This window comes from Heteronotia binoei, chromosome 2 (assembly GCF_032191835.1).
Source record: "Heteronotia binoei isolate CCM8104 ecotype False Entrance Well chromosome 2, APGP_CSIRO_Hbin_v1, whole genome shotgun sequence".
Classification (NCBI taxonomy): Eukaryota; Metazoa; Chordata; class Lepidosauria; order Squamata; family Gekkonidae; genus Heteronotia; species Heteronotia binoei.
In genome coordinates, this window is record NC_083224.1 from 5,590,703 (window position 1) to 5,662,409 (window position 71,707).

At 47.9% G+C, this 71,707-nt stretch overlaps 1 protein-coding gene across 1 annotated transcript; it reads right to left on the minus strand.

Annotated features, from left to right (window-relative positions):
* Positions 1-8,291: 8,291 nt before the first annotated feature.
* On the minus strand, positions 8,292-53,209 carry BPIFB1 (BPI fold containing family B member 1). Its single transcript, XM_060263539.1, has 15 exons — positions 53,098-53,209; positions 51,890-52,058; positions 48,782-48,889; positions 42,702-42,860; positions 39,552-39,642; positions 34,483-34,534; positions 27,084-27,163; positions 25,758-25,928; positions 25,585-25,626; positions 23,797-23,946; positions 21,639-21,706; positions 14,167-14,212; positions 13,004-13,067; positions 8,607-8,683; positions 8,292-8,345 (listed from the first exon to the last, which is right to left on the minus strand). Exons 1-15 carry the CDS (start codon positions 53,207-53,209, stop codon positions 8,292-8,294), a joined length of 1,443 nt encoding a protein of 480 aa, XP_060119522.1.
* Between the last annotated feature and the right edge of the window lie 18,498 nt (positions 53,210-71,707).

Below are 71,707 nucleotides of genomic sequence, written 5' to 3' on the forward strand. Positions count from 1 at the left end.
GAGGCTCTAAATCTTTCCTCCCTGCCTAATGAACATTGTTCCCTCAGTGCTTTTGACCCTGCTGGGGAAGAGGCAGAATTTGCCACAGTTCTATATCTGATTCTGAACCTGGGTCCCAGGCAGGTAGCTCAATCCAGAGGATAGGGCCAGGTTCAGACAGAGGGAATTTATCTTAAGAACATAAGAACATTAGAGAAGCCATGTTGGATCAGGCCAGTGGCCCCTCCAGTCCAAAACACTGTGTCACATAAGAACATCAGAGAAGCCCTGTTGGATCAGGCCAGTGGCCCATCCAGTCCAACACTCTGTGTCACATAAGAACATAAGAGAAGCCCTGTTGGATCAGGCCAATGGCCCATCCAGTCTAACACTCTGTGTCACATAAGGACATAACAGAAGCCGTGTTGGATCAAGCCAATGGCCCATCCAGTCTAACACTCTGTGTCACATAAGAACATAAGAGAAGCCATGTTGGATCAGGCCAGTGGCCCCTCCAGTCCAACACTCTGTGTCACATAAGGACATCAGAGAAGCTCTGTTGGATCAGGCTAGTGGCCCCTCTAGTCCAACACTCTGTGTCACATAAGAACATCAGAGAAGCCCTGTTGGATCAGGCCAATGGCCCATCCAGTCTAACACTCTGTGTCACATAAGAACATAAGAGAAGCCATGTTGGATCAGGCCAGTGGCCCCTCCAGTCCAACACTCTGTGTCACATAAGAACATAACAGAAGCCGTGTTGGATCAAGCCAATGGCCCATCCAGTCCAACACTCTGTGTCACACAAGAACATAACAGAAGCCCTGTTGGATCAGGCCAATGGCCCATCCAGTCTAACACTCTGTGTCGCATAAGAACATAAGAGAAGCCATGTTGGATCAGGCCAGTGGCCCCTCCAGTCCAACACTCTGTGTCACATAAGAACATCAGAGAAGCCCTGTTGGATCTGGCCAATGGCCCATCCAGTCTAACACTCTGTGTCACATAAGAACATCAGAGAAGCCATGTTGGATCAGGCCAGTGGCCCCTCCAGTCCAGGGGGAGGTGTTCGTGCGTTCCCTGCATTGTGCAGGGGGTTGTACTAGATGACCCTGGAGGTCCCTTCCAACTCTAGGATTCTATATATCCTATATATCTCACATGACAACAGAAATTCATGAAGTGGACATCATTTAGCCTGGAGAGGAGGTTGCTGAGAGGTGATAGGATCACCATCTTCAATTACTTGAAGAGCTGTCTTATAGAGGATGGTGTGGAATTGTTTTCTGTGACCCCAGAAGGTAGGATCAGAACCAAGGGTTGAAATTAAATCAAAAGAGTTTCTGGCTCAACATTAGGAAGAACTTCCTGACCGTTAGAGCGATTCCTCAGTGGAACAGGCTTCCTCCTCGGGAGGTGGTGGGCTCTCCTTCCTTGGAGGTTTTGACACAGAGGCTGGATGGCCATCTGACTGCAATGAAGATCCTGTGAATTTAGGGGGATGTGTTTGTGAGTTTCCTGCATTGTGCAGGGGGTTGGACTAGATGACCCTGGATGTCCCTTCTAACTCTAGGATTTATTTATTTTATTCTATAACTTCTATGCTTTAACTGGGCTCTCCTTTCTTGGAGGTTTTTCAACAGAGGCTGGATGGCCGATCTTGTGGATTTAGGGGGAGGTGTTCGTGAGTTCCCTGCATTGTGCAGGGGGTTGTACTAGATGACCCTGGAGGTCCCTTCCAACTCTAGGATTCTATGCTTTAACTGGGCTCTCCTTCCTGAGAGGTGTTTCAAGAGACGCTGCATGGCCCCCTGACAGTAATGAGGGTCCTGTGGATTGAGGGGGAGGTGTTTGTGAGTTCCCTGCATTGTGCAGGGGGTTGGACTAGATGACCCTGGAGGTCCCTTCCAACTCTAGGATTCCATGATCATAGTCCAGAAAATGTCAAAGAGGTCTCTTCACCTGGAGCACATACACCATCTTTTGTGAAGAGTGCCTCTTGCCATTTTGCCAGAACGCTAGTTTGATTTCTCTCTTAGCCAGCTCTCCTATCTCTGTATAACAGCTGAAGCTTTTTTGCAGCCTGATCTAAGAGACAGCCGAGGTTGGGTGCTGTTTCTGCTGATTACGCCTGCACCTGCGAGGGGCCTGGGAACAGAACTTTCGAGGGAAGGACGGCTCGCTTTGCGCTTTTGGTTTGAATGTATAACAATTTGAATGTATAACATTAGCCCTCCAAAGCCAGTTTGCGCAAGAACCATCTTGCTCTGACCTGTCATGTATCAATAAACAGCTATTCTCGCAATGGACTGTCTTGACTGAGAGCCAGTTTGGTGTAGTAGTTAAGTGTGTGGACTCTAATCTGGGAGAACCAGGTTTGAGTCCCCACTCCTCCACTTGCACCTGCTGGAATGGCCTTGGGTCAGCCACAGCTCTCACTGTAGTTGTCCTCGAAAGGGCAGTTTCTGTCAGAGCTCCCTCAGCCCCACCCACCTCCCGGTTTGGTGTAGTGGTTAAGTGTGCGGACTCTTATCTGGGAGAACCGGGTTTGATTCCCCACTCCTCCACTTGCACCTGCTAGCATAGCCTTGGGTCAGCCATAGCTCTGGCAGAGGTTGTCCTTGAAAGGGCAACTGCTGTGAGAGCCCTCTCCAGCCCCACCCACCTCACAGGGTGATTGTTGTGGGGGAGGAAGGGAAAGGAGATTGTGAGCTGCTCTGAGACTCTTCGGAGTGGAGGGCAGGATATAAATCCAATATCTTCATCTACCTCACAGGGTGTCTGTTGTGAGGGAGGGAGGTAAAGGAGATTGTGAGCCGCTCGGTGCTCTTTGGAGTGGAGGGCGGGATATAAATCCAATATCTTCATCTACCTCACAGGGTGCCTGTTGTGGGGAGGAAGGTAAAGGAGATGGTGAGCCGCTCTGAGACTCTTCGGAGTGGAGGGCAGGATATAAATCCAATATCTTCTTCTGCTTCCCAGGGTGTCTGTTGTGGGGGAGGAAGGGAAAGGAGATTGTGAGCCACTCTGAGACTTGGAGTGGAGGATGGGATATAAATCCAGTATCTTCATCTTTGTCTTCTTCTTGATCACTGAGCTGTTGGGGACTTGACCTCTTCATGGGACTGGAAAGAGCAGGGACCAATTCTGACGCAAAGCAGGGGATTCTAAGTAGAGGGCAACGTTGGCAAAGAGAGCTCAGAAGGCTGCCAGTTAGAAAGAACCACTTGGCTTCCCAGCCTGGCTCCACTGCCAGGAAATGCCGGAGAGAAAGCACTCAAGGGGGGGGGGGGGGGATGGAGCTTAAATCAAGTGCCAGGAAGAAAAGAGTGACACACAATGCACGTTAAACATAGTTAGCACCTGTCTATCACCGCCCTATAAAAGTAGTTTTTTGGCTGAGTCAAAAGATCAGCAGAAAGGTCTTCTGTCTTCCTGGGGTCATTGTTATCAGATTCCTGTGGTGACAGCATGTCAAAGGCCCTTCCTTTCTGGATTTAGTCCTTAGGTCACATTTTAGGGTGGAGACGACCAGATCCAGGGCCGAGACCTCCGTGACCTCTTCTCGAATAAGGCCAAAAATTAGGGTTGCCAAGTCCAACTCGAGAAATATCTGGGGACTTGGGGGGGTGGAGCCAGGAGACATTGGAGGCGGAGCCAGGAGCAAGGGTGGGACAAGCCTCATTGAACTCCAAAGGGGGAGTTCTGGCCGTCACATTTAAGGGGACCGCCTACCTTTTTTATGCCTTCCCTACATTAGAAATAATGAAGGATAGGGGCACCTTCCTTTGGAGCTCATAGAATTGGACCCCCGGTCCAATCTTTGTGAAACTTGGAGAGCATTTTGGGGAGACTCATCAGATGCTACACTGAAAATTTGGTACCTCTACCTCAACAAGCCACTCCTCCAGAGCCCCAGATACCTCAGGATTAATTCTCCATTATACCCTATGGTCCAGCAGACATTCCCCCCCCCCCCCGCCGTTTGTGATGACCATGAAGCTCCGGAGGGCCTCCAAACCGGGGCTCCCCTGCCCCCACCTGGGGATTGGCACCTCTACTCACGAGTTGCTGAACTTTCAAGTTTTTCCCAGTAACACAGGGCAACCAAAGGTTCAAGTTTACCTTCCTGCTATGCAAACGACCTCTGCAAGGATTGTGCAGCAAACGGAAGGGGGGGTGGTCTGGGCTCCTTTCACAGCCACATTGTTCTGCCTCCTCCCCCCTCCCCTTCAGCCTTAAAGAGGCAGACACACCATCCCAAGAGGAAGGCTTTCCAGGTAGAGACTGAAGCCTCCGGAGGTGGAAAGGCACATGGGGGGCTGTGGGGGCGGGGCTCCCCCTGCTGGCCAGCTGACTGGGGGCGGGAAGGAGCCTGGGAAAGCGGGAGAACCCCCGCTGGGACCTGGGGATTGGCAAGCCTTACTAAAATCAGCTTTCTCTTTGGTACGCCGAGGAAGACGCTTCTGACTGTGAAAAGGTCAAGCACCAGTCGTTTCTGACTCTGGGGTGGCGTCGCATCACGACGTTTTCACGGCAAGCTTTTTATCGGGTGATTTGCCCTTTCCTTCCCCAGTCATCGACACTTCCCCCCCCCCCCCAGCAAGCTGGTGACTCATTTTACCAACCTTGGAAGGATGGAAGGCTGAGAGCCAGTTTGGTGTAGTGGTTAAGTGCGTGGACTCTTATCTGGGAGAACCGGGTTTGATTCCCCACTCCTCCACTTGCAGCTGCTGGAATGGCCTTGGGTCAGCCATAGCTCTCTTATCTGGGAGAACCGGGTTTGATTCCCCACTCCTCCACTTGCAGCTGCTGGAATGGCCTTGGGTCAGTCATAGCTCTCTTATCTGGGAGAACCGGGTTTGATTCCCCACTCCTCCACTTGCAGCTGCTGGAATGGCCTTGAGTCAGCCAGAGCTCTCTTATCTGGGAGAACCGGGTTTGATTCCCCACTCCTCCGCTTGCAGCTGCTGGAATGGCCTTGGGTCAGCCAGAGCTCTCTTATCTGGGAGAACCGGGTTTGATTCCCCACTCCTCCACTTGCAGCTGCTGGAATGGCCTTGGGTCAGCCATAGCTCTTTTATCTGGGAGAACCGGGTTGGATTCCCCACTCCTCCACTTGCAGCTGCTGGAATGGCCTTGGGTCAGCCATAGCTCTCTTATCTGGGAGAACCGGGTTTGATACCCCACTCCTCCGCTTGCACCTGCTGGAATGGCCTTGGGTCAGCCAGAGCTCTCTTATCTGGGAGAACCGGGTTTGATTCCCCACTCCTCCACTTGCACCTGCTGAGATGGCCTTGGGTCAGCCATAGCTTTCATAGAAGCTGTCCTTGAAAGGGCAGCTGCTGTAAAAGCACTCTTAGCTCCACCTACCTCACAGGGTGTTTGTTGTGGGGGTGGAAGGTAGAGGAGATTGTGACCGCTCTGAGACTCTGAGATTCAGAGTATAGGGCGGGATATAAATCCAAAATCTTCTTCTTGTTCTTCTTGAGTCAATCTCGAGCCGGCTACCTGAACCCAGCTTCCGTCGGGATCGAACTCAGGTCGTGAGCAGAGCTTGGACTGCAGTACTGCAGCTTTACCACTGTGCGCCACTGGGCTCCTAACTTCTGACTGCAGCCACAGCCAAAAAAAAGCAGACACTGGAAACAGGAGAGTTTTGCAAAGTGGAATATTTATTGGCAATCTAAGAGAAGAAGGCAGAATCACGGCCAGTGAATGTTACAAGGTTGAAAAAAACAAGATTTAAAGTGGGGGTCATGAAAAAGTGAAGTGGGTCAAAAGATAGTCTTTTCTAGCTTCACTCCTCTGAACAGGGCCCATCGTTTCAATTCATTCAGGCAGCTACTTGGGGCCCGCTGGATGAAAAGACGAGAAGGAGGGCATCCTGTGGAAAGAAAGACACCATGTTCATTTGGTCTATGGGATGAAGGAAAGGGAAAGGTCCCCTGTGCAAGCACCGGTCGTTTCCGACTCTGGGGTGACGTCGCATCATGACGTTTCCACGGCAGACTTTTGACGGGGTGGTTTGCCATTGCCTTCCCCAGTCCTCTACACTTTCCCCGCAGCAAGCTGGGGACTCATTCTACCGACCTCGGAAGGATGGAAGGCTGAGTCAACCTCGAGCTGGCTACCTGAGTCCAGCTTCCGCTGCAATCGAACTCCGGTCGTGAGCAGAGAGTTCAGTTATTTCAAGGTTTTTCTCTTAGAACTACCGTACGATAGAATTTGGGAAACTTTCATTACGTTTCATAATGTTTCAAATTACTCAAGATGTATTCTTTTTAGGAGACTCTGTATTATCGACAAGTAACTCTATGCAATGCTATTGGGATCCAGTTATTGGTTATCTTAAATCCAAAAATGTTCTACCAAATCGATCAGATTATAATATATGGTTGTTTGCATAAATGTGCTTATTCTATTCCTTATCCGTATTACATAAATGTGTTGATTCTATCCCTCATCAGTATTTTAAACACTGATATTAGACTAAGGATCATTAGCTTTTCATCAGCTATTAAGGAAACCTAAAATGTATATTGGATAATAATAATAATAATAATAATAATAATAATAATAATAATAATAATAATAATAATAATAATAATAATAATAATAATAATAATAATAATAATAATTTTTATTTGTATCCCGCCCTCCCCGCCGAAGCAGGCTCAAGGCGGCTTACAGTCATGGAAGTACCATGATTACATTTAATACATTATACGGTAAAATACATTAAAATACATTGAATAAATAATTAATAAATAATTTGTTAAAACCATTAATAATAATAATAATTTTATTTGGATAAAGATGAAGTCATCAATATATTAATATGTAACTCCCTTTGTAACTTTGTTTGAATGTTGGTTTATGGATACATATGTTGATCTCACACACTAATTGTTTGTAACGCTTGGGATGAAACTCCTTCTGTTTATGATGTTTGTAATGCCAGATAAGTTTTTAAAAATTCAATACAATTTAAATTGGGGAAAAAAAAAAGAACTACAGCGGATTTCACTGCACTTTCTAGAGGCTGGTTGGTCATGGAAACCTAGGTTTGGTTTTCTTTCCTCTCCCCACCTATCCGTGATCCTCATTTGCGTTGCTCACTGGGGGGTTTATCTATTTATTTTATTTACTTTCCGTTCATATCCCGCCCGTTCCAAATGGACTCAGGGCGGCTAACAATCATATAAAAACCAACATCTCAATTTCAAATATAAAACGATAGGGCAGTCAGTCGTAATTTAAAACAGTTTCAAACAAGGTATTGGTGCTATACAGAGTATACGCTTATCTGTCGGTGGTCCTTCTGGTGGAATTGCCCAGTAACATAAAAGCGGCAGCCTTCTCCCCTAGTTGTTATAGGCCTGCTTAAAAAATTCAGTTTTACAAGCTCTGCTGAATTGGGAGAGATCCCGCAGAGCTCTTATGGCCTCGGGGAGCGCATTCCACAGCATTGGGGCTGCCACTGAGAAGGCCCTGGCCTGTGTAAAGCCCGGTTTGGCCTCCCTTGGTCTGGGGATGGGCAATAGATTTTTAGTTCCTGAACGCAGTGCTCTCTGGGGAACGTATGGGGAAAGGCGGTCCCTTAGATGGATAGGTCCTCGCCCATACAGGGCTTTAAAGATCAATGCCAGCACTTTGAAACGGACTCGGAACACAATAGGCAGCCAGCGCGGCTCTTTTAACAGTGGTCGAATGGGCTCCCATATTGGGAGTCCCATTAACAACCGTGCTGCAGCATTCTGCGCTAGCTGTAGTCTCCGAGTCAGAGTCAACGGCAGCCCCATGTAGAGGGCATTACAGTAGTCTATTCTCGAGGTGACCGTAGAATCCTAGAATCATAGAGTTGGAAGGGATCTCTAGGGTCATCTAGTCCAACCCCCTGCACAAGGCAGGAAACTCACAAACCCCTCCCCCTAAATTCACAGGATCTTCATTGCTGTCAGAGGGCCATCTAGCCTCTGTTGAAAAACCTCCAAGGAAGGAGAGCCCACCACCTCCCGAGGAAGCCTGTTCCACTGAGGAATCGCTCTTACGGTCAGGAAGTTCTTCCTAATGTTGAGCCGGGAACTCTTTTGATTTAATTTCAACCCATTGATTTAATTTCAACCCCTTCTGAGGCCACAGAAAACAATTCCACACCATCCTCTAGACGGCAGCCCTTCAAGGACTTGAAGATGGTGATCCTATCACCTCTCAGCCTCCTCCTCTGCAGGCTAGACACGCCCAGCTCCTTCAACCTTCCCTCATAGGACTTGGTCTCCAGACCCCTCACCATCTAGACCCGCTCCTGCTCAGATCAGTATTGCTAAGTCGCGGTGTTCCAGAAAAGGGGCCAACTGTCGTACCTGCCACAGATGGAAAAAGGTGGACTTGACAGTGACAGTGACTTGACAGTGGTTGCTACCTCGGCCTTCATAGACAAGGAGGACTCCAGGAGCACTCCCAAGCTCTTGACCTTCGGGGCCGAAATTAGTGGCACCCCATCAAAAACCGACAAGGGGATCTCCCTTCCTGGGCCGCCGCGATTGGCAACCTGGTCTTAGTGCAATCTACGTATTCTTCTGTACGTGCTTGTTTGACACCCCCAGTCACAAGTGAAGGATTACCTTGCCAGCAGCGATATTCTGAGAGGTCAAGCCCAGCTCCTGCACCAAGGGCACTGGGATTCCTTCAGCCAGCATCTCTGAAAGGAAGAGTGCAAAAGATACATTTGTATGCTGTGGATAGCAAAAAGGGGCAGAGGAAGGTTTCTGACTCTTAAATGTGAATTTTAGGTCCGGTAGAAGCCGATAAAGGTGAACACGAGAAAGTAAAAAGGAAAAGAGAAATACCAACTAGCAGGCGTCATTTTATAGGAAAAAAAGGTACAGGAGCTCAGTTGGAGATGGCGAGTTTGAACCTGGGACCTTCTGCTTACCAAGCAGATGTTTTACCACTGAGCCACCGTCCCTCCCCATTGAAGATTATGAGACCTCTTTATGCCCTGTTGTTGGCCTTCCAGAGGAACTGGTTGGCCATTGTGTGAGACAGGAGGCTGGACTAGATGGTCCTTCCCTGGTCTGATCCAGCAGGGCTCTTCTGATGTTCTTATGAAGGCCTCAGCCTCTCTGCCCTGCTGTTGGCCCTCCAGAAGAACTGGTTGGCCACTGTGTGAGACAGGAGGCTGGACTAGATGGACCCTCACTGGTTTGATCCAGCAGGGCTCTTCTGAGGTTCTTATGAAGGCCTCGGCCTCTCTGCCCTGTAGTTGGCCCTCCAGAGGAACTGGTTGGCCACTGTGTGAGACAGAAGGCTGGACTAGATGGACCCTCCCTGGTCTGATCCAGTAGGGCTCTTCTGATATTCTTATGAAGGCCTCAGGCAATGTGTCCTGTCATTGGCCTTCCAGAGGAACTGGCTGGCCCCTGTGTGAGACAGGAGGCTGGACTAGATGGACCCTCATTGGTCTGATCCAGCAGGGCTCTTCTGATGTTCTTGTGAAGGCCTCAGCCTCTATGCCCTGTTGTTGACCCTCCAGAAGAACTGGTTGGCCCCTGTGTGAGACTGGAGGCTGGACTAGATGGACCCTCACTGGTCTGATCCAGCAGGGCTCTTCTGATGTTCTTATGAAGGCCTCAGCCTCTCTGCCCTGTTGTTGACCCTCCAGAGGAACTGGTTGGCCCCTGTGTGAGACTGGAGGCTGGACTAGATGGACCCTCACTGGTCTGATCCAGCAGGGCTCTTCTGATGTTCTTATGAAGGCCTCAGCCTCTCTGCCCTGTTGTTGACCCTCCAGAGGAACTGATTGGCCACTGTGTGAGGCAGGAGGCTGGACTAGATGGGCCCTCACTCGTCTGATCCAGCAGGGCTCTTCTGATGTTTTTATGAAGGCCTCAGCCTCTCTGCCCTGTTGTTGGCCCTCCAGAGGAACTGATTGGCCACTGTGTGAGGCAGGAGGCTGGACTAGATGGGCCCTCACTGGTCTGATCCAGCAGGGCTCTTCTGATGTTCTTATGAAGGCCTCAGCCTCTCTGCCCTGTTATTGGCCTTCCAGAGGAACTGGCTGGTCACTGTGTGAGACAGGAGGCTGGACTAGATAGACCCTCACTGGTCTGATCCAGCAGGGCTCTTCTGATGTTCTTATGAAGGCCTCAGCCTCTCTGCCCTGTTGTTGACCCTCCAGAGGAACTGGTTGGCCGCTGTGTGGGACAGGAGGCTGGACTGGATAGACCCTCACTGGTCTGATCCAACAAGGTTCATCTGAAGTCCTTAACAAGCAACATTCCTTAGCAAATTTTGGCTCTTAGCTTTAGAGCCAGCAGGCTTAGTTCTTTCCATGCACACAAGTAAAAGCATTTGAATGCATTCCATTCCCACGAGAAGGGACTTGGTGGGATAAATTCTGGAAACAGCTGAGCTGGACTTTTTGTCCCAGCTGATGGCTGGGAAATCTAAGGAAGAAGCAAGAAAATATTGGATGAAGTTTTATGCCTGGCGAGGTACTTAAGATTCTCTGGTGTGAACTCATATCCCCTTTTTTCCTATACGCTGTATTACAAGGTTGCCTTTATTGGATTTGTCAAATTCAATAGATATTTTAACAAAAAGATTTATAATATAAAATACTATAATGTTGATGATGCATAGTTTAGAGACAATAATAACTGCCAATTTATGTATTAGGGTTTGTAGAGTCTTTTGGGATCAAGTGCCGTGTTCTACTGGAGAAAGTTTTCCTTCCAGACGTTTCGTTCTCAGCTGCGGAGAACATCCTCAGTGCTGTTGCAGCCGGAGCAGGCGCTCAGACCTTCTTGGCTGCTGTGCAGCAAGAAGGTCTGAGCACAGCAGCCAAGAAGGTCTGAGCGCCTGCTCCGGCTGCAAAGCCACTGAGGATGTTCTCCGCAGCTGAGAACGAAACGTCTGGAAGGAAAACTTTCTCCAGTAGAACACGGCACTTGATCCCGAAAGACTCTACAAACCCTAATGATGTTACCAGCCATGAAAACCTGAAATCTTTGATAATTTATGTATTTTAAGAAAATATTGCAGATGCAAACTTGTATTTTTGGAAAGTATTTTTTATGCAGAACAAGATTAATATGTAATCGGGGAGAGACGGTGGCTCAGTGGCAGAGCATCAGCTTGGTAAGCAGAAGGTCCCAGGTTCAATCCTCGGCATCTCCAACTCAAAAGGGTCCAGGCAAGTAGGTGTGAAAAACCTCAGCTTGAGACCCTGGAGAGCAGGACAGGGACGGTGGCTCAGTGGCAGAGCATCTGCTTGCGAAGCGGAAGGTCCCAGGTTCAGTCCCTGGCATCTCCACTAAAAAGGGTGTAGGCAAGTAGGCATGAAAAACCTCTGCTTGAGACCCTGGAGAGCAGGGGAGGGAGGGGTGCTCAGTGGTAGAGCATCTGCTTGGGAAGCCGAAGGTCCCAGGTTCAATCCCCGGCATCTCCAACTAAAATGGTCCAGGCAAACAGGCGTGAAAAACCTCAGCTTGAGACCCTGGAGAGCCACTGCCAGTCTGAGGAGACAATACTGACTTTGATGGACCGAGGGTCTGATTCAGTAGAAGGCAACTTCATATGTACTCTTATTTTCTACCCCCTTCTATTTTCTATCCCCTATTTTCTGAAATTAATAAAACTTCTATAAGTTGAAGGCATTCCATTTTCCGTTTAAGAACATAAGAGAAGCCATGTTGGATCAGGCCAGTGGCCCATCAAGTCCAACACTCTGTGTCACGCAGTGGCAAAAATGTTATATACACACATACACTGTGGCTAATACCCACTGATGGACCTGTGCTCCATATTTTTATCTAACCCCCTCTTGAAGGTGGCTATACTTGTGGCCGCCACCACCTCCTGTGGCAGTGAATTCCACATGTTAATCACCCTTTGGGTGAAGAAGGACTTCCTTTTATCCGTTTTAACCTGTCTGCTCAGCAATTTCATCGAATGCCCACGAGTTCTTGTATTGTGAGAAAGGGAGAAAAGTACTTCTTTCTCTACTTTCTCCATCCCATGCATTATCTTGTAAACCTCTATCATGTCACCCCTCAGTCGACGTTTCTCCAAGCTAAAGAGTCCCAAGCGTTTCAACCTTTCTTCAAAGGGAAAGTGCTCCAGCCCTTTAATCATTCTAGTTGCCCTTCTCTGGACTTTCTCCAATGCTATAATATCCTTTTTGAGGTGCGGCGACCAGAACTGCACACAGTACTCCAAATGAGACCGCACCATCGATTTATACAGGGGCATTATGATACTGGCTGATTTGTTTTCAATTCCCTTCCTAATAATTCCCAGCATGGCGTTGGCCTTTTTTATTGCAGACGCACACTGTCTTGACATTTTCAGTGAGTTATCTACCACGACCCCAATATCTCTCTCTTGGTCAGTCTCTGCCAGTTCACACCCCATCAACTTGTATTTGTAGCTGGGATTCTTGGCCCCAATGTGCATTACTTTGCACTTGGCCACATTGAACCGCATCTGCCACGTTGACGCCCACTCACCCAGCCTCAACAGATCTCTTTGGAGTTCCTCACAATCCTCTCTGGTTCTCACCACCCTGAACAATTTAGTGTCATCCGCAAACTTGGCCACTTCACTGCTCACTCCCAACTCTAAATCATTTATGAACAAGTTAAAGAGCATGGGACCCAGTACCGAGCCCTGCGGCACCCCACTGCTTACCGTCCTCCACTGCGAAGACTGCCCATTTATACTGACTCTCTGCTTCCTATTACTAAGCCAGTTTTTGATCCACAAGAGGACCTGTCCTTTTACTCCATGACTCTCAAGCTTTCTAAGGAGCCTTTGATGAGGAACTTTATCAAAAGCTTTCTGGAAGTCAAGGTAAACAACATCTATCGGGTCGCCTTTGTCCACATGTTTGTTCACCCCCTCAAAGAAATGTAACAGGTTAGTGAGGCAAGATCTTCCCTTGCAGAACCCATGCTGAGTCTTCCTCAATGTCGCTGAGGGATCTCTCCTCAGCGCCCCTCAGGAGCCCAGTGCTTACGGTTTTGATGTGGCAAGAGGCAGGCAGACACCGCTCGTAGGATCAGGCCAGTCAGATGCTGAACCTGGAACGAAGAGAAACAAATAAGTGAGGGGAACCACAGAGGCGAGAAAGCAAGCAAGGGTTCAGTGGCACTCAGAAAGCCAGAATGGTGCTGTGCCTACAGGACAAGCTTCGAATCCCGACTCTGCCACATGACCTGAAGCCAGTCACACACTCTGTCTCTCTTCCTAAGTGACCTCACGGGGCGACCATAAGGATAAAATGGAGAAGTGGAGAAGGTTGGGGAGGAAGGTTGGGTATAAATGAAATAAATCAGCTGCCCTCTGAAGCAAATTTTCCAGAGAGGAGAAGGATGATGATGATATTGGGCTTATATCCCGCCCTCCACTCCAAATCTCAGAGTCTCAGAGCGACTCACACAATCCCCTTTATCTTCCTCCCCCACAACAGACACCCTGTGAGGTGGGTGGGGCTGAGAGAGAGCTCTGACAGAAGATGCCATTTCAAAGACAACTCGTGCAATAGCGCTGGCTAGCCCAAGGCCATTCCAGCAGGTGCAAGTGGAGGAGTGGGTAGTCAAACCCGGTTCTCCCAGATAAGAGAGCTCTGGCTGACCCAAGGCCATTCCAGCAGCTGCAAGCGGAGGAGTGGGGAATCAAACCCGGTTCTCCCAGATAAGAGCCCGCACACTTCACCACTACACCAAACTGGCTCTCAGAGACTCAGAGCAGCTCACAATCTCCTTTATCTTCCTCCCCCACAGCAGACGTGTCTCTTATGTTAAACAAGTTTGGCCACACCTGCCCTACAGGAAAGTGACAACTCCCGTAGGGCATGGATGTTCTCACAACGTTCCACCAGGTGTGGACCAAGGCCAAAACATCCGTAGCCCTATTGCAGGACAGCTGGACTGCCATCAGTTCAGGGACCACCAAAAGTTTCTTATTACTCCAGCGTAATGCTCTTCCAGGGGCATACTGAGAGAGGCAGTCGCGAAGGTACGTGGGTCTCTGACCGCTAAGACCGCTTAAGGGCCTTAAAGGTTTAAACCCCTTTTGCAATATAATTCTTGGGAGGTTTATTGACTGCGCTCGGTATTCTATGACTCAACAAACCTCTACAATATTAACAAACGATCCCAATAGAAACGTGGTACTTACATCATAGTTTCCAGCTGCTGAGCCTACTAGGCTAAGATTCTCCAATCTGAAAAGAAAGAATAAAGCAGAAACACTTATCTTAAGAACATAAGATAAGAGAAGCCATGTTGGATCAGGCCAATGGCCCATCCAGTCCAACACTCTGTGTCACACAGTGGCCAAAGATATATACACTGTGGCTAATAGCCACTGATGGACCTCTGCTCCATATTTTTATCTAAACCCCTCTTAAAGCTGGCTATGCTTGTGGCCGCCACCACCTCCTGTGGCAGTGAATTCCACATGTTAATCACCCTTTGGGTAAAGAAGTACCTCCTTTTATCCGTTTTAACCTGTTCGCTCAGCAATTTCATCGAATGCCCACGAGTTCTTGTATTGTGAGAAAGGGAGAAAAGTACTTCTTTCTCTACTTTCTCCATCCCATGCATAATCTTGCAAACCTCTATCATGTCTCCCCGCAGTCGACCTTTCTCCAAGCTAAAAAGTCCCAAGCGTTTCAACCTTTCTTCATAGGGAAAGTGTTCCCTTTGTAAAACATGTTTGTATGCTGCAGGCCTTCATGGAATAGGGTTGCCGATCCGCAGTTGGGTAGCAAGGAAGCCCCTAAGGGTTCTGTGACTAAGCCAACCTCCAATATGCTCAACAAATTCTCCTTAAAGTTTACAACACAAACAGAAACAAACACTTAAAGCAGTGAATTGTACATAAGATGAAGTCATGCAATATGCATGGTCCTTGAAAAGGACCAAATAGGTGAAGTTCTACAATATGCACAGTCTTTCTTGGGACCAATACTCCTTCAAATGGTTTCAGCCAAGAACTGGCAAGATAGAGTCTTCTTCACGAATCAAACTGCGGTAGGAAAAAAGCCAACAGTAGCAGGCAGCTCTCTGCCTCGGTTTCTCTGAAGCTTCCCCAGGCCGAGTGAAGAAGGATACAAACTAAATATACAAATAATGCTTACAGAAATAATTTCAAATGCTCAAACGAACCATTTTACCTTAATGCAAAAAAATTACAAAATTGGCAATGGAAATCAATCCATCTCTATTGATATTGGGTTACTTAATCCCCAGGTGGGGGCAGGGGATCCCCGAGTTTGGAGGCCCTCCCCCCGCGAGGGGGGGAGAAATGTCTATGAGCCGCCAAAGAAGGTGCCTCTCTCCTTCATTATGTCCAAGGGAGGGAAGGCGTATAAAAGGTGTGCGGTCCCTTTAAATGTGATGGCCCGAACTCCCTTTGGAGTTCAATTATACTTGTCACAACCAGGATTCTTTTTCTAGCAGGAGCTCCTCTGCATATTAGGCCACGCCCCCCCCCTGATGTAGCCAATCCTCCTGGAGCTTACAGTAGGCCCTGTACGAAGAGCCCTCTAAACTCTTGGAGGATTGTCTCCTGACTCCACCCCAAATGTCTCCTGGCTTAGGGTTGCCAATCCCCAGGTGGGGGCAGGGGATCCTCCGGTTTGGAGACCCTCCCCCCACTTCAGGGTTGTCAGAAAGCAGGGGGAGGGGAGGGAAATGTCTGCTGGGAACTCTGTTATTCCCTATGGAGATTTATTCCCATAGAAAATCATGGAGAATTGATCTGCGGGTATCTGGGGCTCTGAGGGGGACTGTTTTTTGGGATAGAGGCACCAAATTTTCAGTACAGCATCTAGTGCCTCTCCCCAAAATACCCCCCCAAGTTTCAAAACAATTGGACCAGGGGGTCCAATTCTATGAGCCCCAAAAGAAGGTGCCCCTATCCTTCATTATTTCCTATGGAAGGGAGGCATTGAAAAGGTGTGCCGTCCCTTTCAATGTGATGGCCAGAACGCCCTTTGGAGTTCAATTATGCTTGTCACAGCCTTGATCTTGACTCCACCCTTAATGTCTCCTGACTCCACCCCCAATGTCTCCTGACTCCACCCCCAATGTCTCCTGACTCCACCCCCAATGTCTCCTGGCTTTGTCCCAAAGTCTCTTGGCTCCACTCCCCCAAAGTCCCCAGATCAGGGCCGTAGCCAGGATTTTAAAAGCCAAGGGGTTTTTCAAAAACTCAGGGGGGCCCCTTTAAGAACATAAGAACATAAGAGAAGCCATGTTGGATCAGACCAACGGCCCATCAAGTCCAACCCTCTGTGTCACACAGTGGCAAAAAATTTTATATACACACATACACTGTGGCTAATAGCCACTGATGGACCTGTGCTCCATATTTTTATCTAAACCCTTCTTGAAGGTGGCTATACTTGTGGCCGCCACCACCTCCTGTGGCAGTGAATTCCACATGTTAATCACCCTTTGGGTGAAGAAGTACTTCCTTTTATCCGTTTTAACCTGTCTGCTCAGCAATTTCATCGAATGCCCACGAGTTCTTGTATTGTGAGAAAGGGAGAAAAGTACTTCTTTCTCTACTTTCTCCATCCCATGCATTATCTTGTAAACCTCTATCATGTCACCCCGCAGTCGACGTTTCTCCAAGCTAAAGAGTCCCAAGCGTTTCAACCTTTCTTCATAGGGAAAGTGCTCCAGCCCTTTAATCATTCTAGTTGCCCTTATCTGGACTTTCTCCAATGCTATAATATCCTTTTTGAGGTGCGGCGACCAGAACTGCACACAGTACTCCAAATGAGACCGCACCATCGATTTATACAGGGGCATTATGATACTGGCTGATTTGTTTTCAATTCCCTTCCTAATAATTCCCAGCATGGCGTTGGCCTTTTTTATTGCAAACGCACACTGACTTGACATTTTCAGTGAGTTATCTACCACGACCCCAATATCTCTCTCTTGGTCAGTCTCTGCCAGTTCACACCCCATCAACTTGTATTTGTAGCTGGGATTCTTGGCCCCAATGTGCATTACTTTGCACTTGGCCACATTGAACCTCATCTGCCACGTTGATGCCCACTCACCCAGCCTCAACAGATCCCTTTGGAGTTCCTCACAATCCTCTCTGGTTCTCACCACCCTGAACAATTTAGTGTCATCCGCAAACTTAGCCACTTCACTGCTCACTTCCAGCTCTAAATCATTTATGAACAAGTTAAAGAGCATGGGACCCAGTACCGAGCCCTGCGGCACCCCACTGCTTACCGTCCTCCACTGCGAAGACTGCCCATTTATACTCACTCTCTGCTTCCTATTACTCAGCCAGTTTTTTGATCCACAAGAGGACCTGTCCTTTTACTCCATGACTCTCAAGCTTTCTAAGGAGCCTTTGATGAGGAACTTTATCAAAAGCTTTCTGGAAGTCAAGGTAAACAACATCTATTGGGTCTCCTTTGACCACATGTTTGTTCACCCCCTCAAAGAAATGTAACAGGTTAGTGAGGCAAGATCTTCCCTTGCAGAACCCATGCTGAGTCTTCCTCAATAACCCGTGTTCATCTATGTGCCTACTCATTCTGTCCTTGATAATGGTTTCTACCAACTTTCCCGGTATTGAAGTCAGACTGACTGGCCTGTAATTTCCCGGGTCTCCTCTGAAACCTTTTTTAAAGATGGGGGTACCTTCCAGTCCTCAGGAACGGAGGCAGATTTCAATGAAAGATTAAAGATTTTTGTTAGAAGATCCACAAGTTCAACTTTGAGTTCTTTCAGAACTCTCGGATGTATGCCATCCGGACCCGGTGACTTATTAGTTTTTAATTTGTCTATCAGTTGTAGGACCTCCTCTTTTGTCACCTCAATCTGACTCAGGTCTTTCAACACCCCTTCCAAAATTAGTGGTTCTGGGGCGGGCAAAAAGTTCTCATCTTCCACAGTGAAGACGGAGGCAAAAAATTCATTTAGCTTCTCAGCCATTTCTCTATCCTCCTTCAGTAATCCTTTTACCCAATGGTCATCCAAGGGCTCCACTGCCTCCCTGGCTGGTTTCCTACTTCTAATATATTTGAAGAAAGTTTTATTGTTGGTCTTTATGTTTTTTGCAATATGCTCCTCATAGTCCCTTTTTGCCTGCCTGATCACAGTCTTGCATTTGATTTGCCACAGCCTGTGTTCCCTTTTACTAATCTCACTTGGACTGGTTTTGCACCGCTTAAAGGAGTCCTTCTTACCTTTTACAGCTTCCATTACTTTGTTTGTTAACCACGCAGGCCTTTTCTTATGCCTGTTTGTGCCTTTCCTAACTTGTGGTATGTATTTTATCTGCAGGACTTGCAGGACTGCAGGACTTGCGGCTTCTCAGAAGCTTTCTGGGGTGGGGGCAAAAGCTGGAGGCTCTGAAAGCAGCCATGTTAGGGTTGCCAATCCCCAGGTGGGGGCAGGGGATCCCCCCTGTTTTGGAGGCCCTCCCCCCACTTCAGGGTCATCAGAAAGCGGGGGGAGGGGAGGGAAATGTCTGCCGGGAACTCTTATTATTCCCTACGGAGACTTATTCCCATAGGAAATAATGAAGAATTGATCTGCGGGTATCTGGGGCTCTGGGAGAGTTGCTTTTTGAGGTAGAGGCACCACATTTTCAGTATAGCATCCAGTGCCGCTCCGCAAAATACCCCCCAGGTTTCAAAAAGATTGGACCGGGGGGTCCAATTCTATGAGCCCCGCAAAGAAGGTGCCCCTCTCCTTCATTATTTCCTATGGAAGGAAGGCATTTTAAAAGGTGTGCAATGGTCTCTTTAAATGTGACGGCAAGAACTCCCTTTAGAGTTCAATTATGATTGCCACACCCTTGCTCCAGGTTCCACCCTCAATGTCTCCTGGCTCCACCCCCAAAGTCTCCAGATATTTCTTGAATTGGACTTGGCAACCCTGGGCCAAGTGGAGGCAGCCATCCCTGAAGCTTTGGAGTCAAACAGGGACTGCCTATTGCTTGCAAGCTGGGGGGTTTCCGCCCACCTCTCTTTCCCTCCCCACGGCGCTTTGCAGCCACAGCTCCGTCCCTTCTTGGCCCAGTCCAAGTGGAGGGGAGGGACGGTGGCTCAGTGGTAGAGCATCTGCTTGGGAAGCAGAAGGTCCCAGGTTCAATCCCCGGCATCTCCAAAAAAGGGTCCAGGCAAATAGATGTGAAAAACCTCAGCTTGAGACCGCGGAGAGCTGCTGCCAGTCTGAGAAGACAATACTGACTTTGATGGACCAAGGGTCTGGTTCAGTATAAGGCAGCTTCATATGTTCATATATGTTCCATGGAGCTTCCTCCAGTTCCTGCTTCTCCATCTCTCTCCTCTCCGCCTGCTGCTTTTGCTGCTTCAACTCCAGCTACTGCTGATGACACTTCGGCAGCTCAGCCATGGCAAAAAGAGGAAAAGATGGGGCTGTCAAGCCCCTGGCCCAGGTGGGGGTTCCCCCGTCTGGGAGGTTTCCAACCCGCCGGCCCACGTCACCAACAGAAGCGATGTCATCGCGCTGGAGACGTCGCGTAGCGACCGTTCTAGGCGATTCCGGGAAAGCTCTATGGGTTTCCCGGACGCTCCAGCCATTTGAGAGGGGAAACTCTATGGTACAATAGGTACCATAGAGTTTCCCCCTCCCAAATGGCTAGAGTGTCTGGGAAAACCAGAGAGCTTTCCCGGAATCGCCTAGAGCGGTCACCACATGACAGGGCTGGCATGATGACGTCACTTCCAGGTGACATCATAAGAACATAAGAGAAGCCATGTTGGATCAGGCCAATGGCCCATCCAGTCCAACACTCTGTGTCACACAGTGGCCAAAAATTTATATATATATACACACACACACACACACACACACACACACACACACTGTGGCTAATAGCCACTGATGGACCTCTGCTCCATATTTTTATCCAGATAAGTTGACGTTGGTTATGTTTGTAGCCACCACCACCTCCTGTGGAAGTCAGGAGGGCCCTTGCCTGGCAGTGCCCCTACAGGCCCTCCCTGTGGCTACAGGCTTGCCCCAGATATTTCTTTAATTGGACTTGGCAATTATGATTATGAAAGGCCTTTAAAGCCCCCCCCCCCTCTCTGGACCCACATATCTGAAGGACCAGCTCCTCTTCTATACCCCCAATGTGCCTACGATGTAGTTTAGTGTAGTGGTTAAGTGCGCTGGACTCTTATCTGGGAGAACCGGGTTTGATTCCCCACTCCTCCACTTGCACCTGCCGGGATGGCCTTGGGTCAGCCATAAGTCTCGTAGGAGTTGTCCTTGAAAGGGCAGCTGCTGGGAGAGCCCTCTCAGCCCCACCCACCTCACAGGGTGTCTGTTGTGGGGGAAGGAGATAAAGGAGATTGTGAGCCGCTCCGAGTCTCTGATTCAGAGAGAAGGGAAAGGAAAGGTCCCCTGTGCAAGCACCAGTCGTTTCCGACTCTGGGGTGAGGTTGCTTTCACGTTTTCACGGCAGACTTTTGATGGGGTGGTTTGCCATTGCCTTCCCCGGTCATCTACGCTTTCCCCCCAGCCAGCTGGGGACTCATTTGACCGACCTCGGAAGGAGGGAAGGCTGAGTCAACCTCGGGCCGGCTATCTGAACCCAGCTTCCGCCGGAATCGAACTCAGGATAGTGAGCAAAGTGTTCAGACCACAATACTGCAGTACTGCTGCTTTACCGCTCTGCGTCACGGGGCCGCTTCAGAGAGAAGGGCGGGGTATAAATCTGCAATTCTTCTTCTTCTTCTGGCTGCCACCTACAGACTCTCTCCCCGCAGCCCCCATGGTGGTCTGCTGGTACCATTTCCCATTGGAGCCCCCACTCTGTGGAACAGGTTCCCTGAGCAGGTGAAGGCAGAACCATCTTTGGAAACCTTCAGGAGGTGTTACAAATCCATATCATTCATAAAGGCTTTTGTATGGCTGAATAAAATGCCCTGTTGTGTACTCAGGTCTTACACACTGAGCGGTCTTGTGTACTCAGGTCTTACACACTGATGTAAGAAATTGAATATACTTCCATATGTTACCAATAAAATGGTGTGAAACAAAAACCTGCAGTACTGCAGTCCTAAGCTCTGCTCACGACCTGAGTTCGATCCCAGCAGAAGCTGGTTCAGGTAGCTGGCTCAGCCTTCCATCCTTCCGAGGTCGGTCAAATGAGTTCCCAGCTTGCTGGGGGGAAAGCGTAGATGACTGGGGAAGGCAATGGCAAACCACCCCATAACAAGTCTGCCGTGAAAGCATTGTGAAAGCAACGTCACCCCAGAGTCGGAAACGACTGGTGCTTGCACAGGGGACCTTTCCTTTCCTTTCCTTACAGACTGAGGGCCTTTCCAGCTTCCTTAATGGTGTCAATTTCCTGCATCCTTCAACTTTTCCTGGTCTTCCTATAACATGACCAAAGTACAACAGTAGTCTTTTCATGGGGTCTGAACTGCAGGCATATTTGAGGGAGAAAAGGGATGTGAGTGTGGACAGCTTCAAGAGGGGACTTGGGAAACAGATGGAGCAGAGGAATTTCCAGTTTGGAACTGGGAACCCTCACTGGGTTTCTAGAAAATGTCCAGAATCAAGCTCTGGTTCCAAAGGCCCAGAGAAGAGAGCTTGAGCTAATGAGCGATGTGCAAGAAACTGGATTTTTACCGTGGACTGTGAAGAGTGAAGATCAGTTTCCCACCGTCGAGAGAAGGATGAGCCAGCCAAACGATATTCTGCAATTTAAAAACGAGACAGTCATTAGCACTCAAGGCCGCTGCCAAGAGACACACACCGGTCGAAACTAAACTAAACCCCGAACAACAAAAGAAAAAGAACAGAGAGCTCCCAACAAAAGAAACGAGGAACACAAAAGTCCTTTTCAGACATTACAATCGCAGCGGTTATGGAAGGATTTAGAGTGTGGTTAGCAAGCTTCCAAGCTGCTCTTTAGCGTTCCAGGTATTTCTGCACTGTAACCCTTCCGTTGCCCTTTCGGCTATGGCCTTCCTTGGTCGCTATCAGCTCTTGGGTTGATGCACCAGTTTCTCACTGGAGAGGACAAACCAGCACAGCTGTGTGAAGCAAATCGACCTGAACGGGTACCGGTGCACGGCATCAGGGCATGCGCTGTTTGTAAAGGTTACTTGGATGGTTCACTCAGAGTGGGACGCGGAGGGTTTCTAACAGAGGCTAGGTGGCCATCTGACGGCAGTGCAGATTCCATGAATTTAGGCAGATCATGAGAAGGAGGGCAGGAAGTAGGCTTGCCAACCCCCAGGTCCCGGCGGGGGTTCTCCAGGCGCCTTCCCGCCCCCAGTCAGCAGGCCGGCGGGGGGAAGCCCCGCCCCCAAAGCCACCATGTGACTTTCCACCTCCGGAGGCTTCAGTCTCCACTTGGAAAGGCTTCCTCTTGGGATGGGGTGTCTGTGTTACTTGGAAGAAGTTGGCAGCAACTCGCGAGTAGAGATGCCAATCCCTCACTTCAGAGTTGCCAGAAATCACGGGTGGTGGTGGGGGGAGGAGAACGTCTGCGGAGCATTTCATTATTCCCTATGTGGAGATCGATACTCATAGGGCATAATGGGGAATTGATCTGGAGGTTTTGGGGGCTCTGGGGAAGCCGTTTTTTGAGGTAGAGGCACCAAATTTTCAGTATAGTATCTAGTGCCTCTCCCCAAAGTACCCCCCCCCAAGTTTCAAAACTATTGGACCAGGGGGTCCAATTCTATGAGCCCCAAAAGAAGGTGCCCCTATCCTTCATTATTTCCTATTTAAAAAGGTGTGCCGTCCCTTTACATGTGATGGCCAGAACTTCCTTGGAATTCAATGATGCTTGTCACACCCTTGTTCCTGGCTCCGCCCCCCAAAGTCTCCTGGCTCCACCCCCAAAGTCCCCAGATATTTCTCGAATTGGACTTGGCAACATTAGCAGGAAGTGTTGCACCAGCGCTTAGTTCTTGGGGCCATTTCTTACACACCCTGGGAAAAGGGGTCACTGGGTGTGTGGAGGGGGGGAGGTATTTCTGATTTTCCTACATTGTACATGGGGTTACACTACATGACCCTGGATGTACCTTCCAACTCTTTAATGTAGTGCCAACAAGGAAGGAAGGAAGGAAGGAAGGAAGGAAGGAAGGAAGGAAGGAAGGAAGGAAGGAAAAGAAGAAGAAGATATTGGATTTATATCCTGCCCTCCACTCCAAATCTCAGAGCCTCAGAGCGGCTCACAATCTCCTTGTGAGGTGAGTGGGGCTGAGAGGGCTCTCAAAGAGCAGTTGCCCTTTCAAAGACAACTCCTGCAAGAGCTCTGGCTGACCCAAGGCCATTCCAGCAGCTGCAGGTGGAGGAGTGGGGAATCAAACCCGGTTCTCCCAGATAAGAGAGCTCTGGCTGACCCAAGGCCATTCCAGCAGGTGCAAGTTGAGGAGTGGGGAATCAAACCCGGTTCTCCCAGATAAGAGAGCTCTGGCTGACCCAAGGCCATTCCAGCAGCTGCAAGTGAAGGAATGGGGAATCAAACCCCATTCTCCCAGATAAGAGAGCTCTGGCTGACCCAAGGCCATTCCAGCAGCTGCAAGTGGAAGAGTGGGGAATCAAACCCGGTTCTCCCAGATAAGAGAGCTCTGGCTGACCCAAGGCCATTCCAGCAGCTGCAAGTGGAGGAGTGGGGAATCAAACCCGGTTCTCCCAGATAAGAGAGCTCTGGCTGACCCAAGGCCATTCCAGCAGCTGCAAGTGGAGGAGTGGGGAATCAAACCCGGTTCTCCCAGATAAGAGAGCTCTGGCTGACCCAAATTAATAAATTAATAAATCTCGTACTCACAAGACGGATGGTAAAAAGGGGCCCGTAAGCGCCTGCTGGATGCTCTGTGTAGACCCGGATTTCAATAGGCTGCCACAGCTGGATCTTTCCAACACTCAGAGAGAGCGAGGGGGTCCCAGTAGTTATTTGCACTGCCTGAATATGGGAGACCTGAAAGATTTGAGGATGGGAGAAAAAAGTCAAATGACAAGCAGAAAGGTACCAGCTGGATATTAGGAAATTTTTTTTTTTACAGTCAGAGTAGTTCAGAGGTGGAACCAGCTGGCTAAGAAGGTGGGTGAGCTCTCCTTCATTGGTAATCTTCAAACCGCGGCTGGATGATTATTTGTCGGAGAAGAAGAAGATATTGGATTTATATCCCGCCCTCCACTCCGAAGAGTCTCAGAGCGGCTCACAATCTCCTTTCCCTTCCTCCCCCACAACAGACACCCTGTGAGGTAGATGAAGATATTGGATTTATATCCCGCCCTCCACTCTGAAGAGTCTCAGAGCGGCTCACAATCTCCTTTCCCTTCCTCCCCCACAACAGACACCCTGTGAGGTAGATGAAGATATTGGATTTATATCCCGCCCTCCACTCCGAAGAGTCTCAGAGAGGCTCACAATCTCCTTTCCCTTCCTCCCCCACAACAGACACCCTGTGAGGTAGATGAAGATATTGGATTTATATCCCGCCCTCCACTCTGAAGAGTCTCAGAGCGGCTCACAATCTCCTTTCCCTTCCTCCCCCACAACAGACACCCTGTGAGGTAGATGAAGATATTGGATTTATATTCCGCCCTCCACTCCGAAGAGTCTCAGAGCGGCTCACAATCTCCATTAACTCCCCCCCCCCACACAAACACACAACAGACACCCTGTGAGGTAGATGAAGATATGGGATTTATATCCCGCCCTCCACTCCGAAGAGTCTCACAGCAGCTCACAATCTCCTCTCACAGCAGCTGCCCTTTCAAGGACAACCTCTGCCAGAGCTATGGCTGACCCATGGCCATGCTAGCAGGTGCAAGTGGAGGAGTGGGGAATCAAACTTGGTTCTCCCAGATAAGAGAGCTCTGGCTAGGGTTGCCAAGTCCAATTTAAGAAATATCTGGGGACTTTGGAGGTGGAGCCAGGAGACTTTGGGGAGTTCCGGCCATCACACTTAAAGGGACGGCACACCTTTTCAATGCCTTCTTTCCATAGGAAATAATGAAGGAGAGGGGCACCTTCTTTTGGGGCTCATAGAATTGGACCCCCTGGTCCAATCGTTATGAAACTTGGGGGGTATTTTGGAGAGAGGCACTAGATGCTGTACTGAAAATTTGGTGCCTCTACCTCAAAAAACAGCCCCCCCAGAGCCCCAGATACCCGCGCATCAATTCTCCATGATTTTCTATGGGAATAAGTCTACATAGGGAATAACAGAGTTCCCAGCAGACATTTCCCTCCCCTCCCCCCGCTTTCTGACGACCCTGAAGACGTTGCAGCAGCAGCTCCGAAACTCATCTCACCGAAACAAATGTAGAGGCTTCCGGCAGCGACGATGCAAAACAGTTGTGAGAACGTTAGATAATGTAAAAGGCGAGTTTCCAATGCGGTGACAGAGAGCCGCAAACTGCCAGTGTAAAATCGCCCTATGTTCAAGGGAACTGCACTGCGGAGTTTTTATTTATATAGTTTAGGGAAAGTCTCCTGGCCCCACCCCCAAAGTCTCCCGGCCCCACCCCCAAAGTCCCCAGATATTATCTGAAGTTAGACTTGGCAACCCCGTGTGGAGGTTGTAGGGAAGAGTGAAAAGGTACTGACCTTCCGTACCACAGCTGCTATCTGGTGCACAAGGACAGCGCACTGGGGAGAAATTGAAAAAGAGAGAGTGAAGACGCTGAGGGTGGCATGGCTGAAGCAATGGGGAAGCAGGGGCCGGAGCTCTGCCACATAGCAGAGCTTCCCTTCTCGATCCACCCTGGTTCGGGGCTCACCTCGCTTTGGCCGCCGAGGTTGAAGACCCGGGGAGGCAGGAGGGCCTGGAAAGCCGACTCCAGGTAGTTGCTGCTCAAGACCATGTTCATGGGAGATCCGTCCAGGGGAATGGAAGGAAGCGGGTGGGAGTCCGGGGGGATCATGATGCTCTGTCCTCCGGGGTTCTGACCCTGGGAAGCAAGAAGGAGGAGAATCAGCAGCCTGAAGAAGCTCTGCCTGCCATAAATGCAGGCTAAAATGTTCTCTGAAAATTAGAAGAAGAAGATTCCTTCCCTCCCTCCTTCCTTCTTTACTTCCCTCCCTCCCTCCTTCCTTCCTTCCTTCCCTCCCTCCTTCCTTCCCTCCCTCTTTCCTTTCCTCCTTCCTTCTTTCCTTCCTTCCTTCCCTCCCTCCTTCCTTCCTTGTCCTGTGGTTCCTTTCAAAAATCTGACGTTCGTCTTGCGGCTCTCAAACATCTGACATTTATTCTATGTGGCTCTTACGTTAAACAAGTTTGGCCAACCCTGCCATAGACTCCACCCTCCGAAGCAGCAATTTCCTTCAGAGGAACAGATCTTTGTTGTCTGGAGGCAAATTCCCTTTCCAGAACTCCAGCTCCCAACTGGAAGTTGGTAACCCTCCAAATCCACTTTATACTTGAACTAGGCTGACTCCTTCGGTTAAGCTACTGTAGCTGCCATCATTCCCCCACCAAATTTGGTCTGGAATTTTGCTCCAGTTATTTTGTTTCTTCAGTGACCCTTTTAACCCTTTTTGTCCCATTTTGAAGGGAATGGAATTCTAGCAGGAGCTCCTTTGCATATTAGGCCACACAACCGATGTAGCCAATCCTCCAAGAGTTTACAAGGCTCTTTTTTGCAAGCTCTTGGAGGATTGGCTACATCAGTGGGGCGTGGCCTAATATGCAAAGGAGCTCCTGCTAGAATTCCACCCCTGGCCCACACACCCCTGATGTAGCCAATCCTCCAAGAGCTCACAAAAAAGAGCCTTGTAAGCTCTTGGAGGATTGGCTACATCAGGAGTGTGTGGCCTAATATGCAAAGGAGCTCCTGCTAGAATTCCACCTCTGGCCCACACACCCCTGATGTAGCCAATCCTCCAAGAGTTTACGAGGCTCTTTTTTGCAAGCTCTTGGAGGATTGGCTAAATCAGTGGGGCGTGGCCTAATATGCAAAGGAGCTCCTGCTAGGATTCCACCCCTGACATTTTGAATGCTGAAAAACACCAATTGGAAGAAAAACACTCTGGCGCTGTGAGCAAAAGCAAAGGAGGTCAGAGACCAACACGCCAGGTGCCTTCTGAAACCAAAGACAGCCCAGACTTACTTCATAAACGAGCTGCAAGCTGTCTTCATAAAGATGGAATGACCCAGGGAACATATGGAACATTTTTTCATCCATGGAACCTGAGGGGAAAGAGGGGAGCTGTCATCCAAGGAGAAAGAAACCAGGAGGGCTCCCTAAGCGCTACCCATTCAGAAAATGATCCCTCAGTCTGCCAAGGTCTGTTTGGCATGCGGAAGGTCCCAGGTTCAATCCCCGGCATCTCCATTTAAAGGGACCAGACAGGAGGGGATGGGAAAGCTCTCTCTGTCTGAGGCCCTGGAGAGCAGCTGCCAGTCTGAATAGACAATACTGACTGCAAAGGGTTGTGGCTCCGTGGTAGAGCATCTGCTTGGCATGCAGAAGGCCCCAGGTTCGATCCCCGGCATCTCCAGTTAAAAGGATCAGGCGGTAGGTGATGCAAAAGAGCTTTCTCTGCCTGAGAACCTGGAAAGCAGCGGCCAGTCTGAGTAGAGAAGACTGACCTTGAGGGGACTGATTCAGTAGAAGGCAACTTTGCGGGTGTAGTTTTATAAGGGCCAGCGGCTCAGTGGCAGAGCCTCTCCTTGGCATGCAGAAGTTCTTCAACATACCCAATTAAAAAGACTTTTATCTGCCTGAGACCCTGGAGAGCTGCTGCCAGCCAAAGTAGACAACACTGACCTTGATGAGCCAAGGTTCTGCATCAATATAAAGCAGCTTCATAGGATCATAGATTTGGAAGGGACCTCCAGGGTCATCTAGTCCAACCCCCTGCACAATGCAGGAAAGTCACAAACACCTCCCCTTCAATGCACAGGATCTTCATTGCTATCAGAGGGCCATCCAGCCTCTGTTGAAAAACCTCCAAGGAAGAAGAGACCACCAACTCCCGAGGAAGCCTGTTCCACTGAGGAACCGCTCCAACGGTCAGGAAGTTCTTCCTAATGTTGAGCTGGAAACACTCCTGATTTAATTTCAACCTGTTGGTTCTGGTTCTACCTTCTGGGATCACAGAAAATAATTCCACACCATCCTCTATAGCAGGGGTGGCCAACGGTAGCTCTCCAGATGTTTTTTGCCTGCAACTCCCATCAGCCCCAGCTATCAGCCATGCTGGCTGGGGCTGATGGGAGTTGTAGGCAAAAAACATCTGGAGAGCTACCGTTGGCCACCCCTGCGCTATAGGACAGCCCTTCAAGCGCTTGAAGATGGTGATCATATCATCTCTCAGCTGCCTCCTCTCCAGGCTAAACATGCCCAGCTCCTTCAACCTTTCTTCATAGGACTTGGTCTCCAGACCCCTCACCATCTTCGTCGCCCTCCTCTGGACCTGTTCCAGCTTCTCTAGATCCTTCTTAAAATGTGGTGCCCAAAATTGAACACAATACTCCAGATGAGGTCTTACCAGAGCAGAGTAAAGCCATACCATCTCTTCATGTGATCTGGACACTAGACTTCTGTTGATACAGCCCAAAATTGCATTTGCCTTTTTAGCCACTGCATCACACTGTTGACTCATGTTCAGCGTATGGTCCACTAAGACCCTTAGATCCTCTTTGCACATACTACTGCTAAGACAAGTCTCCCCCGTGCATTGGATGTTTCCTACCTAAATGCAGAATTCATGTGTATGTACTTTGGTAAGGAGCAATGGTTCAGTAGCAGAGCCTCTGCTTGGCATGCAGAAGGTCCCAGGTTCAATCCCCGGCATCTCCACTTAAGAGAGGCCAGGCAATAGGTGATGTGAGGGAGCTGGAGATTTGCAGCTATTGCCTGTTCATCTCTTCTTATTATATCATTGTCCCAGTAGACCCCCTCCTCAGAATTTCATCAGGGGGTGGAGAGGACCACAACTCCTTCCTTCCTTCCTTCCTTCCTTCCTTCCTTCCTTCCTTCCTTCCTTCCTTCCTTCCTTCCTTCCTTCCTTCCTTCCTTCCTTCCTTCCTTCCTTCCTCCCTCCCTCCTTCCCATCCCTTCCCTCCCTCCTTCCTTCCTTCCTCCCTTCCTTCCTTCCTTCCTTCCTTCCTTCCTTCCTTGTCTCATAGCGGTCACAATCTCCTCTACCTCCCCCCCCCCACAACAAACACCCTGTGAGGTAGGTGGGGCTGAGAGTGCTTTTACAGCAGCTGCCCTTTCAAGGACAACTTTGATGAAAGCTATGGCTGACCAAAGGCCATTCCAGCAGCTGCAAGTGGAGGAGTGGGGAATCAAACCCGGTTCTCCCAGATAAGGGAGCTCTGGCTGACCCAAGGCCATCTCAGCAGCTGCAAGTGGAGGAGTGGGGAATCAAACCCAGTTCTCCCAGATACGAGAGCTCTGGCTGACCCAAGGCCATTCCAGCAGCTGCAAGTGGAGGAGTGGGGAATCAAACCCGGTTCTCCCAGATAAGGGAGCTCTGGCTGACCCAAGGCCATCTCAGCAGCTGCAAGTGGAGGAGTGGGGAATCAAACCCGGTTCTCCCAGTTAAGAGAGCTATGGCTGACCCAAAGCCATTCCAGCAGGTGCAAGTTGAGGAGTGGGGAATCAAACCCACTTCTCACAGATAAGAGAGCTATGGCTGACCCAAGGCCATCTCAGCAGCTGCAATTGGAGGAGTGGGGAATCAAACCCGGTTCTCCCAGATAAGAGAGCTCTGGCTGACCCAAGGCCATTCCAGCAACTGCGAGTGGAGGAGTGGGGAATCAAACCCGGTTCTCCCAGATAAGAGGGCTGTGGCTGACCCAAGGCCATTCCAGCAACTGCGAGTGGAGGAGTGGGGAATCAAACCCGGTTCTCCCAGATAAGAGAGCTATGGCTGACCCAAGGCCATTCCAGCAGCTGCGAGTGGAGGAGTGGGGAATCAAACCCGGTTCTCCCAGATAAGAGAGCTCTGGCTGACCCAAGGCCATTCCAGCAGGTGCAAGTGGAGGAGTGGGGAATCAAACCCGGTTCTCCCAGAGAAGAGAGCTCTGGCTGACCCAAGGCCATTCCAGCAGCTGCAAGTGGAAGAGTGGGGAATCAAAGCCGGTTCTCCCAGATAAGAGTCCGTGCACTTATCCACTACACCAAACTGGCTCCCTTCGAGGAGACCATGCTCTGGTCCTCTCCACCCCCACCATCCATTCCCTGGGTTATGAAATTCTGAGGAGGGGGTCTACTGGGACAATGATATAATGAGAAGAGATGAACAGGCAATAGCTGCAAATCCCCAGCTCCCTCACATCACCTTCTTTAATTAAGGGGGAGCAACAGTTGACGCAATACACATATCAAAATAGGAGATAAATGCAGAAGAGCGTTCTTTCTAATTGTGGGACGTTAACCAACACTTTGTTTTTACAGTGCTTTTTTTTTTCTTTAAAAAGCGTTCTGAATCCTGATGTGGAAGCTGTCTTGAACGGTCCACAAAGTAGAACAGAAAGGTTTTGAGGCTGACGAAAGAATAAATACAAGCGCCTCTTGGAAAAAAAGATTATGAGAGGAGCCTTCTTTAATCTGACAAAGGGAGCACAGGCTCTCAAAAGCTTCTACCCAGTAAAATTTCGATACTCCTGGTCTGGAATCTTGGTCTGCTGGTCTCCAGTCGAAGCACAAGATTCAAGTCCGGTTAGCAGTTTTGGGAGCAACAAGATTTTTGCGGGACAAGCTTTTGAGATGATGATGATGATTAGTTCATAATAATAATAATAATAATAATAATAATAATAATAATAATAATAATAATAATAATAATAATAATAATATTTTTTTATTTATATCCTGCCCTCCCCGCCGAGGCAGGCTCAGGGCGGCTTATGAGAGGAGGGGCGGCTTAGTTAATGAGAGGAGTGCAATAACGAAATGAGCTGAAACAGAAGGAACCAAATGTAACGTCTTTGTGATTGTTAAGATGCAAGGAGCGGAACCAGGTACAAACATTTAGTAACCATAGCACAGGTGTAGGAGCCATTGTTAAAACGCAAAAGCAGAAAAGAAGAAGAAGAAGAAGATATTGGATTTATATCCCGCCCTCCACTCCGAAGAGTCTCAGAGCGGCTCACAATCTCCTTTCCCTTCCTCCCCCACAACAGACACCCTGTGAGGTAGATGAAGATATTGGATTTATATCCCGCCCTCCACTCCGAAGAGTCTCAGAGCGGCTCACAATCTCCTTTCCCTTCCTCCCCACAATAGACAACCTGTGAGGTAGATGAAGATATTGGATTTATATCCCGCCCTCCACTCCGAAGAGTCTCAGAGCGGCTCACAATCTCCTTTCCCTTCCTCCCCCACAACAGACACCTCGTGAGGTAGATGAAGATATTGGATTTATATCCCACCCTCCACTCCGAAGAGTCTCAGAGCGGCTCACAATCTCCTTTACCTTCCTCCCCCACAACAGACACCCTGTGAGGTAGATGAAGATATTGGATTTATATCCCGCCCTGCACTCTGAAGAGTCTCAGAGCGGCTCACAATCTCCTTTCCCTTCCTCCCCCACAATAGACACCCTGTGAGGTAGATGAAGATATTGGATTTATATCCTGCCCTCCACTCCGAATAGTCTCAGAGCGGCTCACAATCTCCTTTCCCTTCCTCCCCCACAATAGACACCCTGTGAGGTAGAAGAAGATATTGGATTTATATCCCGCCCTCCACTCCGAAGAGTCTCAGAGCGGCTCACAATCTCCTTCATCTTCCTCCCCCACAACAGACACCCTGTGAGGTGGGTGGGGCTGGAGAGGGCTCTCCCAGCAGCTGCCCTTTCAAGGACAACTTCTGCCAGAGCTATGGCTGACCCAAGGCCATTCCAGCAGGTGCAAGTGGAGGAGTGGGGAATCAAACCCGGTTCTCCCAGATAAGAGTCCACACACTTAACCACTACACCAAACTGGCTCTCCACGGTTGAACAGGCCACAGCAGCAGTAAAGATTAATAGCAAAAGAGACTAATGAGTAGCAAGTACGCAGGTGGAATCGAGTAATGAATATTAACTGGCACACCCCACTTTGGGGAAGGGTAAATTTAAATGCACATGCAATGTATGTAACGGGAAGGGTACAAATCAAGGAGGGGGTATGAAGCAGGCGTGCCGGATAGCCTGTACCCTCTATGTACCTCAGCCTATGGGGAAAGGAGGAGGGACTCATCGGCCGGGAGTAGAGGATAAAAGGGCATGTATGGAACTGATCGGGGAGCTCGTTGCAAAGAGACTCCCCTCTTTCTTGATATCAATAAAGTTGTATATTTTCAAGGAGACTCCCGACTGACAGCTCTTTTTCTTTGAATCTCCTGGAGGGGCCCGGAGAGGCGGACAAATTGTCTCGAACAGTTTATTATTATTAGTTTATTTATATTCCGCCCATTCCCCTCCCCCCCTTTAGGGGCTCGGGGCGGAGCACAACATAAATAATAAAATCACAATCAAATCATATAATAATAAAAGTCAATTTCAGTATTCAATAGAACAAAAAAGCCCGGCAGAACAATATGATGAGATGGTGCAACGGGACAGTGCAACAAATCAGTACAGCGAGTTAGTACAGTAGGGGAGGCCAACTGATCTAATGGGCAGATGCCTTCTGCCTCACCCGAAGACCTGGCGGAACAGCTCCGTTTTACAGGCCCTAAGAAAAGCCGGCAAGCCAGGTAGGGCCCGGATCTCCATAGGAAGCTGATTCCACTAGGTTGGGTCCAGGACCGAGAAAAACCTGGCCCTGGTAGAGGCAAGACGGGCATCTCTTGGGCCAGGGACAGTCGGCCTATCTTGGGAGGCTGAGCGAAGCGACTTCTGGGGCATTAAAAGCTATCTTCATCAGATAGGGTTGCCAGAACCAACTGGGGACTTTGGGGGTGGAGCCAGGGTGTGACAAGCGCAATCGAACTTCGAAGGGAGTTCGGGTCAACATATTTAAAGGGACTGTGGTCCTGTTAAATGCCTTCACTCCACTATAAATAATGGAAGACGGGGGCATCTTCTTTCAGGGATCATAAAATTGGACCCCCACAATCTTTTGGAAATTTGGGGTGGGGGTTGAGGAGAAGCACCGGATGCTGTGCTGAGAATTTGCTGCCTCTACTTCAAAAAGCAGCCCACAGAGACACAAATATCTACAAACTGAATCTCCATTTTACACCATGGGGACCAGTTTCCATATGGTATAATGGAGTGCCTAGAGGACATTTCCTCCCCCCACTTTTCAATAGCCCTGAAGCAGGGGTGAGGGCCTCCAAACCAGGGGGTCCCCTGCTCCCAACTGGGGATTGGCAACCCTATCAGATACAGGGAGCTTCGACTTTCAAAAAGCTTTTCTCAAAAAAAACCTTTGCTGGTCTCTATGCTCCTCTTAGTCTGGAATGAACATAAAAGAAGCCCTGTTGGATCAGGCCAATGGCCCCTCCAGTCCAACACTCTGTGTCACATAAGAACATAAGAGAAGCCCTGTTGGATCAGGCCAGTGGCCCCTCCAGTCCAACACTCTGTGTCACATAAGAACATAAGAGAAGCCCTGTTGGATCAGGTCAGTGGCCCCTCCAGTCCAACACTCTGTGTCACATAAGAACATAAGAGAAGCCTTGTTCGATCAGGCCAGTGGCCTATCCAGTCCAACACTCTGTGTCACATAAGAACATAAGAGAAGCCATGTTGGATCAGGCCAATGGCCCCTCCAGTCCAACACTCTGCGTCACATAAGAACATGAGAGAAGCCCTGTTGGATCAGGCCAGTGGCCCATCCAGTCCAACACTCTGTGTCACATAAGAGCATGAGAGAAGCCCTGTTGGATCAGGCCAGTGGCCCCTCCAGTCCAACACTCTGTGTCACATAAGAACAGAAGAGAAGCCCTGTTGGATCAGGCCAGTGGCCCATCCAGTCCAACACTCTGATAAGAACAGAAGAGAAGCCCTGTTGGATCAGGCCAGTGGCCCATCCAGTCCAACACTCTGTGTCACATAAGAGAAGCCCTGTTGGATCAGGCAATGGCCCATCCAGTCCAACACTCTGACCGATTTCACACTAGGCTTGTTCTGGGGGAAGAACTCTTTTGCCCTCGGCGCTTCTCTCTATTTTTGCACAAGCTGCCTCAGAGCTGTGAGTTGGCGTGCCACTTTCCCGAAGCAAGCAAGATTCTCTCACGTGCAGTTTCTGCTCGCTGCGGGAAAGTGGCGCGCCAACTCGCAGCGCCACAGCAGCTTGCGTGAAAACGGAGAGAAATGTCAGGGGCCACAGGGCTCTCCACCCGGAACAAGCCCTAGTGTGAAATCCGTCTTTGCATCACACAGTGGCCAAAAAAACTGCAGACCGACACATCTGCCCTCTGAAATGGATGGTGCAGGTAGTGGAGAAAAGGCCCTTTGGCTCTTGAGCATATTGGCAGTATCTGAAGTGCTGCTGGCCCCAAATCTTGCTTTTCATTCGTCAGGTTTTGGAAATTAGAAGAGGGCAAGCAGGGAGGGGCTTACCTTGAAGCAGATCCAGCACGCCTTGCACTAAACCATTCGCCAGCGGGCAGAGCTGGAAAAAGGAGAACAACAAAAGACAAGCGGTGAAGGATGAGTAGGCAGGTTGAGCCTATTGGAGAAGGAAGCTTGCCAGTTCCCAGGTCTGAAAAATCAAAGGTACATAACCCACCGTGAAAACCAGCTTGTATTATTAAAATATACAAGGTCAACAAAAATAAACACAAATATGCTGGCTGTTTGGCCTAACATTTAAGAGAAATTGCTAAGAGGTCTGTTGCAGCTTGAAGACGCTCACGCGAAACAAGGGTTCAGCACGACCTTGTTCTTGGAAACTTGGATTATTGGCTGCATCTTTGGACAGACATTAAACATCTGGAGTACTACACCAGGATTACATGGAATGAGATGGGAAGTTTTACCATAGGATGAAAAGAAAGACTCTTGGCGCTGTTGCTTCCTTTTCTATTAAGGCCTAAAAGTTATGGTTGTTTTGTAATTTATGACGGTGGAATTGTGTTTATTTTTGTTGACCTTGTATAATTTGATAATAGAAGCTGGTTTTCACGGTGGGTTATGTACCTTTGATTTTTTTGTCCTTTTGCCGTGTTACTCTCTGCGTGTTGTAGTTCCCAGGTCTGGGCAAGGGGAGACGGTTGCCAAGTCTAATTCAGAAAATATCTAGAGACTTTTGGGGGTGGAGCCAGGAGACTTTGGGGTGGAGCCAGACTTTCCCATTCACAAAATAAATACATAAAAATACAGCAGTGCAGTTCACCTGAATTGTCATCATTTCCTCATCCCCCCCAACAGCTGCAATTCGAGTCAATGAAAGTGTAAACACACAAAAAGCAGCCAAAATGCGCAGAGTTTGCAAGCTCACAGTTCTCTGGGCTTTACTCCCCGGAACTGCTGTTCTTCAGGCTAACACTGGCAAATAAAAAGAGAGAGAGGTGGTGTTTTCCTCCATCCCATAACCAGATTCCTATACAAAGACTCTGAAAACAGGGCAAAACAAGCACAGAGACACACAACCCCTTACTGGCTCTACAAAGACTTCTGTACCTACCTTCCTTCCTTCCTTCCTTCCTTCCTTCCTTCCTTCCTTCCTTCCTTCCTTCCTTCCTTCCTTCCTTCCTTCCTTCCTCTCTCTCTCTCTCCCTCCCTCTCTCTCCCTCCCTCTCTTTCTTTCTTTCTTTCTTTTCCTCCTCCTCTTCCTCCTCTCTCTCCTCCTCTCTCACTCTCTTCTTCTTCTTCTTTCTTTCTTTCTTCTTCTTTCTTCTTTCTTCTTTTCTTTCTTCTTTCTTTCTTTCTTTCTTTCTTGCTACTTCTTTCTTTCTTTTCTATTCTTTATTTCTTTCTTTCTTTCTTTCTTTCTTCTTCTTTTACTTTCTTTCTTTCTTATTCTTTCTTTCTTTCTTTCTTCTCTCTCTCTCTCTCTCTCTCACACACCACACACACTTAACTGGCTCTGGTGCCTCCACAATGAGGTCTGAAAAGTACAGGGCTACGCTGCTCTCTCTCTCCTCTCTGTCACCCACCCACTTTTACTTGCTGTGAAACAAAAGCAAAACAAACGGAGGGGCTGTGCTCTGATGAGGCTCTGCTGCTCACCCTTCCCCATGAAGTAATTCCTGCTTCCTGCTCCAATTTTAAAGGCACACACATACATTTGAAATTGGACCTGTTTGCAGGTTTCTAGCCCTGCCAGAGATCTACAGGTACATGGTGGTTGTGGGGGCGGGGCTTCTCCCGCTGGCTAGCTGGCTGTGGGCAGGGGGGAAGCCTGTAAAACCAGGGGATCCCTTGCGGGGACCTGGGGACTGAGAAGCCTAGCAGGGGATTCCCCCAGCTTTGCGGGCTCCTCCCTGCCGCCAGCTGGCCAGTGGGGAGAAGCTCTGACCCAACAGCCGCTATGTGCCTTGAGAACTCAGGCAGGGTTAGAAGTTTGCAAACAGCTTCTGATTTAGAAAGTGTGTGTGTGTGCCTTTAATCTCAGTGTCATTGAAGCTATGGAAGGGAGCGAGCAGGAAGAGTCACATGTGTGTGTGAGAGAGAGGGAGCCAGAGAGCCCAATCCCTCTGTTCATTTTGCATTCCTTATAGAAGCTGTGTAGTAAAAGGGATAGCAAAGAGTGAACTGTCTAGAACCTGACTATGGGATAGAGGAAAACTCCACCCCCCTAGACTCCTCTCCTTAAGTTGGTCAAAATACAGCAGATCGTTACATTCAGCAACTCTGCTGAGTAAAGCTACCTATACCATTGCCCCAGGAGATCACAAAAGCGGGCATACAACCTGCTTATTTTGGCTGCTTAGTGAGTGTGTGTGTGAATTCACTTTTGTTTTATTGGAAGTGCAGCTGCTGTGGAACCATGTCGATGCAGAAAGAGAAGGAGAAATTAAGACTGTATTCAAGGGAACGGCACTGCTTAGGGTTGCCAGGTCTGGGCTGGAAAATACCTGGAGACTTTGGGGGTGGAGCCAGGAGAGGGTGGGGTTTGGGGAGGGGAGGGCCTCAGCAGGGTTCAACGCCATAGAGTCCACCCTTCCGAGCAGCCATTTCTCCAGAGAGCTGACCTCTGCCAGCTGGAGATCAGTTGTAAAAGCTGGAGATATCCAGGCCCCACTGGAGGCTGGCAACCCTAGCACTGCTGTATTTTTATGATTTTGGGGTGTGGGAAAGTCTCCTGGCTCCACCTCGAAAGTCTCCTGCCTCCAACCCCCAAAGTCCCCAGAGATTTCTGAGCGAACCTCATGACTCAACATTTTCAGTGAGTTATCTACCACAACTCCAAGATCTCTCTTGGTCAGTCTCCACCAGTTCGAACCCATCAGCATGGATTATAGTCAGGATTTTTGGCCCCAGTGTGCATTACTTTGGACTTGTCTGCTTTGAACCTCATGTGCCACATTGGTGCCCACTTGTCCATCTTGACAGATCCCTCTCCTACTATTACCCCTGATCTTCAGGGAAGGGAGCAGAGGTCCATCAGCGGCTATTACCCACAGCATGTTATTGGAACTGTCTGGAGCAGTGATGCTCTGTATTCTTGGTGCTCGGGGGGGGGCAAAGTGGAAGTGCTTCTAGCCCCACTTGTGAACCTCCTGGTGGCACTTGGGGTTTTTATTTTGGCCACTGTGTGATACAGAGTATTGGACTGGATGGGCCATTGGCCTGATCCAACAGGGCTTCTCTTATGTTCTTATGTGACACAGAGTGATGGACTGGATGGGCCATTGGCTGATCCCACAGGGCTTCTCTTATATTCTTATGTGATACAGAGTGTTGGACTGATGGCCATTGGCCTGATCCCACAGGGCTTCTCTTATGTTTTTATGTGATACAGAGTGTTGGACTGGATGGGCCACTGCCTGATCCAACAGGGCTTCTCTTATGTTCTTATGTGACACAGAGTGATGGACTGGATGGCCATTGGCCTGATCCAACAGGGCTTCTCTTATGTTCTTATGTGACACAGAGTGATGGACTGGATGGGCCATTGGCCTGATCCAACAGGGCTTCTCTATGTTCTTATGTGACACAGAGTGTTGGGACTGGATGGGCCATTGGCCTGATCCCACAGGGCTTCTCTTATGTTCTTATGATACGAGTGTTGGACTGGATGGGCCATTGGCCTGATCCCACAGGGCTTCTCTTATGTTCTTATGTGAACAGAGTGATGGACTGGATGGGCCATTGGCCTGATCCCACAGGGCTTCTCTTATATTCTTATGTGATACAGAGTGTTGGACTGGATGGGCCATTGGCCTGATCCCACAGGGCTTCTCTTATGTTTTTATGTGATACAGAGTGTTGGACTGGATGGGCCACTGGCCTGATCCAACAGGGCTTCTCTTATGTTCTTATGTGACACAGAGTGATGGACTGGATGGGCCATTGGCCTGATCCAACAGGGCTTCTCTTATGTTCTTATGTGACACAGAGTGTTGGACTGGATGGGCCATTGGCCTGATCCCACAGGGCTTCTCTTATGTTCTTATGTGATACAGAGTGTTGGACGGATGGGCCATTGGCCTGATCCCACAGGGCTTCTCTTATGTGACACAGAGTGTTGGACTGGATGGGCCATTGGCCTGATCCAACAGGGCTTCTCTTATGTTCTTATGTGACACACAGTGTTGGACTGGAGGGGCCATTGGCCTGATCCAACATGGCTTCTTTGATGTTCTTATGTGACACAGAGAGTTGGACTGGATGGGCCACTGGCCTGATCCAACAGGGCTTCTCTTATGTGACACAGAGTGTTGGACTGGATGGGCCATTGGCTTGATCAACAGGGCTTCTCTTATGTGACACAGAGTGTTGGACTGGATGGGCAACTGGCCCGATCCAACAGGGCTTCTCATATGTTCTTATGTGACACAGAGTGTTGGACTGGAGGGGCCACTGGCCTGATCCAACATGGCTTCTCTTATGTTCTTTTGTGACACAGAGTGTTGGACTGGAGGGGCCACTGGCCTGATCCAACAGGACTTCTCTTATGTTTTATGTTCTTAATGGAGATCTGTTCCCTTGGGCAAAATGACTACTTTGGAGAGTGGATTCTATGGCATTATACCTGGCTGAAGTCCCTCCCCTCTCCAAACCCTCCCCAGGATCCACCTCCCAAATCTTCAGGTGTTTCCCAACCCGGAATTGCCAATCTAGCTGCTCATATGTATCCATTGCCAATTGCCCCTGTGTATCAGCATCCTTGGAGCCAGAGGTGGTCCCACGGATACCTCCAAGGTGCTCCCAAGGAAGGGATAATATTCAGGTGATATTCTGTAGTGTGGCTTTTTTTTTTGAGCAGGAACACACAGGAACACAGTTCTGGCTGGCTCGTCACCAGGGGTGTTTGGCCTAATAGGCAAATGAGTTCCTGCTGCACTTTTACTACAAGAAGCCCTGTGTGAAACAACTGTGACATCAGGGGGTGTGGCCTAACATACAAATGAGATCCTGCTGGGCCCTGCTTTCTCGCCGCTCCCACCTGGAGGCCGGCAACCCCGCAAGCAGCCCTTCTGTTTGAGAAAGAGAACGCGAGAGCAGCCGGGCCTTAAACTTACTTCCTTCTGTAGGAGATGAGGGAGCGTCTTATCCAGGATGCTGGTCACCAGTGCCACAACCTTGTTGATCAAGTGGAACAGAGGACCGAATCTGAAACACACGTGGAAGACGATAGTCACTGTCTCTGGGACAAGCGGGGCTGGGAATGACTTTAACTTTTCAGAGCTCACACTGGTAGGCCCGCCGCTGGTTCCCCTTACTGTGATTTCCCCTTTGCCGAGCATTCCTCTTTTCTGATGATTTTATAGTATCTTATAATAAGACACCCCAAGCCCCAGGAGGGAGGCATGGTCCTGTATTTATTCGACTCAGCGCTGCATTGCTTTGATCCCCAAGCCCTCAGCCCAGCCTGCTGAAGGCATTCCTCCAAAGTCAGCTTTCGTTTATTTAAAGATGAAGAATCTTCACTGGAGAAGACCCTGATGCTGGGAAAGACAGAAGGCAAAAGAAGAAGGCGACGGCAAAAGAGGAGATGGCTGGACAGCATTACTGATGTCACAAACACGAATTTGAGCAGACTTCGGAGGATGGTGGAAGACAGGAAGGCCTGAACATATGAACATATATATGAACATATGAAGCTGCCTTATACTGAATCATACCCTCGGCCCATCAAAGTCAGTATTGTCTACTCAGACTGGCAGCGGCTCTCCAGGGTCTCAAGCTGAGGTTTTTCACGCCTACTTGCCTAGACCCTTTTTAGTTGGAGATGCCGGGGATCGAACCTGGGACATTCCCAGGTCCTTCAAACTTTCCTCATAGGACTTGGTCTCCAGATCCCTCACCATCTTGGTCACCCTCCTCTGGACCCGTTCCAGCTTGTCTAGATCCTTCTTAAAATGGGGTTCCCAAAACTGAACACAATATTCCTGGAGAGGTCTAACCAGAGCAAAGCGATACCATCACTTCACGTGATCTAGACTCTATACTTCTGTTGATACAGCCCAAAATTGCATTTGCCTTTTTTGCCACCGCATCACACTGTTGACTCAAGTTCAGCGTATGATCCACTAAGATCCCTAGATCCTTTTCTCACATACTACTGCTAAGACAAGTCTCCCCCATCCTATAACCATGCATTAGATTTTTCCTACCTAAATGCAGAACTTTACAGTTATCCCTGTTAAAATTCATTTTATTGGTTTTAGCTCAGTTTTCCAGCCTGACAAGGTCTTCCTGTATTCTGTTTCTGTCTTCTACTGTGTTTGCAACCCCTCCCAATTTAGTATCATTTCCTTTATCCAAATCATTGATAAAGATGTTGAACAAAACAGGTCCCAGGACAGATCCTTGAGGCACTCCACTTGTTACTCCTCTCCAAGAGGATAAGGAACCATTAAGAGGATAAGGCACCATTAATGGGTGCGATCTGTCAACCAGTTACAGATCCACCTAACGGTAACAGGATTCAAACCACATTTTACCAACTTGTCAACAAGGATAGTATGTGGAACCTTATCAAAAGCCTTACTGAAATCAAGATAAATGATGTCTACAGCATTCCCCTGATCCAGCAAGGTAGTCACTTTATCAAAAAAAGAGATCAGGTTAGTCTGACATGACTTGTTCTTGAGAAAACCATGCTGGCTCTTAGTAATCACATCCATTCTTTTGAAATGTTCCAGGACCAATTGTTTGATGATTTGTTCTAAAACTTTTTCAGGTATAGACGTCAAGCTGACAGGTCGGTGGTTACCTGGATCCTCTTTTATCCCCTTCCTGAAGATGGGGACAACATTTGCCTGCCTCCAATCTTCCAGCACCTCTCCTGTTCTCCAAGAATTCTCAAAAATAATAGCCAGAGGCTCAGAAATTACATCCGCAAGCTCTTTTAGAACCCTTGGATGCAGTTCATCTGGCCCTGAGGACTTAGTTTCATTTAAAGAAACTAGGTGTTTATGTACTACCCCTATGCTGATCCTAGGTTGGAACTTCATACCCTCCTTATATGTTGTTTTTGTCATGTTGAGCACCGTTTCCCTCAGAAGAGTAGACTGAGGGGAAGTAGGAATTGAGCAGTTCCGCCCTCTCTTCATTACCTGTTACAATTTCACTTTCCTGCCTTCACAACAGGCCTATCATGTCCTTGGTCTTGTTCTTACTCTGAACATAAGAAAAGAACCCTTTTTTTTGTTGTTTTTAGCATCTTTGGCTAGCCTAAGCTCATATTGAGCTTTAGCTTTACTAACTTTTTCTCTGCAAGCACTGGTGATTTAGATAATAGACAGACAGGCAGACAGATGATTGATGATAGATAGATAGATAGATAGATAGATAGATAGATAGATAGATAGATAGATAGATATAGATGATAGATGATTAGATAGATAGATAGATAGATAGATAGATAGATAGATAGATAGATAGATAGATAGATGATAGACGAACAGACAGACAGACAGATGATAGATAGATAGACAGACAGACAGACAGATGGACAGACAGACAGATAGCTGGGCAGATAGATAGATAGATAGATAGATAGATAGATAGATAGATAGATAGATAGACGAACAGACAGACAGACAGACAGACAGATAGATGATAGATAGATAGATAGATAGATAGACGAACAGACAGACAGACAGATAGATGATAGATAGATAGATAATAGATAGATGATAGATAGATAGATAGATGATAGATAGATAGATAGACGAACAGACAGACAGACAGATAGATGAACAGACAGACAGATAGATGATAGATAGATAGATAGATAGATAGATAGATAGATAGATAGATGATAGACGAACAGACAGACAGACAGATGATAGATAGATAGACAGACAGACAGACGGACGGACGGACAGACAGATAGCTAGGCAGCTAGATAGATAGCTAGGCAGCTAGATAGATAGCTAGGCAGCTAGATAGATAGCTAGGCAGCTAGATAGATAGATAGATAGATAGATAGATAGATAGATAGATAGATAGATAGATAGACAGACAGACAGACAGACAGACAGACAGACAGACAGAAGGTCATACGACAATGTTCCTGCTTTGCTTTCTTTCAAAGATTTGCATCCTTCCAAGGGTATTTTTTGTGTACCTCGAAAGCTAGAAATGAAATATATTCCTGGATTTCAAGAGCAAAAAAGAAAACTCTGCAGCGCCTTACGAGAAAAAGACACTCTCTTACTTACTTTTCGAGGACCGCGATTTTAAGATGGCCAGGATTGTTGCGGCAGTTCTCAATGGTCAGTTTAATGTGGCCAGTCTCAGGGTGTTTGACCAGCCGGACTCCGACTTGAATGTCCAGATGCAGCTTCAGGTGAAAAATCCGGCCCATCAAGCTGAGCGGGCTGAACATGGGAAAGGAAAGACAACCAGACCTTGTGAATGGACCCTGCAACGTGGCCCGAATTAACAGCCACCATCTCCAGAATAGAGGCTGGGGTGGGGAAGCATGCTGCGTGCCTCCCATACCATGGAAAGAAGACATCTTTCCATAACAGCAGCTGCGATATGAAGTAAATTTCTGAAAGCTCGTTGAAGCAACGGCGAAACGTGGGATCAGGTATGACCGCGTAGCACATCATTTTATGCCTTGCTGCACAACAAAGTTTGCATGGCACGTCGGTCTCCGTTGTCAATTGCACTGTTGGCATTTCTACCCGCACCCACCGTGCGAATAGTGGACATTAACTTGTTATTTATTGACTTTGGTTGGGTCCCGGTTGTTCCTTCGATGTTTCTTTATGTACAATTTGATATTGACTGTTAGGAAGATTTTTCACTGATAATATCTTTAGTAAAAACAACGTGTTTCTATTTTGGAGGCTGGTTTTCGTGGAGGTTTATACCTTGAGGGTTTGTAGAATCTTTCGGGCTCAAGTGCCGTGTTCTACTGGAGAAAGTTTTTCTTCCAGACGTTTCGTTCTCAGCTGCGGAGAACATCCTCAGTGGCGTTGCAGCCGGAGCAGGCGTTCTGACCTTCTTGGCTGCTGTGCATTGAGTGGGGCCAGGGCTGCTGGAGAGCTGCTATTTCTAGGCCTCTCACCACACCCCCTCCAGCCTAGAAATAGCAGCTCTCCAGCAGCCCTGGCCTCACTCAATGCACAGCAGCCAAGAAGGTCAGAACGCCTGCTCCGGCTGCAACGCCACTGAGGATGTTCTCCGCAGCTGAGAACGAAATGTCTGGAAGAAAATCTTTCTCCAGTAGAACATGGCACTTGAGCCCGAAAGATTCTACAAACCCTAATGATGATGCCAGCCGTGAAAACCTGAAATCGTTTATACCTTCAATTCTGCTCCATTATCCAGATTGCTGTTTTTTCGTTTCACAATCTTCAAGTGGGGGCAAGGGCAGTGCGGACTGACCAGGGTGTTAGCTTGCCCAATGGCAAGTGGACCCCTGATGAAGTGGACCCTCTTACACTTTAGGAAAGGAAAGGAAAGATCCCCTGTGCAAGCACCAGTCGTTTCCGACTCCGGGGTGACAATGCTTTCACAATGTTTTCACGGCAGACTTTTGACGGGGTGGTTTGCCACTGCCTTTCCCAATCCTCTACACTTTCCTCTCAGCAAACTGGGGACTCATTTTACTCAGAAGGATGAAAGGCTGAGTCAACCTCGAGCTGGCGACCTGAAAACCCAGCTTCCACTGTGGATCGAACTCAGGTCGTGAGCAGAGCTCAGGACTGCAGTACTGCAGCTTTAACACTCTGCTTGCTGGGGGGGAAGCATCGGTGACTGGGTAAGGCAAGGGCAAACCACCTCGTAAAAAGTCTGCCGTGAAAACGTTGTGAAAGCAACGTCACCCCAGAATCAGAAACGACCTTTCCTAAACTTTAGACAATATGTTAAAAATGTTAATGTCCTTTTAGTAGCTTTAAAATATAATAGAAGTTCCAACATTATTACTGTAATGCAACTAAAATTTACATTGTATTTAGGGTATTTAGGGTTGCCAGCCTCCAGGTGAGGTCTGGGGATCTCCCGCTTTTACAACTGATCTCCAGCTGGCAGAGTTCAGCTCCCCTGGAGGAAATGCAATCTGTATTTACATTTAATATCTACAGCATACTGCCAGTAAAATGTACAATATACGTACACTGTAATTACTAAACATATATATACATTTATTTCGCAAAAGTTTTAATTGTACCCTTTTTCCACTTATGTGTTTTTTTTGAAAATTTTACTCTTATAAAAATTAAATGATAGCCTTATAATTGTGGGTGGGCCTCCTTTGTTTCCTGGCAACCAATATTTTTATAACCCAGTTTGGAGGCCCTTCCCCAGCGAGGGGGGGGGGGGAATGTCTGCTGGACATTCCATTATTCCCTATGGAGACCAATTCCCATAGGATATAATGGAGAATTGATCCACGGGTATCTGGGGCTCTGGAGGGACTGTATGTTGAGGTAGAGGCACCAAATTTCAGCATAGCATCCAGTGCCTCTCCCTACAATACCCGCCAAGTTTCAAAACGATTGGACCAGGGAGTTCAATTCTGTGAGCCTCAAAAGAAGGTGTCCCTATCCTTCATTGTTTCCAATGGAGGGAAGGCATTTAAAAGCTGTGCAGTCCCTTTAAATGGGATGGCCAGAACTCCTTTCAGAGTTCAATTCTGCTTGTCACACCCTTGATTCTGGCTCCACCCATAATGTCTCCTGGCTCCACCCCCAAAGTCCCCAGATATTTCTTGAATTGGACTTGGCAACCCTACTTCCAGCAGCTTGGAGAAAGAGGTTCAGACAGGGGAAAGACTCCTCCTCCCCGTCTTCCAGCCGTATTTGTACCGTGTCCCCATCGTAGGTCTTTTTCAGTAATCAGGGTAGCATCCAGTCATGTAACTCCTGCCCAGAGAATTCCAGAAATTTTGAAGCACAGCTTTTCCCTTCCCTCCCCAGGGGAAAAAAAAAAAAAACCAGGAAAATCTGAAGGGAAATGAAAATATATGCAATGCTTACTGTCTTGTAGAATCTAAGCTGATTTTTTTGCTTTAGCAACATAAAGTGCATCGAATTAAACTTTTTCCCCAGGGTTCCCTCAAATTCAGTACTGAACTCAGCCCCGCCCCCCCTCACCCAGCTTTATTTCCTGTTTCCCGCAGAGTAAACTCAGAAATCCAGCTCAGTGTCATAGTTCAAGCACTGGACTAGCAGACCCCAATTCAAATCCCCCCCTCTACCCTCAGTGATTTGAGGCTAATCCCACTTTCTCAGTCTAACCTGCTTTGCGGGGCTGTTGTGAAGGTAACACAGGCAAGGGAGAACCTCAGCTCTTTGGAAGGAAGGCAGGATAAAAAATGTGTTCGATCAGGGGTGTCAAACATGCGGCCTGGGGGCTGAATTAGGCTCAGGAGGGCTCCTATCAGGCCCCTGAGCAACTGGCTGTCATCTGCTTCCTTCTCTCTCTCTCTCTCTCGCTTCCTTCTGCATCATTGTAACAACCTATACTCCCCTCAAACTGAGGCAGAACAAGGTGTTTTCTTTACAGTGACAGACAAGACGACACAACTCAAAGATAATCAAAAATATTACTTTGTTGAGCTGGCAGGCAGTTTCAGAATAGACTGGTGAAAACAAAATAACGTTATAAAATATAACCAATTAATACTTCTTATGTAGCCCCATAATCACCAGCCGGTAAGCAGGACGGCTTTTTGCTAAAAGCGACAACAACTAAGCGGTTTTGGGACAGTATCAATCCCCCTCAGCTGGCTAATGACAACCAAAACTGGGCATCCCGGAAGAACCAATCAACCCATGCTGACTCTCCTAGTGCAGCTGAGAGTAACCATTAATTAGAAGGAGAGTAAAACAACTCCTTCCAAGGTCACACATAAGCAAAACACTGCTGGAAGAATAAAAATTGGTAAGCAGCCCAGAAACCAAACCCACCAGATATATGTATATAATTCGGTTTTTAAAATCCACAATACCCTTTAAAAGAAATCTTCATTACAATCACAGCTTGCTTTGCCAGGTTTGCTCAATCGCACAGAAGCTACAGAGCAAAATTCCTATTTTCTCCATTGTCTCAGGCTCCTCCCCCTTCTGGTCCTTTGGGGAAGGAAGGAAAGAGCCGGAGCTTCCTTTGCCCAGTTCCCTGGATCCCACGGGAAAGATACAAAGAAAGCACCTTGAAGACCAACGAGTGCTAATGTTTTAATGACGTTTTATTTTAAGATTTGAAAAAAATCTTTAATTGTGTTTGTCCGAGTCCTTTATAAAGTTTATATCTCCGCTACCTGGCGTTGCATTTTACGACACTCATGGCCCAGCCCGACAGAATCACATTTATGTTGGATCCGGCCCTCGTAGCAAATGAGTTCGACACCCCTGAGAAGAATTCATTCCCTCATTCATCTTTTTACAGGGGAAGGGATTGGGGGCCTTGGTATTTCCTGCTTGATTTTGGCCAGGGCTTTTTTTTTTTTGGTAGAAAAAGACCAGCAGGAATTTATTTGCATATTAGGCCACACCCCCTGATGTCAAGCCAGCCGGAACCTCACTCCTGTCCTTCCTGCTCAAAAAAAGCCCTGTTTTTGGCTGGGGATGCTTTCACTCCCTTGTGAGGTGCCTTGAACCATGAGGAAAGGTAAGATAGAAATGTCTTTACAAATAAATGCAAATAAACTCAAATCTGACATAAATGAGACCTTGTTGGGCGGGGCCATGTTGGGTTGGGCCTAGGGTTGCCAAGTCCAATTCAAGAAATATCTGGGGACTTTGGGGTGGAGCCAGGAGATATTGGGGGTGGAGCCAGGAGCAAGGCTGTGACAAGCATAATGGAACTCCAAGGGAGTTCTGGCCATCACATTTAAAGGGACGGCACACCTTTTTAAATGTCTTCCTTCCATAGGGAATAATGAAGGATAGGGGCACCTTCTTTTGGGGCTCATAGAATTAGACCCCCTGGTGCAATCCTTTTGAAACTTGGGGGGTACTTTGGGAAGAGGCACTAAATACTATACTGAAAATATGGTGCCTCTACTTCAAAAGACAGCTTCCCCAGAGCCCCCGAAACCTCCAGATCAATTCCCCATTATACCCTATGAGAATCAATCTCCACATAGGGAATAATGATGTGCTCAGCAGACGTCCTCCCTCCCCCCCCCCCCCCCCCGTTTCTGGCGACTCCGAAGCATCTCTACACACGAGTTGCAGTCAACTTCTTCCAAGCAACACAGACACCCCATCCCATGAGGAAGCCTTTCCAGTCGGAGACTGGAGCCTCCGGAGGGGGGAAGTCACCTGGTGGCTTTGAGGGCGGTGCTTCCCCCCGCCGGCCAGCTGACTGGGGGCGGGAAGGAGCCTGGGAAAGTGGAAGAACCCCCGCTGGGACCTGGGGGTTGGCAAGCCTAGTTGGGCCAGGCCATGTTTGTACCTATTTAAGATTTGGTAGCAGAGATATAAACTTTATAAAGGACACAGACAAACAAAACTAAAGATTTAAAAAAACCTTTAAATCATGCTTAAAACATTAGTGGTCATTGGTCTTAAAGGTTCTTTCTTTGTATTTTCCCCATGGGGTCCAGGGAACTGGGCAAGGGAAGTTCTGGCTCTTTCTGTCTTTCCCCAGGGGACCAGGAGGGGGAGGAGCCTCAGCCAATAGAAAGAAGACAGGTTTGGCTCAGTAGCTCTGCTGTGTGATTGAGAGAGCCTGACAAAGCAAGCTGTTCTTCCCCCTCTTCCTCCCCAAGGGAGGAGCCTCAGCCAATGGAGAAAACCGAGGTTTTGCTCTGTAGCTCCTGTGCAATTGAGCAAGCCTTGCAAAGCAAGCTGTGATGCAGAAGGAAGCAAGAGGGAGGGAGAAGGAAGCAGATGACAGCCAGTTGCTCGGGGGCCTGATAGAAGCCTTCTTGGGGCCTGATTTGGCTCCCAGGCCACATGTTTGACACCCCTGTTCTAGATTGTAAGCTCTCTGGGGCAGGAAGCTCTTTTCTCGCACTCTGTAAAGAACTGTGCTCATGAATGGCACTTTTTAAAAGTCCTTAGCTGCTGGATATGGGCAGAGCTCTGCTGAAGACCTCGGACAGCCAGCACCACTGCAGAATTATGGACCAACATTCTGAGTAACCGACCCATCAAAATTATGGAAGCAATTCACACCATTGCAGAGCACACTCCATCTGCCTGAGATCTCACTGAGCTATGCTGCACCCCCGCCCCTCACCCCCCCCTTCTTTCTGACCTCCAAGAACCCCTCACCCCTGGGCAAGGTCTCCGGTCTGCCCCACTGCGCTTTGTAAAAGCAATGGAAATCCACGCACCATTTCACCTCCACCTCTACATCGGCTGGGATGGTCACAATAAACCTGAATTCAGATTTGTCGAATTTGATATCAAGCTGGAGAAGCGACACTTCCTTGATTTTCAGTCTGTGGAGAGAGAGAGAGAGAGAGAGAGAGAGAGAGAGAGAGAGAGAGAGAAAGAAAGAAAGAAAGAAAGAAAGAAAGAAAGAAAGAAAGAAAGAAAGAAAGAAAGAAAGAGGGAGGGAGGAAAATAAAGCAAAGGAGAGAAAGCAAGAAAGAAAGCAAGCAAGAAAGCAAGCAAGAAAGCAAGCAAGAAAGAAAGCAAGAAAGAAAGAAAGAAAGAAAGAAAGAAAGAAAGAAAGAAAGAAAGAAAGAAAGAAAGAAAGAAAGTCAACAAAACAATGTTGAGGGTGGTAGCCGTGTTTGTCTGCAGTAGAAGAGCACAATTCAAGTACATTATCACCTTAGACACCAATGAGATTTTCGGGGCAATTAATTAATTTTTGGGGGTAATTAATAAATATATGAGCCTTCAAGAGTCACAGCTCCTTTCATCAGAGTGGTATTTGATAATGGGAGCTTTGACTCTCAAGAGACCATAGCCCTCCCCAAAGAAACATTTTTTGTTAATCTCTAAGGAGCTCCTAGACTCAGATAGACATTCAACAAAACATTCAGCAACATTCTCCAGAAACCATCTCCCAAAAGTTACATTCTCAAACCCTCAAAGTCCCTGTTGCAAGCACTGAATTACCCCAAAAAGCCATTCGATAGTTTCCCTTCCTGTCTTTTGCCCCATTGCACATCAGTGTTTGTGTGTATGTGTGTGTGTGTGTGTGTGTGATACCAAGGGTGCGGGCTGTGTGTCAGGGGTTCCGCATTCTACAGTAATAGGTGTCAAGCAGATGCCAACAGTTCTGTCCCATTTAGGGACTGGTCCCTCTCCAACCATGAGAATGAGAGATGATTATGAAGAAGATATTGGATTTATATCCCACCCTATACTCTGAATCAGAGTTTCAAAGTGGTTTACAATCTCCTTTATCTTCTTCCCCCACAACAGACACCCTGTGAGGTGGGTGGGGCTGAGAGAGCTCTGACAGAAGCTGCCCTTTCAAGGACAACTCCTGCAAGAGCTCTGGCTGACCCAAGACCATTCCAGCAGGTGCAAGTGGAGGAGTGGGGAATCAAACCTGGTTCTCCCAGATAAGAGTCTGCGCACTTAACCACTGCACCAAACTGGGCATGAATCAGCTCATGAACTAAGGTTTGTAACAAATTTTGGCAGGTAGAGTCAAACGAAGATCCTTTTTGAGTTTGGTGCCTCGAACACACCAGGGGGCGATTCTATCGAGTCACGAACTCCATGAAGAAGAAGAAGATATTGGATTTATATCCCGCCCTCCACTCCGAAGAGTCTCAGAGCGGCTCACAATCTCCTTTCCCTTCCTCCCCCACAACAGACACCCTGTGAGGTGGGTGGGGCTGGAGAGGGCTCTCATAGCAGCTGCCCTTTCAAGGACAACCTCTGCCAGAGCTATGGCTGACCCAAGGCCATTCCAGCAGCTGCAAGTGGAGGAGTGGGGAATCAAACCCGGTTCTCCCAGATAAGAGTCCACACACTTAACCACTACACCAAACTGGCTCTCCGAACCAGTTCATGAACCGAACCAGTTCATTTCTCTGCTAAACGGTTATGATCGTTCAGTTATAAAGCTGATCTAATCTGATTGGAATGAATCAGATCTGATTTGATCTTATCAGATAGGATCCTAGAGTTGGGAAGGGACCTCCGGGGTCATCTAGTCCAACCCCGTGCACAATGCAGGAAACCCACAAATACCTCCCTCCCCCGACACCCCCTGTGACCCCCCTGCTCTAGGCCCAGAAGACGGAAAAACCCTTCAAGATCCTTGGCCAAACTGGCCTGGAGAAAAAAGTGCTGCCTGACGCAAATGGGTGAACAGCATTTCCTTGGGGGTGTGAGAAAGGTCCACAAGAACTAAACACAGATGCAACCCTTCCTGCCCTCCTTCTCATGATCGGCCTAATTCACAGAATCAGCACTGCTGTCAGGTGGCCCTCTAGCCTCTATTTAAACACTTCCAAGGAAGGAGAGCCCACGTTCTTTGTAATCTTCTCTAGATACTGCAATCATCCAGGGCTGGATTAACCATTAGGCCAAGTAGCACAGCTTGAGACCCTGGAGAGCAGGGGAGGGACGGTGGCTCAGTGGTAGGACATCTGCTTGGTAAGCAGGAGATCCCAGGTTCAATCCCTGGCATCTCCAACTGAAAAGGGTCCAGGCAAGTAGGCGTGAAAAACCTCAGCTTGAGACCCTGGAGAGCAGGGGAGGGAAGGTGGCTCAGCGGTAGAGCATCTGCTTGGTAAGCAGAAGGTCCCAGGTTCAATCCCCGGCATCTTCAACTAAAAAGGGTCCAGACAAATATGTCTGAAAAACCTTAGCTTGAGACCCTGGAGAGCAGGGGAGGGATGGTGGCTCAGTGGTAGAGCATCCGCTTGGGAAGCAGAAGGTCCCAGGTTCAATCCCCGGCATCTCCAATTAAAAAGGGTCCAGGAAAATAGGCGTGAAAAACCTCAGCTTGAGACCCTGAAGAGCAGGGGAGGGATGGTGGCTCAGTGGTAGAGCATCTGCCTGGTAAGCAGAAGGTCCCAGGTTCAATCCCCGGCATCTCCAACTGAAAAGGGTCCAGGCAAGCAGGTGTGAAAAACCTCAGCTTGAGACCTTGCAGAGCAGAGGAGGGACGGTGGCTCAGCGGTAGAGCATCTGCTTGGTAAGCAGAAGGTCCCAGGTTCAATCCCCGGCATCTCCAACTGAAAAGGGCCCAGGCAAGTAGGCGTGGAAAATCTCAGCTTGAGACCCTGGAGAGCTGCTGCCAGTCTGAGTAGAGAAGACTGGCTTTGAGGGACTGAGGGGGCTCTAATTCAGTATAAGCTTCTTAGGTTCATATGCAATTCCAGCAGATCCCCAGGTCTGGTGCCTCCTATTTTCTCTTCCTTTGAAATAGAGGACCTTTGCACACCTGGGGGCTCAGTATACAACTAGCATTTTATGTCTAAGCTGCCTTGCTTATTGGCTCCTTTGCTGTATGAGGTTATGCTTACCCGAGGACTCCGCCTACCACGTTGTTCACCAAGCCCCCCACGAGAGGGATCCCCGACAGAAAGCCTCCCCCACCGCTGCCTTGTTTGATGCCATTTTTGACCAGGTCTTCAAGGGGCAAGCTTTGGAGATGATCCGCCCATTCCTGGGAGTTCATCCGTTGAGAAAGCACTGGAATCAAAGTGCAAAGGACAGAATGAGAGGCTGACACCAGATGAAGTGTCTTTTTGGGGGGGTGGGAAGCGGGGGAGGTTGTAGGGTTATTTTGCAGCTGCGCAGACAGAAGCCTATCCTATCAGGTTTTAGGGCTTACACCTGGATTCAGTGTAAGAAGGGGATGCCCCGTAAAACAGCCCTGCCAGTTTACAGCCTGAGAAGCATGTTCAGAGGTGGTGGCTTGTGCACAACTCAGCAGCTAGACTATTGGGAGCATGTGATGCAGATCTTACAGCCCCAACTGCCACCATGTGCCTTTAAATCTCGGGAGGCTTAGAAGAAGCATGGAAAGTGCTTGTGTTTTGGAAGGTATGTGTGCCTTTAAATCTCCATAGGAGAAAAGCTGAAGGGGGGGGGGGACATGCAGACAGAGACACGTGGTTCTTCCCAGTGAACGTGTGAAGCTGTGAGGAAGTAAGAGAGCACAGTCCCTCTGTTTGTTTCGCATTCATTTCAGAAGTCATGTGTAAAGTCAAAGGGAGTTCAGTAGAACCTAATTATGGGATGGAGGAAAGGCTGCTGAAGAAGTCGGCTGAAATACAGCAGATGATTACATTCAGCAACTCCCATGAGCAAGTTGGCCCAGTGGGATCACGAAAGTGTGTGCTTGCAAGCTGTTTAGTTTGGTTTCTTTGTGAGTGTGCACACTTTCATTTAGTGGAAGTGCAGCTGCTGGGGGGATGAGGAAACGAAGATTGTATTAAGGGGAACTGCACTGCTGTGTTTTTATTTATTTATGAGAATGGGAGAATCCCCTAGTTCCACCCCCAAATTTTGCAGATATTTTCTGAGTTGGACCTGGGAATTCTAGTCCCCCCCCTTTGTGCTCCCAGTTTCTACCCATTGGTCCACTGAGCGAGGGCTGCAACTGGCTGTCTCCAACTATAAGTGGGTAAATGGGAACTCTCAACATTATACATTTATTGCCCTGCTGCATTTTTTTTGAAAGCAGGCCTGGAACAGACTGTGCAAATTGTGCCAGCTTTAGACTTACACTGCTGAAGCATCTCAGGGCTGAGGTTGGTCAGGGCCATAGGAAAGCCATTGCCTTGGACGTTCTGGGTCAGCAGGCCACAGAGGACGAGAAGGCACAGGAATTGAAGCATCTTCAGACCTTGGGACCTGTTTCAAGACATTCTCAGTCAGTTCTATAAGCAAAGCATGAGCTGGAAGTCTTGGGAGAAGACAACTTGGAATGATACAGGGGGAACAACAGCCGAGGTGTCCCAAAGCAAAGGGGGAAATGAGGATGCTCAAGAAGCCGAACTAGGAGGAGGTGCTGATTTGGCAGGTGGGCCCCAAAAGTTCTGGACACGGGTGGGAAGTCACGCTGAGAGTCCCATTCAGTACACAAAACAGCATCACAGTCCCCACATCTCCTTGGGCAAAGGTTGTTCCAGAAAGTAGCCTTGTTGGTCTACAAGAAGAACCAGATTCAAGTCCAACCAGCAACTCAGAGACCAGGAAGTTTTTTAGGGTATGAACTTCCAAGAATGGAACTTCCCCTGGTCAGAGACAGACAGACAGACAGACAGATAGATAGATGAAGATGACGATGATGAAGATAGATAGATAGATAGATAGATAGATAGATAGATGATAGATAGATAGATAGATAGATAGATAGATGATAGATAGATAGATAGATAGATAGATAGATAGATAGATAGATAGATAGATAGATAGATAGATAGATGGATGGCTGGATGGACGGACGGACGGACGGACGGACGGACAGATGAACGGACGGACAGATGGACGGACGGATAGACAGACAGACGGATGGATGGATGGATAAATAAATGGATAGATGGATAGATAGATAGATAGATGGATAGATGGATGGATGGGTGGATGGATAGATGATGATGATTATGATGAAGATGATAGATAGATAGATAGATAGATAGATAGATAGATAGATAGATAGATAGATAGATGATGGATGGATGGATGAAGAGATAGATAGATAGATGATAGATAGATAGATAGATAGATAGATAGATAGATAGATAGATAGATAGATAGATAGATGATGGATGGATGGATGGATGGATGGATGGATGGATGAAGATGATAGATAGATAGATGATAGATAGATAGATGATAGATGATAGATAGATAGATAGATAGATAGATAGATAGATAGATAGATAGATAGATAGATAGATAGATAGATGGCTGGATGGACGGACGGACAGATGAACGGACGGACAGATGGACGGACGGATAGACAGACAGACGGATGGATGGATGGATAAATAAATGGATAGATGGATAGATAGATAGATAGATGGATAGATGGATGGATGGGTGGATGGATAGATGATGATGATTATGATGAAGATGATAGATAGATAGATAGATAGATAGATAGATAGATAGATAGATAGATAGATAGATAGATAGATAGATAGATAGATAGATAGATAGATGATGGATGGATGGATGGATGGATGGATGGATGGATGGATGGATGAAGATGATAGATAGATAGATGATAGATAGATAGATAGATAGATAGATAGATAGATAGATAGATAGATAGATAAATAGATAGATAGATGATGGATGGATGGATGGATGAAGATGATAGATAGATAGATGATAGATGATAGATGATAGATAGATAGATAGATAGATAGATAGATAGATAGATAGATAGATAGATAGATAGATAGATAGATAGATAGATGATGGATGGATAGATAGATGATTACGATGAAGATGATAGATAGATAGACAGACAGACAGACAGGCAGGCAGACAGATAGACATAGCATCTTGCTTCTGTTTGAACCAAAGAAACCCTTAAGAGTTTTTCAGAAGCAAAGATGAAATTATTACAAGGGAGGAAGCAAATTTGCTTCGAGTGAATTCTTCTTCTCCCTTCAAATAGTTTCAGGCGGGTAGTTATGTTGGTCCACAGTAGAAGAGCAAGATTTTAATCCGGTAGCCCCTTAGTGATCAACAAAATTGGGGGGGGGGATAAGCTTTTGACAGTAAAAAGTATCTGACCAAGAAAGCTTTGACTCTCAAAAGCTTATGCCTTGGAAACCTTGCTGGTCTTTATGGTGCCGCTGGATGTAAATTGTCCTTCCTTAAATTCACTAATACAAATGTTTTCTTAACATTGCTTGCCACCTACTGTTACACAGGGAGATAAGTTCAAAATGTATTGAGTTTAACGACAGTAAAGGGCTGTGGCTCAGCGTCAGAACTTCTGCTCGGCATGCAGAAGGTCCCAGGTTCAATCCCTGGCATCTCCAGTTAAAAGGATCTGGCAGTAGTCGAGGTGAGAGATCTGAGCTTGAGACCCTGGAGAGCAGCTGCCAGCCTGAGTAGACAAGACTGACCTTCATGGACCAAGGCTGGAAATTGCCACAATTTTATCCCATCGTGAGAAAAACCGGCTCAGTTTGAACCGTTTCTGGGCTATCAGACAGCCCCTGCTGAAGCGGCAGGATCCGTGGTTGCCCATTCACCCTGCTAGCCCGGCTCAACCACCAACCGCTGTGGAAAGGGTTTTTTTTTTAATAAGGCCCCTTGTGTGCGCTCAACTGAGAAGCCGAGCATTCAGACAGCAGCCGATTATATGACCTACATCCGATTCAGGGGGATGGATATGGATTGGAGGCATCTGGAGATGGGGGTGAGAGTGGGTGCGGCTCACAGGGCAGAGGGACTTGTGTGATCACACGTTTTTAAACCAAATGGGAGGCTCCTCCCCCTTCTGGTCCTCTGGGGAAGGAAGGAAAGCTTTCTTTGCCCAATTCCCTGGATCCCATGGGAGAAATATAAGCACCTTTATGACTTCCTCCCCCACAGCAGACATCCTGTGAGGTGAGTGGGGATGGAGAGATGATGAAGAAGAAGATGATGATATTGGATTTATATCCCGCTCTCCACTCCGAAGAGTCTCAGAATGGCTCACAATCTCCTTTACCTTCCTCCCCCACAACAGACACCCTGTGAGGTCGATGAAGATATTGGATTTATATCCCGCCTTCCACTCCAAAGAGTCTCAGAGCGGCTCACAATCTCCTTTACCTTCCTCCCCCGCAACAGACACCCTGTGAGGTAGATGAAGATATTGGATTTATATCCCGCCTTCCACTCCAAAGAGTCTCAGAGCGGCTCACAATCTCCTTTACCTTCCTCCCCCACGACAGACACCCTGTGAGGTCGATGAAGATATTGGATTTATATCCCGCCCTCCACTCCGAAGAGTCTCAGAGCGGCTCACAATCTCCTTTACCTTCCTCCCCCACAATAGACACCCTGTGAGGTCGATGAAGATATTGGATTTATATCCCGCCCTCCACTCCGAAGAGTCTCAGAGCGGCTCACAATCTCCTTTACCTTCCTCCCCCACAACAGACACCCTGTGAGGTCGATGAAGATATTGGATTTATATCCCGCCCTCCACTCCGAAGAGTCTCAGAGCGGCTCACAATCTCCTTTACCTTCCTCCCCCACAACAGACACCCTGTGAGGTCGATGAAGATATTGGATTTATATCCCGCCCTCCACTCCGAAGAGTCTCAGAGCGGCTCACAATCTCCTTTCCCTTCCTCCCCCACAACAGACACCCTGTGAGGTAGATGAAGATATTGGATTTATATCCCGCCCTCCACTCCGAAGAGTCTCAGAGCGGCTCACAATCTCCTTTACCTTCCTCCCCCACAACAGACACCCTGTGAGGTCGATGAAGATATTGGATTTATATCCCGCCCTCCACTCCGAAGAGTCTCGGAGCCGCTCACAATCTCCTTTACCTTCCTCCCCCACAATAGACACCCTGTGAGGTGGGTGGGGCTGGAGAGGGCTCTCACAGCAGCTGCCCTTTCAAGGACAACCTCTGCCAGAGCTCTGGCTGACCCAAGGCCATTCCAGCAGGTGCAAGTGGAGGAGTGGGGAATCAAACCCGGTTCTCCCAGATAAGAGTCCGCACACTTAACCACTATACCCAGCTGGCACTACTCCAGACAGGCAGAAGTATCGGGGGAAAAGGAGCTCCAACGTTGAAACAAGCCTCGTGGGAAATCGGTCTTTGTCTCCCTGAAGTTCACTGATTTCAGGAATCCCTAAACTAGGAGCGTTGGGCCAGGCCGTGTGTGTACTTATTTAAGATTAGGTAGCAGAGATGCAAACTTTATAAAGGACAGAGACAAATACAATTAAAGATCTTTTTGAAGACTTAAAACCATGCTTAAAACATTAGCACTCAGTCATAAAGGTGCTTTCTTTATATTTCTCCCATGGGATCCAGGGAATTGGGCAAAGAAAGCTTTCCTTCCTTCCCCAGAGGATCAGAAGGGGGAGGAGCCTCAGCCAATAGAAGGAAGAGAGGCTTGGCTCAGTAAATCTACTGTACAATTGAGAGACCCTTGGCAAAGCAAGCTATCCCTCCCCCCCTTCCTCCCCAAGAGAGAAGCCTCAGCCAATGGAGAAAATAGAGGTTTTGCTCTATAGCTCCTGTGCGATTGAGCAAGCCTTGCAAAGTGGCCAAGTGCAAAGTAATGCACATTGGGGCCAAGAATCCCAGCTACAAATACAAATTGATGGGGTGTGAACTGGCAGAGACTGACCAAGAGAGAGATTTTGGGGTCGTGGTAGATAACTCACTGAAAATGTCAAGACAGTGTGTGATTGCAATAAAAAAGGCCAACGCCATGCTGGGAATTAATAGGAAGGGAATTGAAAACAAATCAGTCAGTATCATAATGCCCCTGTATAAATCGATGGTGCGGTCTCATTTGGAATATGTGTACAATTCTGGTCACCGCACTTCAAAAAGGATATTATAGCATTGGAGAAAGTGCAGAAAAGGGCAACTTTTTCCAATGCTTTTTTTTTTTCATAATAATTTTTTATTTTTATCACTGTATTGAGACACACAACATAAAACACCCAGTGTCACTTTTCTCCACACCCCGTGCATTTCGCCACTCGTAAACATTTAGTTAACCTTCTCATATCCTAAATGCTATTTACAAAATCTAACCACACTCGTTCAAATTTCGCCCCCTGTCCTTGTTGAACACAAAATACTTTTTCATGACATGCCAGTTGTAGCATTTCATCTTTCCATTGTAGAAGAGAGCCAGAAAAAGGGCCTTTCCATTGTCTTAAAATGATTCTTTTAGCTGTTATCATTGCCCGATATAACAACATTTTCTGTTTCCAATGCTTAAAGGTTTGGAACACTTCCCCTATGAAGAAAGGTTAAAACGCTTGGGGCTCTTTAGCGTGTAGAAACGTCGACTGCGGGATGACATGATAGAGGTTTACAAGATAATGCATGGGATGGAGAAAGTAGAGAAAGAAGTACTTTTCTCCCTTTCTCACAATATAAGAACTTGTGGGCATTCAATGAAATTGCTGAGCAGTCAGGTTAATATGGATAAAAGGAAGTCCTTCTTCACCCAAAGGGTGATTAACATGTGGAATTCACTGCCACCGGAGATGGTGGCGGCTACAAGCATAGCCAGCTTTAAGAGGGGATTGGATAAAAATATGGTGCAGAGGTCCATCAGTGGCTATTAGCCACAGTGTGTGTGTGTGTGTATATATATATATATATATATATATATATATATATATATATATATATATATATATATATATATATATATATATATATATATATGTGTGTGTGTGTGTGTGTGTGTGTGTGTGTATACATACACACATATATTGGCCCCTGTGTGACATAGAGTGTTGGACTGGATGGGCCATTGGCCTGATCCAACATGGCTTCTCTTATGTTCCTATGTTCTTAAAGCAAGCTGTGATGCAGAAGGAAGAAGGAGAGAGGAAGAAGGAAGCAGATGAAAGCCAGTTGCTCAGGGGCCTGATAGGAGCCCTCTAGGGGTCTAATTTGGCCCCCAGGCCACATGTTTGACACCTCTGCTTTAAACTCATCCAACCAAACCCTGTGCTGAACTGTGGTCTATGATTCTTAAAATGGTCACTCAGAGTCAAATTTCCCAACTGAAATTTTGCTTTGTTTGGAAATTTGTGAAAAGTGTGTTTCATTAAACTTGTGTGTGTGTGTGTGTGTGTAGAACCACAGAGCCACAATCTTTCATATGGGGAAATTGGGAGGAAGGGGGCAAGATTCCTTGCAAATCTGAAGAACTTCTAGAAATCTCTCACTGGCCAAGGCCAGATCATCAGACTATATGGAATTCCTGTGTCAGCACTCAGGTTGCAAAACAAATCCCAGCAAACTATAAATTAAAACTGGAAAACAGCAGGATTTCAAAGTTAGGAAATGCAGCCAAATTTCCATATATATGAAGTGTTATTACAACTCCCAACGAGTCAATAACATCTAAGTCGCAAATGCTTTCTTTTATTATATCTATGAAGCATATATTTTTAAAAGATTTAGGCAAAATCCACCAATTGACCTATTATTGCGTTATGCCAGTCTAAACACTAAAAATGTACTATTTTTTTTTTTTTTGTAATGTCTTACTCATCTGCAGGGGTGGAATTCTAGCAGCAGCTCCTTTGCCTATTAGGCCACACGCCCCTGATGTAGCCAATCCTGCAGGCGTTTACAAGGCTCTTTTTTGTAAGCTCTTGGAGGATTGGCTACATCAGGGAGGTGGGGCCTAATATGCAAAGGAGCTCCTGCTAGAATTCCACCCCTACCACCTGTATGATACCAGCCTATGTTAATTGCTATTTTGTGCAGATGAGGATATCACAAAACGATTTACTGGAAGGATCAAAGCTCTTAAGATAAAATACCAATCATTATAGCTGTTCAACTGGTCACGGGCAGAAAAAGAATGGAGCGTTGTCCCGACCAATAAATGCAGCACCAGACATCACGGAAAACATAAAACAAACATTTTAACAAAGGAAAAATAAATGGTTATGACCATTGCTCCCTCTAAGCTGTGAGGTCTAAGGTTGCCAATCCCCAGGTGGGGTCAGGGGATCCCCCGGTTTGGAAGCCCTCCCCCCGCTTCAGGGTCGTCAGAAAGCGGGGGGAGGGGAGGGAAATGTCTGCTGGGAATTCTGTTATTCCCTATGGAGATTTATTCCCATAGAAAACCATGGAGAATTGATCCGCGGGTATCTGGAGGTCTGGGGGGACTGTTTTTTGAGGCAGAGGCACCAGATTTTCTGTACCGCATCTAGTGCCTCTCCCCAAAGTATCCCCCACGTTTCAAAACGATTGGACCAGGGGGTCCAATTCTATGAGCCCCAAAAGAAAGTGCCCCTATCCTTCATTATTTCCTATGGAAGGAAGACATTGAAAAGGTGTGCCGTCCCTTTCAATGTGATGGCCAGAACTCCCTTTGGAGTTCAATTATGCTTGTCACAGCCTTGATCTTGGCTCCACCCCTAATGTCTCCTGGCTCCACCCCCAAAGTCCCCAGATATTTCTTGAATTGGACTTGGCAACCCTAGTGAGGTCTTGTGAGCAAAAATTCTACTTTGTGAGTTACTAGCATTAAAGTTGTGAGCTACTGCATAAAGCATTGTGCTCTGGGGCCATTTTCCCTGAGCGAAGGCAAAAATGTGCGAGCCGGAGGTTTAAAAAACTGTGAGCTAGCTCACACTAACTCCGCTTAGAGGGCACATTATGGCTAAAATGGAGAGCCAGTTTGGTGTAGTGGTTAAGTATGCGGACTCTTATCCGGGAGAACCGGGTTTGATTCCCCACTCCTCCACTTGCACCTGCTGGAATGGCCTTGGGTCAGCCATAGCTCTCTTATCTGCGGTTGTCCTTGAAAGGGCAGCTGCTGTGAGAGCCCTCTCCAGCCCCACCCACCTCACAGGGTGTCTGTTGTGGGGGAGGAAGGTAAAGGAGATTGTGAGCCGCTCTGAGACTCTTTGGAGTGGAGGGCGGGATATAAATCCAATATCTTCTTCTTCATCTTCATCTTCTAAAATGACAAATTAAAGAAGTGGCGTCTTCTACGTTACTCCACAGCTGTCATTGGACGTATTTGGAGCATGCACGCTCGTAGCTATTCAGTCCACCAATGTCACACACGTTATCAAATAACTAGTTTTAGGTTAAGAGCCCCGTGGCGCAGAGTGGTCAAGCTGCAGTACCGCAGTCGGAGCTTTCTCCTCACGACCTGAGTTCGATCCCAGCGGAAGCTGGATTCAGGTAGCCGCCTCCAGGTCGACTCAGCCTTCCATCCTTCCGAGGTCGCTCAAAGGAGTCCCCAGCTTGCCGGGGGGAAAGCGTAGATGACTGGGGAAGGCAAGGGCAAACCGCCCCGTAAAAAGTCTTGCCGTGAAAACGCTGTGAAAGCAACGTCACCCCAAAGTCGAAAATGACTGGCGCTTGCACAGGGAACTACCTTTACCTTTTAGTTTTAGGTTAGGAGCAGGGCTTTTTCTTGTAGCAGGAACTCCTTTGCATATTAGGCCACCCCCCCCCCCCCCCCTGATATAGCCAATCCTACAAGAGCTTCCAGGGCTCTTAGCACAGGGCCTACTGTAAGCTCCAGGAGGGTTGGCTGCATCAGGGTTGTATGGCCTAATATGCAAAGGAGTTGCTGCTACAAAAGAAGCCCTGGTTAGGAGAATATACTGTGGCCCTTGGAATTAAATTTTTCATACCAAAACTGCTTGCCCAACAAAATCCTCGGTCAGCTCTAACCGTAGACCAGGGGTGGCCAACGGTACATAAGAACATAAGAGAAGCCATGTTGGATCAGGCCAATGGCCCATCCAGTCCAACACTCTGTGTCACATAAGAACATAAGAGAAGCCATGTTGGATCAGGCCAGTGGCCCATCCAGTCCAACACTCTGTGTCACATAAGAACATAAGAGAAGCCCTGTTGGATCAGGCCAATGGCCCATCCAGTCCAACACTCTGTGTCACATAAGAACATAAGAGAAGCCCTGTTGGATCAGGCCAATGGCCCATCCAGTCCAACACTCTGTGTCACATAAGAACATAAGAGAAGCCCTGTTGGATCAGGCCAATGGCCCATCCAGTCCAACACTCTGTGTCACATAAGAACATAAGAGAAGCCATGTTGGATCAGGCCAATGGCCCATCCAGTCCAACACTCTGTGTCACATAAGAACATAAGAGAAGCCCTGTTGGATCAGGCCAATGGCCCATCCAGTCCAACACTCTGTGTCACATAAGAACATAAGAGAAGCCATGTTGGATCAGGCCAGTGGCCCATCCAGTCCAACACTCTGTGTCACACAGTGGCCAATTTTTTTTTTTTATAAATAAATATATTTATAAAAATATAAATCACACACATACACACACACTGTGGCTAATAGCCACTGATGGACCTCTGCTCCATATTTTTATCTAACCCCCTCTTGAAGCTGGCTATGCTTGTAGCCGCCACCAGATAGCTCTCCAGATGGTAGCTCTCCAGATGTTTTTTTCCTACAACTCCCATCATCCCCAGCCAGCATGGTCAATGGCTGGGGCTGATGGGAGTTGTAGGCAATATATATATATATCTGGAGAGCTACCATTGGCCACCTCTGCCATAGACCATGGCCTAAGAAACACAATTGACCGGAGACATATTCTCTCCAGAACTGCATCTTTCTTACCTTAACTTGTGTGCCAAGTCAAGTCCTCCAGGCACTCATGAAAATTGGGCTGCCTTTATAAACCCCCAAAGAGGAGGAAAAATGTAAGAGTCCATCATACAAACGTAACTGCGCTGACAAGCAAATATTTGTACATAGACGCCTCCCGAATAAACAAATATTGATCGGTGCGATGGGCAGTTCTGAGATCAAAAGCTTGTGCTGAACTTTACTTTGGGTTCTTCTGTGACCAGGATGCCTTTTTTCGTGGAAGGCTCAGCTGAAGTCTACCATGAACACAAGACTAAGCACCTTCTGGCAAAGGTTCAGATGCAGGGAATCTCAAACTCAACATCACTTGGTTGCCCACGTGGCCCAGCCACGTTGCTATTGTTGGTTGCAGCTGCACTGAGACCCGGTGTGGTAGAGTGGGCTAAGACCCTGGGCGACCCAGGTTGGAATCCCCACATCTACCACGGAAGATTGCTGGGTGACCTTGGGCCCATCACAAACTCAGGTTAGTTGTTGTGAGAACCTGGAGAATGGGAGAAGAATGCTGTCAGCTGTTTTGAGCGGCAACTAGGGAGAAATAAACAAAAAACCCAGGTCTTTTAGCCAGTGTTCTACTTTGGACACAGAAGTGGGTTGTGGGTCTGACGGGTGGGTTTCAAGGCCCAGAAGCAGAACATGGTAAGTGGGGGAAGGAGGCTTCAGAGCTGAGAAGAAGAAGAAGAAGAAGAAGAAGAAGAAGAAGAAGAAGAAGAAGAAGAAAAAGAGGAAAAAGAACATAAGAGAAGCCATGTTAGATCAGGCCAATGGCCCATCCAGTCCAACACTCTGTGTCACAGAAGAACATAAGAGAAGCCATGTTGGGTCAGGCCAATGGCCCATCCAGTCCAACACTCTGTGTCACATAAGAACATAAGAGAAGCCATGTTGGATCAGGCCAATGGCCCATCCAGTCCAACACTCTGTGTCACATAAGAACATAAGAGAAGCCATGTTAGATCAGGCCAATGGCCCATCCAGTTCAACACTCTGTGTCACACAGTGGCCAAAAAAAAAAAGAGGAGGAAGAAGAACAAGAGAAGGAGGAAGAAGAAGAGGAGGAGGGGAGGAGAAGGGGGAGGAGTAGATTGGATGTATACCCTGCCCTTGACTTGGAGTCCCAGAGCAGTTTACAATCTCCTTCCCCTCCTCACAACAGACACCGTGTGAGCAATGTTCCCTCTAAGCTGCAGAGTTTTGTGAGCAAACATTCTACTTTGTGAGCTACTGGCATTAAAGTTGGGAGCTACTGGCATTAAAGTTGTGAACTGCTACATAAATTACTGTGCTCCGGGGTCATCCTTCCTGAGCTAAGACAAAAATGTGTGGGCTGGAGGCTAAAAATCTATGAGCTAGCTCACGCTAACTCAGCTTAGAGGGAACACTGCCTGTGAGGTAGGTGGGGCTGAGAGAACTTTCGAGAACTACTCTTTTGAGAGCAGATCTTTCAAGAGCTGTGACTGACCAAAAGTCGCCCAGCGGGTGCATGTGGAGGGGTAGGGATAGGGAATCAAACGCAGTTCTCCCAGTTTACAGTCCACATGCTTAACTGCGACCCAAACTAGCCCCTGTTGTCCAATCATGCTGAACATAAGGAGGGGAAAAAAACCAATCGTGTTTTGTATAACCAGTTTAGATCCTTGCATTTTATATTTTCCCAGACCAAATTCGAACCTACAATGGTCCAAAGACTGATAACATAAAAAGGGGTCTCCTGGCCAGCAATTCAGATTTGGGCATCCTTTGGAACTTTGAGCAGATACTTTATCTTCCCAAAGAACCCTTCACTCCTCCATAATCTTCAGGCCACACAGTGACCCCACCCCCTCCTCTTCCCATCGTACAAGCAAAGTATATTTCCATACTCCCCTGACTCATCATAGAAGAAGAAGAAGATATTGGATTTATATCCCACCCTCTACTCCGAAGAGTCTCAGAGCGGCTCACAATCTCCTTTCCCTTCCTCCCCCACAACAGACACCCTGTGAGGTAGATGAAGATATTGGATTTATATCCCGCCCTCCACTCCAAAGAGTCTCAGAGCGGCTCACAATCTCCTTTCCCTTCTTCCCCCACAACAGACACCCTGTGAGGTAAATGAAGATATTGGATTTATATCCTGCCCTCCACTCCGAAGAGTCTCAAAGTGGCTCACAATCTCCTTTCCCTTCCTCCTCTACAACAGACACCCTGTGAGGTAGATGAAGATATTGGATTTATATCCTGCCCTCCACTCCGAAGAATCTCAGAGCGGCTCACAATCTCCTTGACCCTCCTCCCCCACAACAAACACCCTGTGAGGTAGATGAAGATATTTGATTTATATCCCGCCCTCCACTCCGAAGAGTCTCAGAGTGGCTCACAATCTCCTTTCCCTTCCTTCCCCACAACAGACACCCTGTGAGGTAGATGAAGATACTGGATTTATATCCCTCCCTCCACTCTGAAGAGTCTCAGAGCGGCTCACGATCTCCTTTCCCTTCTTCCCCCACAACAGACACCCTGTGAGGTAGATGAAGATATTGGATTTATATCCCGCCCTCCACTCCGAAGAGTCTCAGAGTGGCTCACAATCTCCTTTCCCTTCCTCCTCTACAACAGACACCCTGTGAGGTAGATGAAGATATTTGATTTATATCCCGCCCTCCACTCCGAAGAGTCTCAGAGTGGCTCACAATCTCCTTTCCCTTCCTTCCCCACAACAGACACCCTGTGAGGTAGATGAAGATATTGGATTTATATCCTGCCCTCCACTCCGAAGAGTCTCAGAGTGGCTCACAATCTCCTTTCCCTTCCTCCTCTACAACAGACACCCTGTGAGGTAGATGAAGATATTGGATTTATATCCCACCCTCCACTCCGAAGAGTCTCAGAATGGCTCACAATCTCCTTTCCCTTCCTTCCCCACAACAGACACCCTGTGAGGTAGATGAAGATACTGGATTTATATCCCTCCCTCCACTCTGAAGAGTCTCAGAGCGGCTCACGATCTCCTTTCCCTTCTTCCCCCACGCAACAGACACCCTGTGAGGTAGATGAAGATACTGGATTTATATCCCTCCCTCCACTCTGAAGAGTCTCAGAGCGGCTCACGATCTCCTTTCCCTTCTTCCCCCCCACAACAGACACCCTGTGAGGTAGATGAAGATATTGGATTTATATCCTGCCCTCCACTCCGAAGAGTCTCAGAGCGGCTCGCGATCTCTTTAACCTCCCCCCCCCCCATAACAGACACCCTGTGAGGTAGATGCCATTTCAAGGACAACCTCTGCCAGAGCGATGGCTGACTCAAGGCCATGCTAGCAGGTGCAAGTGAAGGAGTGGGGAATCAAACCCGGTTCTCCCAGATAAGAGTCAGCGCACTTCACCACTACACCAAACTGGCTCTCATAGGACTTGATGGAGCATTAGTGTTCTCTGAGTACATATGACACCCTGAAGGACCAACAGCTCAGTTTTGAATTTGCTTTCTTCCCATTTGTGCTGTTCCTTTGACTTTAAACAAACTAAGATAGCACTTTTAAAGACTAACACAATTTGTGGCAGGAGAGGAGCTTTCGGGAGTCATTGCTAACTTCCTCAGATATTAGGGAGTAGACATGAAGAGCTAATGTTGGAAGACAATCAACCTCTGAATGTCCAGTTTCGGGGAACACAGCGGTATGGCGGCCATCTTTTTTTTGTAAAAACAATTTTGATTTTGCAATATATTGTAATAATATTCATTAGAGATTTTTATACGAAGTTAGTACCAATACATTACACTTTCCCTCCTCCCCTCCCCCCTTTTCATGACCCCCGCCGGTGTTTGTTACTTTAAGTGCTAAAAATTAAAAGGTAACTTTATCAATCATAGAATCTTCCTGTTAAAAACCTCATAAGAAACGTAAAACAATTTGCAGAAGAAAACCCAAACCCAATAAAATAGTTATAATCCATCTTCGTTCTTATCTGTAAGTCCTTTTAGAAAAGTAACCAAATAAAAAAGAAATTAGGGTTTGTAGAATCTTTCGGGCTCAAGTGCCGTGTTCTACTGGAGAAAGTTTTTCTTCCAGACGTTTCGTTCTCAGCTGCGGAGAACATCCTCAGTGGCGTTGCAGCCGGAGCAGGCGCGCTGACCTTCTCGGCTGCTGTGCGTTGAGTGAGAAATTAATCCACTATTTCAAGAAAAAAACTTCAACTGTCGTCGAAAATCACCAAGTGTCTTTTTACCTTCCGGTACTTTTCAACATATTTTTGAAATTTCTCCTACTCCATTTTAAACTTCTCTAAGTCATAATCTTTTAAGATTCTTGTAAGCTTGTCCGTTTCACTCCGAGACATAACCTGGCGGCCATCTTGATGGCCTATTTGGAAGCTGAAGCTCCAGCGCGGAGCTTCCTCTGTTTGCTAACGGATCAAGACTTATATAACTGACTGTGTCGTTATTCTTAACACAAACATATTCAAAGGCCTTCTTGAAACCCTTAATCGACTTTATCTCTGCTGTCAGGCAGATCGCTGACGCTTCTTCCAAAAGAGGCAGCTGGCACGGAACGGCTCATAGAGCCCTTTTGTTGAAACGCTCTGTGAGGTTCTCTTGCTGTGAGCACAAGGGCAGCGTAAGTACACTTTGTTAAGCGCCGTGATGTTTGGATAGAGGGCACGGCCGTCCTGCAAGGCTGCGGCTACTGCGGAATCCTTTGTCCGTGTGCTTTGGCTGAAAGTAATCCCCGAGGTCAAGCAGGAATGGGCTCAAAGAGGGGCTGAGCCCCAATGCCAATGGGGCAAGGCCATTCCAAGACACTTTGCCAAAACAAGAAAGAGACGCACCCCATGTTTTGTCCGTGGTGGAGACATTCTGTTTCACGCATTCACTGTGAGCACACCCTCATGGTTTCTGTATGGAATGGGGCACAACGATGGCATTGGGAAGGCAGCGTGGCATAGCCCAATTGCATCGGATCTTGGAAGCGAAGCAGGGTCAGTACGGGAAAGGGAGACCACCAAGGGAGGCTCTGCAGAGGCAGGCCATGGCAAATTACCTCTGCTTCTCACATGCCTTGAAAGCCCATTGGTAGGATCGCCATGAGTTGGAAACTAAGCAGGGTTAGTACTTGGATGGGAGACCACCAAGGGAGGCTCTGCAGAGGAAGGAGATGGCAAGCCACCTCTGTTTCTCACTTGCTTTGACAGCCCTTTGCTGGGGTTGCCGTAAGTCTTGGATGGGAGACCACCAAGGAAGGCTCTGCAGGGGAAGGCCATGGCAAACCACCTCTGTTTCTCACTTGCTTTGAAAGCCCTTTGCTGGGGTTGCCATAAGTCTTGGATGGGAGACCACCAAGGAAGGCTCTGCAGAGGCGGGCAATGGGAAACCTCCTCTGCTCCTCACTTGCCTTGAAAACCCCTCGCTGGGGTCATTATTAGTTGGCTGCAACTTGCATACTTTTTCCTAACATTAAACAGCAACGTTCCTGATCAGGTGGAGTTGATGATGGCCTTTGGAACAATTTTGTGGGGAGGGATTGTGGCTCAGTGGAAGAACCTCTGCTTTACATGCAGAAGGTTCCAAGTTCAATCCCCGGCATCTCCAGTTGAAAGGACCAGGTAGGAGGTGATGCAAAAAGACCTCCATCCTAGACCCTGGAGAGCCACTGCCAGTCTTATATGAGCATATGAAGCTGCCTTCTACTGAATCAGACCATCTGTCCATCAAAGTCCGTCTTATCTACTCAGACTTGAAGTGGCTCTCCAGGGTGTCAACCTGTTTTTCACACTTATTTGCCTGGACATTTTAGTTGGAGATGCCAGGGATTGAACCTGGGACCTTCTGCTTACCAAGCAGATGCTCTACCACTGAGGCATGATCCTGCTCCATATATATGAACATATGAAGCTGCCTTATACTGCATCAGACCTTCGGTCCATCAAAATCAGCATTGTCTACTCAGACTGGCAGTAGCTATTCAAGGTCTCAAGCTGTTTTCACATCTATTTGCCTGGACCCTTTTGAGTTGGAGATGCCGGGGATTGAACTTGGGACCCTCTGCTTACCAAGCAGATGCTCTACCACTGAGCCACCATCCCTCCCCTGCTCTTCAGGATCTCAACCTGAGGTTTTTCACGCCTATTTGCCTGGACCCTTTTTAGTTGGAGATGCTGGGGATTGAACCTGGGACCTTCTGCTTACCAAGCAGATGCTCTACCACTGAGCCACCATCCCTCCCCTGCTCTCCAGGGTCTCAACCTGAGGTTTTTCATGCCTCCTTGCCTGGACCCTTTTGAGTTGGAGATGCCGGGGATTGAACCTGGGACCTTCTGCTTACCAAGCAGATGCTCTACCACTGAGCCACCATCCTGCTCCATCTATATGAACATATGAAGCTGCCTTGTACTGAATCAGACCCTGGGCCATCCAAGTCAGTACTGTCTACTCTCTGGCAACAGCTCTGCAGGGTCTCAAGCTGAGGGTTTTCACACCTACTTGCCTGAACCTTTTTTTAGATGGAGATGCCGGGGATTGAACCTGGGACTTTCTGTCAAGCATGGAAAATTCTAATAACCAGACATTGTTGCAAAAGTTCTAGTTTATTGATAATCCAGTGTTGCTCTTTCAATGGATGTATTTTATTTATTTATTTATTTATTATTTATATCCCGCCCTTCCCACAAGAGTGGCTCAGGGCGGCTCACAACAGATAATCGAACATAAATTAAAACTAGCATTTAAAATATAAAGATTTAAAACATTCAAAACATTTAAAACCTAAAAACATTAAACAGTACAGCAATGTGCATAACAGAAAACTGGTAAAGCTACATTTAATTTCCCGTATCAGTTAGGTGTAAACTAGGTGTAGGCTAGCCGGAAGAGGGTTGTCTTACAGGCCCTGCGGAACTGAATAAGGTCCCGCAGGGCCCTCACCTCCTCCGGCAGCTGGTTCCACCATGTAGGGGCCATAACAGAAAAGGCCCTGTCCCTAGTTGATTTTAGGCGGGCTTCTTTTGGCCCAGGGATAGCGAGAAGATTTTGAGTTCCCGACCTCAGTACTCTCTGGGGAACATGTGGGGAGAGACGGTCCTTCAGGTAGGCAGGTCCTAGGCCATATAGGGCTTTAAAGGTGATAACCAGCCCCTTGTACCGGACTCGGTATATTATTGGAAGCCAGTGCAGAGCCCGAAGACCCGGCCGAATGTGCCCCCACCCTGGGAGGCCCAATAACAGCCGCGCCAGCTGCAATTGAAAGTGATACAGGACAATGAAAGACATACAGTATTAAAGGATACTTCAATGGAGGAAAGGGAGATTAAGGGAGGAATGTCACACCAGTGTGTGAACTGCTACAGTTTATGCATTGACTATCTATCGCGGTTACATTCTCCGGTCTTCCCAGGCCTTCGCTTGAGAACAGGTTTGGCGTCTTCTGCCTTCAAAGCATTCCTACATTTGTTACATTAAATGAGATGGAGGGAAATGCACAGAAAGGAAACAGGGAGGGGACGCATGTCTTCATACTCAATGACTTCTCTCTCCCTCTCTCGGCTTGACTTCGCGAATGAAGATTTAAGAAAGGTGCAGTGGTCCACGTCTGCTGCAGGCTCGCTGGCGGCTGACAAGACCAATGCGGGACAGGCAGGTCCAGCCACAGTGGCTGCAGGGAAAAGTCTGATTTGGGGATGGGACAGTGGCTCAGTGGTAGAGCATCTGCTTGGGAAACAGAAGGTCCCAGGTTCAATCCCTGGCATCTCCAAAAAAGGGTCCAGGCAAATAGGTGTGAAAAACCTCAGCTTGAGACCCTGGAGAGCAGGGGAGGGACGGTGGCTCAGTGGTAGAGCATCTGCTTGGGAAGCAGAAGATCCCAGGTTCAATCCCTGGCATCTCCAAAAAGGGTTCAGGCAAATAGGTGTGAAAAACCTCAGCTTGAGACCCTGGAGAGCCGCTGCCAGTCTGAGAAGACAATACTGACTTTGATGGACCGAGGGTCTGATTCAGTATAAGGCAGCTTCATATGTTCATATGTGATTTGGGGTTGGTGCTGTAGCAGTGCGATTCTTCCTCAATCATCTTCCTCAATGACTTCTAATACATTCAGAAAAGCTTTATAGAAAACAAGATTAATACTCAGATGCTTGTCGCTTTCTGCTTGTCAAGCAGATGCCCTGCCACCGAGCCACAGTCCCTCTTAACAGACAATACCGACCTTGATGGACTGAGGAGCTGATAAATAGCAGCTTCAAGGGGAGGGGCTGTGGCTGAGTGGTAGAGCATCTGCTTGGCACGCAGAAGGTCCCAGGTTCAATCCCCGGCATCTCCAGTTGAAAGGACCAAGGTGTTAGGTGATGGGAAAGATCTCAGCCTGAGACCCTGGAGAGCGGCTACCACTCTGAGTAGGCAATACTGACCAAGGGTCTGATTCAGTATAAGGCAGTTTCACGTGTTCATGTATTAAGGGAGCTGAGTATGTTTAGCCTGGAGAGGAGGTGGCTGAGAGGTGATAGGATCACCATCTTCAAGTCCTTGAAGGGCTGTCACATTGAGGATGGTGTGGAATTGTTTTCTGTGGCCCCAGAAGGTAGGACCAGAACCAATGGGTTGAAATTAAATCAAAAGAGTTTCCGGCTCAACATTAGGAAGAACTTCCTGACCGTTAGAGCAATTCCTCAGTGGAACAGGCTTCCTCCTCGGGAGGTGGTGGGCTCTCCTTTCTTGGAGGTTTTTCAACAGAAGCTAGATGGCCATCTGACAGCATTTCCTGCATTGTGCAGGGGGTTGGACTAGATGATCCTGGGAGATCCCTTCCAACTCTATGTTTCTAGTTACTACCAATCTTTAAGGAGGGGCTATCACTCAGTGGAAGAGCCTCTGCTTGGCATGCAGAAGGTCCCAGGTTCGATCCCTGGCATCTCCAGCTAAAAGGACCAGGCAGGAGGTGATGGGAAAGACCTCAGCCTGAGACCCTGGAGAGCCAGGAGGAGGAGCCGTGGAGGAGGAGGTGATGTGAAAGACCTCTGCCTGGGACCCCGGAG

Bases quoted from the DNA above. Each gene is read 5' to 3' on its own strand.
- BPIFB1 (XM_060263539.1), bottom strand. From the start codon at position 53,209: ATGCTTCAATTCCTGTGCCTTCTCGTCCTCTGTGGCCTGCTGACCCAG. The intron at 52,059-53,097 runs GTAAGTCTAAAG...CTTTGATTCCAG, and splicing joins CCCTGAGATGCTTCAGCAGT to TGCTTTCTCAACGGATGAAC. The intron at 21,707-23,796 runs GTGAGTACGAGA...TTTAAATTGCAG, and splicing joins CCCTTTTTACCATCCGTCTT to AATATCGTTTGGCTGGCTCA.